Here is a 72,089-nt window from a genome sequence, read left to right on the forward strand (position 1 = left end):
CTGTGTGTAGGTGCCACCTGAGAGTAATTTCTGTAGCCCTTGTTAAAAAAGTGCCAAGTGCTGGCTTTCACAGGGCTTGGAGCTGTCTGTGTGCAGGATAGGCTGCATCCACTCCACATTGGCACTGCAGAATGGTGCCATGACACATTTACATCTGTTCCCAAGGGGTGCCCTGCAGTCATAAAACATCATTATTGTTATTTCCTCTTGATGGTTTATTTTTAAAGTTTCTGAAATTATGTGAAGGGTGTGCTGAGGTCCACCAAAGAAGTATTTCTATAGTAAATGAAAATACATGCTGACCATCTAGCTAGTCCTAAGAGGCTGAGTGAGGCGTGTAAGGGTAGAAATTTCACTGGAACACTGTGACTAGAAGATTGCATAAGGCAAAAAAACCCCAATTTTGGAACAGTTTCATCCTTACCTTTTTCATGTGCTATCCCTGAAACTGCAGCTGTGTTTAATTCTGCAGAGGACTTGATTCACTCCCAAAAGTAAAAAAGCTTTTTTGAACACTGAGGACACCATTTGCAATGGTGGAAATGTACCCAATGGATCCTGACTCTCAAGTCCCACCAGTGCCCAATTCTGTTGAAGGTCCAGGAATGAGATTTGGTTTCTGGGAGAACAAGTGTTGACAGAGGAAGAACAAGCTGAAGAGAAAAAAATAAACAAACTAAAATGCTCCCAAATCCCTTGCTTCAGGTCTGTTCTTTGGTTATCTATTGTCAGGTGAAACTGGGTCATGTATTTTAATCAGTGTGTAAGGCATGGGGAAGGGGTGTCCGTACCACATCTGCCCTGCTTTTCTCTAGTAAGATGAAGATAACACAATTTCAGAGTGTGTTAATGCATCAGTACAGGGTTCTGCTACAACAACCTGGTAAAGGGCTTTGGATAGTAATTTCCCTTTAAGAAAGGGTAATTAAAACTCCATACTCTTATCTCCTCACAACTTATATTGTTTCAGAATGACAGGACAAAATATATTACTGAATGCAATTTCTGAGAGATTGGGATAAATCAATATAATGTATCTTTTGTGTTAAATGCCTTAGAATCTATTTTTGTGCAATATAAATACATTTATAATATCCCTAATGCTGATAAAATATCATCTTGATAATCTATTCGAACACCTAAGAGACTTCAGTTTCTGTTCTGACATGCTCTGAATTTCAGCTTAAAAATGCATTCTGGTTTAACTGTCATCAATAGCCTAATGCAATCTCAAAGAAACAGGCATAGGCTATTCAAATATGTTTCCAATATAAGTCGGAGATTGTCAGACAAAGAAAAAATAGCTTCACAGTTAAAGACATAAATGTCAAGAAATACGAAGAGGAAGAAAAAGTGTGAGAAATTCTGATTATTTTATTGCATTTTTCTGGTTTGGGTCAATTAATCTTAAATCATAATAATTTTAATAAAAATATTCTACAAAGCACAGTTAAAAAGCATGACTTAGTTCATCAAGATCTAAGAGAGCTTTTCTTTGCCGTTGAAATTTTAATTATTCACTTTCAATATTCATTGAATTCACCTCGTCCTTTAAATCTTGAGGTGAGCCACACAATCACAAGATTTAAAAGTAAGAAAGAGAGAAAATTTAGGGTACTTTCCCGTATTCAAGCTTTTTCTTTTATTTTATTGCATTTGAGTGTTTGCAATAAAAAATCATCTTTCTGCAGTCCTAAGTTCTAAAGCCATAATATCATAAAAACTGAAATTCTGGTGGAACTATATGACTTCAATAAGTGAAAACTTATGAACCATGTCAGGTATTCCAAATCCAAAAAGGGAATTATGAGCAATACCAAGGTTGTTACACTCTCTGCCTGTTATTAGAAAGTGAAGTTTTAAATTCACTAATGGATCAATGTTAGTAATAGTAATGATACCACTCTTAACAGTCCACTTACCACTGAAATCTGAATTAGTGATTAAAACACTACAGAACAAATTACAAACATTAACAAAACTGTTTCGATTTTTGTTTTACAAGCTCAGATCACAAGTTTCAAGTTATCATACCTAGCAAACTAATTTTGCAAAACCAAATTTGTTACTTTGTTCTGCTATTGCTTCTACGTGACAGCATTTTATTTGCAGTCAGAGTACTGAGGCTCGACATGAAGTTAAATCGGTAAATAGCCTGACAATTCTCAAATTGTAACTGTAAACCACTTCTTTGTAGCAAATATTTTTTGAGACTCTCCTCCTCATTTTGTAGAAGAGCAAAAGTTACAATATCAGACTAAAGACCTGTTCGTGCTGACAGTGATAGCCTTGTGTAAATGGAGAAATCTTGACTTTGAAGGACAAGACTGAAAGGGCTAACACATATATACTTTTCTATTGCAAAAAATATTTGAAAGCCTTTTTTTTCTTCCTTCTTTTTTTTTTTCCCCCTTCTGTTAGCCCCACAAAGGTCATGATCAGCAGCCTGAGACACAGACAGAAATGCTGTGGCAATTTGTCTCGAACAAAAGATGCGGTTCTGATAGCGGGATCATGTGTCTCGGTAGTTTCGTCACCATTTGGCCGCTTGTAGGAGTTCTTGTTCACCAAAATGAAGCTTTAAATTTTTTGGCTATTCTGCGCATTTCCTTTCCTGCTAAACATATTATAATGGGTGGTTGGGTTGTTTGGGTTTTTTTTGCTTAGGCCCACTTTTTATTTTTTTATTTGTTTAACTTGTGACTAGACTTTTCCATGAGAAACAGAAAGTTTCTAGGTTAAGACTGAGATGTTAATTTTTATCTTGGTAGCTTCCTTATGTTGTGCTTTTCTTACCCCAAATATTGCCTTTTCTTGGTGACCCAACTATACTCTAACTGAAGCTCTGTTAGCATGAGTAAGTTGGTAACTTTACTATGTACACTTTGATTTACTTTTCACCTTCTCTGAAATATTTACAGTGAGATAACCTTCAAGTCACACACAGAGCATCTCTTTCTCCAAGACTCTGTGAGGGAATTAGGGTATTGAAAAATGTCAAACTTTCTTAAATGTATTGTGAAATTGTGAAGGCCCCTTGACATCTGTTGAGATCACAGAGATGTCAGAGAAAATTTCTTGTCCGGAGCCTTCATCCTAGCATGTGTCTCCATTTGGAAATTTTCAGAATTTTGAAAATCAGAGGATCAGGAAAACCAGAGGGTATCTGTTTACCTGCAAAACAGAAGCCATACACCGCCCCCCCCCCCCCGGCAGAGTTTGAATGAGACACAGCAACACTCCCCATTTTGACCTAAGGAGTTCAAAAAAAGTCTAGGCATAAAATTTGTATGCTTATCTACCTTGAACCCTAGAATGTGTGACGATTCTTGAAGGGTGATACCTAACTTTTGTTTTTCAGTATTCAATCTCATGATCTTTTTCTTTGCTATATTGAGTAGACCTCTTGTGCATTACTCCTCCATATTGCTAATGGAGGAAACAAGCTGATGTTCTTAGACATGTTCAGGTTTGTAGCAGAGATGCTCTGCGTCGTCTTTAATGTTTCTCTCCACCAAATCACATGCAGATTTACAGAAAGCACCTGGCATACAAATTGTCTGCCTTACATGGAAGCCCACAAAAGTTAATGTAATTCAAATAATAAATATTAACAGCTAAATGTTTGCTCTAGTCACCTTTGTATGAGGGGACCTTTCCTCCTACAGATTTCTTTACCTACTTCAGCACTGATAAGTCCCTGCAGAGCGCAGTCAAATATGATATTTTTAAATGAGTAGCAATAAAAATTTCCCATAGTAAGTTTAAATCTTGATAATGGTGCACTTTTATTGCATTGTACTGAACTTTTACCAATCAGTCCAATTACGGGCTAATTCATTCTCATCACTTTGGAAAGCTTTTTTTTTTTCAAAGCTCTATCTGATTTTTTTGCGTGTGAAATGCTTACAAAGGGAAGTTAATAAAAGAGTGGTTCATCTGCATATATAAAGAAAGATCATATAAAAAATTGCCACATTAGAGAAGTCTAGACCTTGACTATCTGTCATATATTTTTATGGTGCCTTATCACTGTGCTATCTGATTAAGTAGTGAAATGGTTAAGATAAATGAGACTTAATTAGCGGAACTGATACCTGTCTATTGAGAGTCTTAAATTTGCATCTGGGAGCTCTGATTTTTCAGAAGTGGAAGCGCACGCCTGCAGTCCTTCTTCCCTTTGAAATCAATGGGAGTTTTCCCTGCAGTGAAAACAAATGTTCAAGGTTTCACCCAAAGCAAACTGAAACTTTTTGCTGTCTACTCATCCTTTTGACTCATGAGCTAAAACATGGGGAAACAAGCAAATACCAGAGCTCTGAGATGGAGGGAGAAGAGGAAGAGCCTGGACTTGACTTTTAATATGTCAGGTTGCAGAGCTCAGCAGCATGCAGAGATAAGTAAATTGTGTCAGGGAAAGGGTTGGTACAGATTATTTTCCCTCTGGAGCAAAAGTGACCAAAACGTGGCTTGGGTTTTTTCAGCTTTGCTTGTGGAGCAAAGTATTTACATTTGAGCTCAGGGATTAGATGGCCAGTTGCCATTGATCTCAACTATTTCAGTAGGAATGGGTTGTAGCATAACTTTGCCGCCAAACACTGTGCAGAACAAACGATTTACCACAGAGCTCAGAGATGGGGTATTTACATTCATTTAAGTTTGGTATAAACATTTACAGAACATTAGGACAAATACCAGCATTCTCAGCTAAATGTCTGACCACAATTATTTCTGATGAGTAAATGGCTTGTAGAATGACTCTGAGATGAGGGGTTTTTTTTCTTTCTTTTTTCCTCTCAAACCAAAGGACTTTGAAAAAACAGTGCGTTATGCAGCTAAACACACTGTGCAAAGGTTCATGTAGAGTTAAAGAAAACCATAGATGCTTGCAAGATTAGGGAGTGAATATCTAGATTAAACCAGTTTATGTTGTCCTTCATGCGCTGTTCTGTTTTTTTCCTTCAAAATCTCACCTTCAAATCTGACCCCAACAGACATGCCTAATTCAGTGAAGATGCTTTATGCTGACCAAGTACTTTTTAAACCAAATATTATGAGCTGGCTACTGCAAAGGTACTTTTCCCACTGGAAATGGTGGCATGAGGGTTGTTGACTACAGCATAAGAGACTATTTAGTAAATATTTCTCAGAGACGCCTGGCTGTGAGAATAACGAAGCCACTCGAAGATGCCTAGAACTACCTGGTCTGTGTTGTACATTTTCTCTTTGATTTTTGTACAACAGGCAAATGTATTCTTCCATAAGTTTTTTTCTCTTTCTTTTTTATAACTCAATTTTTGTACCACAGACAAAAATTGCAGATGTAAAGATTTCTGTTCAGTGCTGTTTGTGCAGCTCTTCTTATGACCACTTCAACCTTCAAGTTAACCTCTCTGGACAGCATCTTCTGAAGATCTCAGGAGTGACACTCCTTATCTGTGCTACAGGAAGGGGAAAGGCAATTTTGAGGCAACTCTGAGAAATGCGGCTCCAAGAATTCAGAGTGAGACCTGCACAGGCACTTGCTAAAACATTTTTAAGAGAAACAATCATATTACAATAAATGTGATTCCATAAAAGAAAGTCAATGTTCACAACATTGTTTTCAGGGTATTTCCAGAGCAACCCAGCAATTGTAGGACTCATTTAACACATCAGAAACAGTTCTGACAGAGAATGCTTCCAAGCCTGATTTTCAGGCATCTTGGCTGAACATGTAATTATGAGTCTATTGGCTATTGTAGGATGTGTTTGAGTGGCAATTGTGTCTGATTAGGGTTTTTTTCATGACACTAATTGAAAGTGTCTAATGAAAACAACTTATTAATAGCTTAACGTTTCTGACTGAAACTGTATTCTCTTTTACTTCAGCCCCCATCTATTCCTTTGGGAGTTTGCCATCCAAATACACTTTTTCCTGTGAAAATACCGGGTACGAGGCAGATGATAACTAAAATCTCTCAACAGTCCTGACCATTAAAAAGCAATTAATTACTTCTTTCCCAGAACACCCTAGTCCAAAAGTGCTAACTGATGACCTGGTTCAGATCCCAGATCCCATGAAAGGCAGATCCTTTCCTTTTCCTATGAGACTCCTATTGATGCTTGGTAACATCACCTTGGGAGGCAGGGATTAGGGCCTGGGAGCATCAGGACCTTCATGGCCAGAAGAAGACATCTCCAGGTAGAAGGAAGCTACAACCTAAAAAGTTAAAATCCATAAATGGAGGCCAAGATGTAAAAGAAATTTTTGCTCTGGGTTTGGTTTTGAAAAAGCACAATGGTTGATTAACCTGATCTTTGAATTCCGAATTTCTACTCTTATCACTGACATAATTTTGGAAAGGAACAGATTATTTCCCTAAAAGAGAACAAAAATGTCACTTAGCACCCTGTGTCACCTGATGAGCTATTGAAGTCAAGCTACTTTACAGGATTTAAAAGGGTAAAGAAACAAAAGGAAAATGAGCTCCAAGCATTTAGGTGAGGCTAAGATTAAAATCGTGGCTGCTTTGCTTCTGCTTCCTTCACAGCACAATGAACATAAACTGAGTTTAAAAACATGTATGCTTCACAGAGGTAACATTTTACACTCCTTATCCGAAGGTGCAAAGGACTGCATGACAGGCAGAACAGTGATGAATCCTGTCTGAAAAGTTGCATGCACATTCAGTGAGGGGGTATGGGAAGGAATGTTAATGAATTCAGGATTTGTCTGCAGTAGCTTTAATCATCAGGTCCCCCAAAAAATGAAGAATATTCATGCTTACAATAATTAATACTGAACAGGAGATGTATATCAATCTGACAGATAGGAGATGAAATTAACTGTGCTTTCATGTACAATTTTAAGTAGGTCAGATAAGAACATCTATTGTAACCAACTTTTATTTTATAGATAGTTATACTCAGACACGTACAGACCCACACGTACACATAATGTATGTCTATAAAAATCTCACACGCACAGCAGAATCTCCTTAATCTCACATTTGCAAGCTACCCATTTCTTTCTCTGGAGCTCACCAGTCTTCCCCTCATTGATTCATGGGCTCTAAGGTCAGAGGGGATGGTTGTGATATAGCCAGAAGTTCTGCAAACACAGGACTTACTTAGAATATCACATGGTAATTCCTACATTGCATCCTGTCACTTGGAGTTGGACTGGAGTATATTGACAATATTAAAATGGCCTATGAAGCTGCATAGATTTGTCTTTAAATTTTATTCTTTTCCCTCCCTACTTTTACAGAGTTAGGCTGGATCAGCATCAGTGATCTAAAAACGCTTCCTCTTGTAATAACATTTCCCATTAGGTAGCGAGAGCAATAGTAAGAATACAACTGACACAAGAAAAAAAAGTATAGTATGAGAATGTGGCAATGATGTGATAGGGTTTCAGTTAACTTAGTTCTCTGAGGGTGTCTGTTAGTTGATCATAGCACTTGGTGCTTCAGAATTGAATTTCTCCAACAGATAATGGGACTGCAAAGAAAAGATGTCTCTATCCTGCAGAGTAATCTATGCACACATTTTCAACAGCCACCTAATTTATAAAGGAACAAGCAGCATTTTGCTTCAAAGTATGCAGTCTCCTTTTCTGTGACACTGGTTTGCTTATTTACTAAAATGAAAAATTAAAGCTGTTTTTAATATCTATTTAAGACCTTAGTTGTTGGGTGTGTTAGCATGTGACTGTTTGGATAAAATAATTAATTTGTGTGTGAATCATCTAGGGAAAACGTTAAAACCTGAAAGCAAACTCCAAAACATTATTTGTTAATAGTTTAGGTTTAAAGTCTTGCTCTACTTTTCATCATCTGTTTTTTCCATTGTTGAAAAAAAATGAAAGAAGGGGAACAAGAGAAGGTAAAACCAAAAAAAAAAAAAATCAATAGACACAATTTGGGATGAATAATTACAAAAATTAATTTAGGTGATTAAAAAAGCTGTCAGTATTTTTAATGGAAAAATATATAAAACTTGTTTTAAAATACTAATGCAGTCTATTGGGTACATAAGATACACAAATGCTGCAGCAGTATGACATAGTTACACAGGCACTTATCAACTCCGTGTACTTAAAGAATCATAATTGTGTCCTTAATTACTTGCTGATTTGGGGACTAGTCCAAAGGCTCTTTAAGTCCATCACAAATCTCTGTGTGGGATTTAAGTTAGTTATTTAAGAGATTTTCTAGCTTCACTCACAAGTCAATAGAAAAATATAACAGAATCAGAGGCAATCCATCCCATCAGCACCCCAAGCGTCCTCCTGACCCCACAACTCCTATGGTTCAGCTTCAAAAAGAGGGGTCTGCATTGCTTTTACATTGGATATTCCTCACCCAAAGGCTGGGACCACTTTTAGAGGTGACTCTGCTCTCTTTGACGAGTGTGCAGATGGTGCTGGCAGCTTTGCAGTTGCCACCAGCATTCAGTAGATACAGAAATTAGGTAAAACAGACTTATATTCGATATATAGTTGTATTGGTTGCTCGCAAAGAAGGTTCCCCAGTCAAGCGTCTGAAGGTAGGTGGAATGATGACCTACACTATTAAACTTGGGAGAGGTTCAGAAGTATCCAAACCTTCAGCCAAAGCAGTGAAACAAGTGGCCTGGGAGCCAAGCACTCAAAGGGGTCTGTGTGTATAATAATTACGTGCTGTAATTCCCCTTGCATGTAGACACAAATTGTACCACAAAAGTAAGGGGAGACAGAATCCAGACAAGTGGGTTGCTTTTAATTTTTTTGGTTTTTTCCTTGTTAAGAAACTTTATTTTTTAAAAAGTCCCTTTTGGTAGCTGCAGCCGTAACTTGTTACATGAGAATCAACAAATGAAACCCAATGAGAAAAAAAGTGAAATTGTCTAGACTGAATGAATTTCTGGTAGCATGCTGAAAAGTAAATTGGTGAGTTCAGCATTCTTTCATTTTTAATAACCTGAGGTGTTATCAATAATGTCTGAAATTAATTTTTTAAGATATTCATTTTAGATCAATAGTAACCCTGCGAAACAGACAAGATTATTGATCATATTTTAAATATTCCAAACTCTATGGTGAAATCATGGAAATTGACATTAGTGAGGACGCAGATCTACTACTATCTTCTGTTTGGGTTTTTTTTGTATATGTGTGGCATCATCAGTTACATACATATATATATGCATAAAAATATTTTCATTATATATCTCATTTTTTTCTCAACTTTTATATATATATATATATGTATATATAAATGTTGAATTGGTGCATTTCTCTGCATGCCTTCTCTGGAGTTATGCATTTGAAGTGTGGAAAATGAGTGTCTGGGAAGCTAAGAACAAGTATTCCTGAAACTGTTCTGATTCTCAGGGAAGTTATTTTCTGTAGAGGTGCTAAAAATATTAGCCCTCAGAATAGCATGACCTGACTGCTGCAAACACTGTAATTTAAGGACTTATGTGCTCTTGGGTCGCATTTAATAGTTTCATGTGGGCATTTTAGCTTTTTCCCATGAAATACTTTTTCTTGAGATGCAGGCTTTGATTCAGTTGACAGAAAAATAATAAATTCAATAGTATGTATAAACGGGCTTTCTGTTATAAACATGAGGGCAAATTCTCAGCAGAGATGCACTGGTCTCCCCTCCCAAAATAAAACAGCTCTGCCCACGGCAGAGTTAATGTCTGGTGGATCAGACCCTTAACTGGCTTTGCAGCTAAATGAAGCTACATCTCTTAGTGGAGGAACTGATCCTGTCAGCCCCTGCAGGTAAATGACTGCTTTTGAAACCGATGTCAAATCAATGACAGTCCTGGGCATCAAACCGTAACATTTGCAGCCTGCTCTGTATACGGCCCAGGCAGTTGGTGTTTAGACCTGTAGACTTCACATCTCACCTTGGAGACTGCAGGGCAAATAGGAGAACTACCATTTTGCTATATAGCCACTGGAAATTAAGTGCTGCAAGATCACTGCTGGAGCAAAGTACAGTCCACACCGTTCTGCCTTATTTTTTTTTTCTTTTTTAAACTCCCTATTCTTTTCTTCCTGCTTCTTTCTCGAAGAAACATTCAGTGGATAAGAGTCATCTAAACATCACAAAGGCTTGAAATGTCTCTGTAAGCACCCTTAGCACTGCAACAAGGCAAAAATACCCAAGATGACCTAAGACCTATTTCTTTACAGTTTTCTCTAGAAGGCTCAGTTTTACAAGGGATCCACCCTTCATATTTCCTTTGTTGTTGTTTATTATGATCATATAAGAAAGCAAGCACTGCTGTATACAACACAGAAGAATACATTAAGGGAAACTTCGAAGAAGCTAAACCATAGCTCCCTGTTTAAAGGGAGGGGAAGAAGTAAAGAAAAAAAATCATGTTTAATTTTGTTTCCTTGCTGCTTATGTGGGAGAGAAAACCGCCCTGCTCTTCTAAGATGGTTCTACCTGTTGTTTTGAACGCGATATGCCTGAGAGACAGTATGGAGCTAATGATTTGCTTGTACATTAAGAATGATTTTTCTATACAGGAAACCTGAAGACTTTATTCAATTTTTTTTTTTAGTGACTTTAATGTTTTTGATATCTAAAGTTCATGAAAAAGCCATGTAATTGGTACAGAACTTTTTTTTACTTGCATTGAACCCCCTAATCTTTGAACGGTAGAGTAATTTTGCATCTAGCCTGGGGTAAATTAGTTTCTTCAGGGGTTTTTTTTCAGCTTTCCAGCATTATTTATTTTCAATTTGAAATTCTTTTAATATCAAAGTGGGTGTAATTAATTCTCTGTTTCTGATGATCTGAAAATTAAAATGAAAAATTACAAATAATATATCAAAGAACTTTCATAAAATATACCTGACCAAAATAGTTCAGGTTTACTGAACATACATATCAATTTTTGTGGGTTTTTTTTTCCCTTGAATATAAAAGCCATGCTTTAGTGCCATCTAGTGCACTGAAAAAATCACAAAAGAAACTTCCCTGGATGTTTACACTCCTGCCTTGCAATAAACACTTTAAAACTCTAGATTACAGCCATGGTTATCATATTAAGTAAACAGTGAAATGACTCTTAATTACCCATTTGGAGCCTGACTACGTATGACCGATGGTGAGTGTAAAGCAAGAGTTTCAGGTCTTCTCTCACCAACCATCACTGAAACCGAAAAAGACTCAGCAGTTCAGATTTAATCTCTTTTCCTCTGGAAAATTAGAGGCGTCTCAAAAGAATTCTAGCTCTCAGCTAAATATGATGCGTTTGATACCTAATTGTGGGATACACAAAATATGGTGTGCATAAACCCTGGATTTCTCCTTTTGTGAACATTAAATGTCCTGATGAAAAAAAAAAAAACCCAAACAACCAACCAAGAAAAAATACCAAAGACCCACTGATGCACAGTAAAGCTAATAAGAATAAAACTGCATATTCAGTAATTTTGGGGTTAATTCAGTAATTTGGGGGGATTTTTTGTGTAGGTGATGGGCCAGGATTTAGTCTTTTGCTAGATTTTGTCAATAAAACAAGAGAACTGAACTTGCAAGCCAGGGGAAAAAAAAATCTGAACCATGTATGAGTAGGTGAGACATGCTGCCCTGTATTGATCTCTCATGATGGCCACCCCAAGAGGAGAATTCAGGCCTCAGCATCAGTCCACATAGCTGTATTTACCAAATCTCTCTTTGGATTTTGGAGTATTACGTTTGCTATCAGCATCGGCACTCTGATGGTGTATGTGTCTGTGATTCATAAATAACTAGCAAGGTTTGAGAGGTTAGAGGATTTGATTAGATGATCTGAGGTTAGATATTTGTATTGGAGAGGTTAGATGATCTGCTGAAAGCGTTCAGATTGTTGGATATCGAGACACTGATTATCGGCACAGATTTTACAGCAGGTACATGCAGGTTGTCAGATTTGACAGTTTCAGTGCTTGCAAACAGGCAGAAGATTTCTTAGCCCAAATCAGAGGAAAATCGCTTCCCTTGAACTTTTACTGTTGAGGGGAGAGGTGATAGTTTTGATCAAAAGGTAAGACTTATTCTAACAATCTTGCAAAACTGATAGTCTGTGCTGACTCCCTGTATGTGTCCCTGATAAAAATTTCTCACTTTTTTTTTTATATATATATATATGTATCTGCTTTGAGTCTAGTACAGCAAAACATTTTTGTGTAAAAGCCGGATAAATGCAGTGTGGTATCCACTGAGTGGTGTGGTCGACACAATAGAAGGAAAGGAAGCCATCCAGAGGGATCTTGACAGGCTTAAAAGGTTGGCCCTGGGTGAACCTAATGAGGTTCAACACTGCAAAGTATAAGGTCTTGGGCTGGAGGAATCCCAGACATATTTACAGACAGGGAGAAGAGCTCCTTGAGAGTAGCCCTGCTGAGAAGGATCTGGGTGTTCTCATGAACTTGACATGAGCCAGCAGTGTGATCTTGCAGCTCAGAAGGCCAATGGTATCCTGGGCTCCATCAGAAGAGGGGTGGCCAGCAGGGACAGGGAGGGGATTGTCCCTCTCTACTCTGCCCTCGTGAGGGCATCTGGAGTAGTGTGTCCAGACCTGGGGGCCCCAATATAAGAAAGATGTAGAACTGTTGGAGATGGTCCAAAGGAGGGCCACAAGGATGATTAGAGGGCTGGAGCACCTCCCCTACAAAGAGAGGCTGAAGGAGCTGGGCTTGTTCAGCCTGGAGAAGAGAAGGCTGCAGGGGGACCTCATTGCAGCCTTCCAGTCCCTGAAGGGAGCAGAGAAACAGGAGGGAAATCAACTTTTTAAAAGGGTAGATAAAGTCAGGACAAGGGGGAATGGATTGAAGCTGAAGGAGGGAAGGTTTAGATTAGATATTAGAGGGAAGTTCTTTACAGAGAGTGTGGTGAGGTGCTGGAACGAGTTGCCCAAAGAGGTGGTAGATGCCCTGTCCCTGGAGGTGTTCAAGGCCAGGTTGGATGGGGCGCTGGGCAACCTTGTGTAGATCCAGACCTGGAGGTTGGTGGTCCCTGTGGCGGGGGGGGTGGAACTCTGTGATCCTTGGGATCCCTTCCAACCCAGATCATTCTATGATTTTATTATTGCCTTGGTGACACTGGAACAGCTGAATGTCAGGATAGAGGTATAGGAAAACTGCAAGACATCCCCAGAAGGAAAGCAACTGCAATGGGTGTCAACTTCAGCATTATGTTAGGCTATTATAACCACTTTTCTAAAGTAATATTAATAATAATATTAATAATCTTTCTTCTCCCCTAGGCCTTTTTGGTGACCAGCAACCAAAAGTTATAGGGATGGAGTTCAGCTCGAGCACAGTCTCCCTCTCTGAGATGGGACAAACTGCATTGCTGTGGGACCCCAACCTCCTCTTGGACTTCCAGGTGCAAAGTCATGATAGCAATCCTCTTCTGAGAAAGAGTGTGCTCGGTAGCAGTGGCAGGGGGGAGGATGGGAAAGAGGAGAGGAAGGAAGAGGGCAGATGGTGCCTCCACTTTGCTGATGTACAAGGGACCATGAGTAAATTCTTCATGCTGATGGTTACATGACTTTCAATACCCGTGAGGTGGATGTAGCTGTCCTGAAATGATAAGATCCTTCCCCTCAAAACACAAGTTTCAGGAGTGCCAGGAGCTCTGCTTACTAGTCCCTGTCATGCTCTTGCCTAGTAAAACGAATAAAATAATGGTGAATTTGCTAATAGAAATACATTTGTCAGCACTCTGAATTTTAGTGTGAACTGGCAGCGGATCTCATTGATAAAGAAAAAGTCTAATGCGGATGGTAATTTTGCAGAGACCTTGCTAACGTGTTATCCACTGGCTTTCTTTTGTTCACTGCTGTGAATTATCAACTGACTCAAGGCAATAGAGGGGAAAAAAGTTATAATTCTCACAGTGTCACTTTCCTAATGTCATCTAAAGCTCTCTGCAATAATTTAATTTTGTAAAGAAAGTACAGAGTTTATTACATTCCTCTCCCTGCTCCCCTCCTCCCCCAGCATTTTGTAGACAGGTATTGAATAGTGATTGACTTGAATTCATGGTTAGCTGCAGAGTTCCACCAAATTCCTAGCAAATTTATATCTCTTGGAACAAGAGGAAACCATCACACTTCCCAGTCCTCCAGAAAGGAAGCTTGATCCTACAGATGATCAGAAACAGTAAATACCAAGGGACATAAAAGAAGCTCTGCAGAAATTTTGCGATTAAACAACTCAAGGGAAACTTTCCTCTTAACCTTTAGTGGTTATAGGTTGAGATAGCAATATTTTTCTATGCAAAGCATCTCGGTTAAAAATAGGGGGTTTATACAGCATGAATAATTGTAACATCCTGTGATTGTTACTTCCAAGCCTCTTATCGGCACTAGGGAACCTTTGGTGATGATTTGGCATGCTATTTTACTGGAAACTAATTGCAGAATTGCAGCAAATGCACTGAAGCAGTGTGTTTATACTGTTCAAATTATGAAATTTCAGATTAAGTTGTTAGATCCAAGCCAACAGCTACAGAACAAAGAGGTAGTTCCTTGCCTGGTTCATTTTAAATGTCCAATAGTTTATGTTAAAATAATTTCTCTCAGTAATCCTGAGCCATTCTACTGTATCTTACTTCAGTTTCACTGTGCAGTAAGGAATTTCCCATAAATGCCATAATTGCATTGTCTTCTACAACTACAGTCCTTTCTATACCAAAGCTCTTGATGGTAGCCACAATTTACACCAGTTAACAGAATTTAGCCCATTGACTCAACCTCTCTGTACACTAGAAATCTCCACTGTTCAGCACCTTTAATTTAAGTGCTACTTCTGGAAAATGTGCAAAAACCCCTTTAAAGTCATCATTAAGAGTATTGCTGGGAGTGTCATATAAATATCTTATTTACTAAAGCACTGAATACCATATGTTCAGAAGAAGGTGTGCCAAAAAGCACTAATTACATTGTTACTGAATGCCAATCAGGTAATTAAACTCAGCCCACTTAAATACTCACTGCAATCTGGGTTGCCTCAGCAGCTGAGGAAGGATTAGTGACGCCCTATAATACATGTCAGGGCTCTTTCCAGAGGGTGCTAGGGATTGAACCAAACTTCTGAGTATGGACCCAAAGCTCACAGCCCATTAGGTCCTTTACTCCTCCTCATCCATTTTCTACATGTTTTCTCTCTGCTCCACTCAGGAGATTTTTTTTCCCCAACCCAGAAACACCTGCAACAAAATTTTTGCTCCATTACAATACTTCACCTCTTTTAAATACTTTCCTAGCCTTCTAGGACTCGTCTGTCCTACAGGTTATATCTTCATTCCTGGGACAGGACTTGCTGAACTTGGCCCATCTTCCCAACAAAGGGCTGATCAATCAATGAGCTGAATATTTCTCCATTTTGAACTATTTGCTTAGTGCTGATATGCTGTGTTGAGCAATAGGATTTCTGCTCAGCCCCTTTTCTATTTCTCAGGTAAATTTCTGGCCAGGAAGCCAACCCAGAGGCAAAGTAGAAACACAAATATGCATATATGTATATAAAACCCCACATAAATATAAATAAATACGTATACATTTAGAGAGTTTATATAGGAATATTCTCTAGATTTCAATATATATTTAATATAAATGTATAGATATATGAATCATTCCTGGAAATTTGACGTTTTGTGCTGATGTATAGCTGTGGGGAAGCCCCACAGATTAGAGCTAGGCTGCTCTAATCTAATCTGATCTAATCCCAGTCATTACACAGGCAGCCAAGCCACTAGGTACAGCGATCCTGAGCATTGCACAGAACTTGTATGCAAAAAGTATGAGAAGTACTAAGTAATCAGTGGCAAAATTTGTCATCACTTTAATGCGGCCAGGAGGCAATCGGAGACAGTTTAACAGATGTTTCCATATTTAAGCCAGAACAAACAGAACAGATTAATTTCCTCACTTTCTCCTCAGAAGCAAATGCCAGAAAGTTCTGGGTCTGAAATTTCACTGTGTAACACAAGGAAAAAACAATGTTTTGAAAACGTCAGCAGCAAAGGCAATGCCTGCAACCGTGGTGATCCCAAGAATCAGAAGCCAGTCTTGTAAATTCAGGCTGCTGGTTGGGGATACCAAGGTCACACAGAGATATATTAATGTTCAATCACACAACTTTTGAGTACAAGTAATGTAGAAATATTACACACTACCGCTATGAAATTGGAATATCAAAGGAGATTATCTGTTGCCAGAGCAAGAATATCTCAGCCTGGCATTGAATTCACTTTTTTTTTTAAACTATGGGGCAGGTTGAACATGGTGTCTTTTTCTCCTAAGTAGCGTGGTTTTTTGCCAGAAAGGGATGAAACGTGCACTGACTCGCTGCCCATGCCATCCCACTGATTGCAGAGGGGTGTCCCAGGGCACACATCAACATGAATACATCCCAGAGGTCATGAGCTACCTCTCAAATTGCAGGACTCCCACACTTAATTCACTGCTCTAATTATACCATCAGCTGTCATTACTCCTGTTATTTAGATCTGTCATCCTGACCTAGCAGGGAAGGCTGGGGGTGAGCTAGTGCCCTGGGTCTTGTGGAGGCCTAAAGGAGAGGAGGAAGGGCTGCACCATCCAGGGATCTTGCACCTGAGGTTATAAAATGGAGCTGTTTTGAAGCAGCTGGAGGGGAAACTGCTCTGGCAGTGGCTCTCATCCTGCTTCAGATGGGAGGTGGTTTTACAGATCTGCTTCCTCCCTCTGTGCAAATGCACAAGGGGTTGTTTTTCTGATTTTTCTCACTCCATGGGGCTTGAAGTGGTTCTCCAAAGCAGAGAGGGCCAATCTCACATATTATCTTTTTATCCATTGTCTCCCTTATGTGTTGCTTTCCTATAGGTCTAAGGAGGGCAAATTGGGAGAGCAAAGGGTTAAAGCTCCTACCTTCCCCAGCAGCCGGTGAGTTTGTGTGGGTTTGCTTTTTCCTGAGCACTCATCGATCTCCACCCCAAACGTGAAAGTTGTGTAATAACCCCTTCCTCAACCTTGACTCAAACATCGCCAGCTCAGTGATTCACCCTGGCTCCACCACCTGCTTTCGCTGGAACTGCGAGCTGAAACCCCAGACGAAAGCAGCCCGCGTGGGGGGCAAGGAGAGCTGTTGTCCCCACCAGCACACTCCTTCCGAGGCTCCCAGCCCCCAGTGACAGCTGTAGGGTTATATTTATCACAGGTGTGCAGTTGGCATCTGACATAAAGGCGGGGGGAAGAAGTCGCCCTTCCTTCACGGCAAGACATCCCCTCCGCTTGCCGTTTTGAAGGTTTTACAGTCATTAGACAGTCATCTTCACAATTGCCTCACCCAAACTTTGCTGGAGCTTAAACACATCTTCCATGTGACAACGATTTCAGCCCTGGCAGGATCTAAAAAAGGGTTTTAATCCTAGTTATTTTCTGTTCCGCTTAATTGCCTTACCCAACACTTACACTTCATATAAAGACAATCCATCTTTCCCTCACTTACTTCTGAAATAATCATTATCCCTCCTCTGCAGAAAGAAAAAAAAAATAAAAAAGGAAAAAAAGTGATAGGGGTTAGGAGGAAACTTGACATTGAAAACAGACACCCAAATTATAGATGTCTTTGAATAATCCAAAATATTTTTCATGCACTTCACAGAGTTCCTTTCTGGAGCTAATGGAGCTTTAATAAAGGATGGTTCCCCCTTCCCTTCTCCATGCAGCTTCCCCTCCCCTTTCCTCTTCCACTGTGAAGTTTCCATGAGTAATCCCAAAAACAATATTTAGATGACTGAAACATTAGAGTATAATGTTCCTGCATAGCATAGCATGTTCAGAACTTCCCTCTGGGATGAATATCTTTTATTTTCAGTGTATTAAAGGAGATGTAAACATTGTAGTGGAGAAAAAACCAGATGCATTTTTACCATTTCCTTATATTTCTATCAACTTCATTGGAGCAGTAGCATCTATCCTAGGGAATGGCTTGATGGCAATAGAGCCCCTTTCTTTTAATGGTGGATGCAGGCCAGTTCACTTGGATCTGTCACGTCCTCCCTCCTCTTTGCTACTGTTTCATTTGCCATCAAATCAGGTTCTATTTATGCAGTGTACCAAAAATGCTAATATATTTTCCCTAGTTTTCAAGACAACCAAAAACTACTTTTGTTGCCTTTATTTGGCAGTTGTGCAGTCTGTCAAATAGCAAAGCCAGACTCTTCCCTTGGTGAACCAAACCTTAACCCACATTGCATTTTATCAGATTAGTCTTTTTCTTTTCAAATTCACCCTTTTAAAGACTCCCAATCAGAAATTTAATAGCTAAAATATTCCCAGAGTTGCTGTCCATCCAGGGATAACTATGTTACGACAGGAAAGCACTTTTTCGAGGAAAATTCAGATGATCCGGGGGCAGCCTCTTGCTTTTCCCCAGACTTTCTGTTTGACTGTGGGCAAGCCCCACCATTTCACCAGGCAGCAGTTTATCATCTCCTAGACAGGGCTGACAGAAGATATTAATTCTCTCTCTTACAGGGAGATGATGTGAATAAATGTTCTGGGCACGTCTGCTCCAAAGAGGCTGCGGTTTCATTGGAGATTCCCAAGACATCTCTAAACTGGCTCCAGTACCAACAACAGCCACTCACACGGTACAGACCACACTACAGACCTACTGTAAAGCTAGCTCAGGTATATCAAAATTATCGAGAAGACACAACAGTGAATCATGTAATAAGGAGACGGTTAAAGACAGATACACTGGTCATCTTTTAGACACTGCATCTATGGCATTAATGTGGTAAGAGCAATAGAAAACCTGTAATTAGCCAGTTTTGTTTTCAGAATCAACCTGCTTCTCACACCGATTAAAAAGCTTGTGGTGCGGTAAATTGCTTCTGACAGGGGTGGGGTTTTTTTTTGCTGGGCTTTGGTTTGAAGATGGCTACCTGCAATTTGCATTTCCCACTGCATCAATGTCTCAAGCAAAGGAGAAACATTTTTTCCCCACATGCGAAAATAATAAAACTCAGTGGAAATTCGCAGGTTCTGTGGCCACTTTGCTGACCTAGTCAGCTGGCCACCTTTTCACATGCTAAATGTTTCACGTGAACAGCTCTTATTTTATGCCTTGTAACATTTTCATGTGAGTCATGACAAATGATTCATATTTCTTTGGTATTCGCCAGAGATCATACTTAGAAATCGGATTCTTAGAAATTTTTGATTCCTTTGTGTAGGAGGGTCTGTGGGTGCTCTACTCAGGTTCATTATGATAATGCAATCTCAGATCGTGTGTCGCATAAGCCAGTTTACAGTAATAAATAATAATAATCGTGAATTCATTAAAGTATTGAGCTTGTGATTTGAAAAAATGCACACTAGAGCCAGGAAAAAAAACTATTTCAGAGTGTTTCTGCGCTTTCAAAAGTATTTGCTCTTACATATAAAATGCGTAAAAAACCCCCAAACCTACAAAAAACCCCAAACCTAAAAATTGGAGACATAGGCTGGGATATGAGGTCCAGGCTTGAGTCTTCATCTTACTAGTGGACTTCCAGTGTGATTCCAGGCAAATAACTGAATGACTGTAATTCTGTTTTCTCCTTTTAAATGTGCTATTTGTGAATGTTTACTTGTCTATTTTGATCATAAGTTCTTCAAGTGAAAGAAGGAAGATCAACTGTTGAGCTGACACAGTGCTTTGCAGAAGCAGTAAAGTGATGAGAAAGGGCTAGAGGATGCTCATGATTTCAGCTCAAATACTTCTCTTGTGAAGCTGAGATTGAAATAATGATGAAAAAATTACAAATTTCTGCAGAAAAAAACCCAACAAATTTCAGTAATGGAATTTTTTAGGTAATTATTTATACTTTGACATTGAAATGTGGTGTGATATAATTTTAGGACCTTGGGTAATCTGCCCGGTCAAATGTTCTACAAAAATTTCCTAATTCAACCATCTTCAGACTATTTCACTCTTCAAGAGTGAAACTCATTAAAAGTGATGAAGATGGGAAAATGGGGGGCGGGGAGGAAAGAAGTTTGGGGAGGAAGTGTGTACATCGAAATAATAATTAAAAAGAAAAGAAAGAAAAAAAGAATGGAAATAGAAAAGGCTGCATTTTCCAACTCTTTCTGGAAATTCAGATTTCAGATGAAAGTTGGCTGGTATTTTCTATCTGGTCAGAATTGGCTGACCCATGCAATTTCCACTTCTCTTGATACAGTCACCTTGTGTTAAACCACCAAAAGGTGTTAATATGTAGAGCAGGGATGATGGGATATTCAACTAGAAGTGAGTTTTAGGCTTTCATCTCTGCTTCCAAATTTTTACATTTAATTTTTAAAAATATCACTTGGCAAAGCAAGTTAAAAAAATTTAAAAAAACCAAACCCAAACCTTGCATTTTAAAGCACCTCAGTTCTCTACTAGATATGATCTATGGACATGAGAAACCCCTGCAGCCAATCATCCCCGGATTCATGACAGCTTTGCTAACATGAATGTGAGATCACTGCTTGGACTTCTCTTCCAAACAGAAGAAATCACATAGGGTTAAAGATTAATGTTCATGCCATTGCTATCTATGTGTAGGTAGCACAATTTAGTAAAACTGCAACCAGAATGATGATTGTAAAGTTTAGGAACTTTGCCAGAACAACTGTATAAATCAATTTTGCAAGGGATATATCTGTTAATCTAAGGTCCTCCCTCACTGTGGCCAGCAGCCCCCTCCAAATCTTTCACCAAAATCTGACATGGAGAAATTTCCTTAAGTCCCTATTAAGTGCCTTTCCTCTTTGTCCAAGCCTTAACTTTTGTATTTCAGTGCAAATTTGTACCAGAAAAAGTAATCTGGTGAGAATATGCTTCAACAGGAGGGAAATATTTTTTTTCTGAGCTTTTCACCAAGTTTTACACTCAAGTCAATGCATTTGGCTTATTTGCAGCTCTTGAGCTTCTCAAAGCAGAGGAAACATCACAGACATCCTCAAAGAGAGGAAACATCACAGACATTTTTTAAAAGGGTAAGAAGGAAGACCCTGGGAACTATCAACCTGTCAGACTCACCTCTGTGCCTGGGAAGCTCATGGAACCGATCCTCCTAGAAGCTATGCTGAGGCATGTGGAGGACAGGAAGGTGATTCAAGACAGCCAGCATGGCTTTACTAGGGGCAAGTCCTGCCTGACCAATCTACTAGCTTTTTACAGTGGAGTGACTGCACCAGTGGACAAGGGAAGAGCTATGGATGTCATCTATCTGGATTTCTGCAAGGCTCGGTCCCCCACAACAGCCTTCTCTCTAAGTTGGAGAGATATGGGTTTGATGGGTGGACTGTTCAGTAGATAAGGAATTGTCAGGATGGTCGCATCCAGAGGGTGGTGGACAATGGCTCCAAGTCCAGATGGAAGATGGTGACAAGCAGAGTTCCTCAAGGGTCTGTGCTCAGACTCGTGCTGTTTAATACCTTTATTAATGATGTTGACAGTGGGGATTGAGTGCACCCTCAGCACATTTGGTGATGACACCAAGCTGAGTGGTGAGGTTAATGTGACAGGGGGGTGGGATGCCATCCAGAGGGACCTGGACAGGCTGGAGAAGTGAGCTCAGGTGAACCACATGAGGTTCAACAAAGACAAGTGTAGGGTCCTGCACCTGAGTCAGGACAATTCCTGTTATCCATACAGGTTAGGAGATGATGTGTTTAAAAGCAGCCCTGAGGAAGAAGGCTGAGAAGCTTGACATGAACCACCAATGTGCGTCTGTAGCCCAGAAGGCCAACCACATCCTGGGATGCATCAAGAGAAGTATGGCTAGCAGATCAAGAGAGATTATCCTGCCCCTCTACTCTGCTCTGGTGAAACCTCACCCAGAGTACTGTGTCCAGCTTTGGACACTGAACACAGAAGGACATGGACCTGTTGGAGAGTGTCCAGAGGAGTCCAGAAAAATGATCAAGGGCTGGAGCACCTCTTCTTTGAAGACAGGCTGACAGAGTTGGGCTTGTTCAGCCTGGAGAAGGGAAGGATCCATGGGGACCTTATAGTGGCCTTCCAGTACCTGAAAGGTGCCTATCAGAAAAGTGGGGAAAACTGTTCATGAGGGCATGTGACAATAGGACGAGGAGTGATGATTTTAAACTGGAAAAGGGGAGATTTATGTTTGATATTACCAAAAAAATTGTCAATATGAGGGTGATGGAACAGGTTGCCCAGAGAAGTGGTGGAGGCCCTATCCCTGGAGATATATGGGGTCAGGCTTGATGGGGCTCTGAGTAACCATGTATAGTGAAGATGTCCCTGGTTACTGCTGAGGGGTTTGGGCTAGATGACCTTTAAAGATCCCTTCCAACCTAATGCATTCTACGATTCTATGATCTAGGACCTGCTGTTGCCTAGCGTTTGGTGGATACACATTACTTGTGTGCTCTACAATACAGTAGTGGATACACAAGAGTCCTGTTTTTTTTTATGGAGTGCAATTAACAGAAGGGCATCATTCCTTGCCTTTACTGAGCTTTAGAGAAAGCATTAGGGGAAAAAAAAAAAACCCAACACTCACCACCACCCACCACGCAAGCCTGACTACCTACTATTTTCACTTTCCCATTTTCATATACATTTTTGATGTTTTAGTTAGAAAGTATTTAATATGACGATATTAACCTTTATGTTCACATGTCATTCTTAAGAATTTTTTCACATTTACCGATTAACTCAGAAACATTTATTTAGTCAGTAGAAAGTACATCCTCCAAAATAGTTGTCAAATGACAAATGCATTAAAGGTTAAGATAATGTCCATGGCTCGCTTAGGTAAATACTATCAGTCTGAAATCTCCTTTTAAGGAGGAGATAACCAAACCCACTCAAGAAATAACAGCAAACAAAGCAAGACAAAGTAAACCCACATTAAAAGAAATTAGTACCTGACAAAACAGGGTAACAGCTTAGCAAGCTACTGGTGCAGCACAAATCTCCTCTAAGTACCAGGAAATAAGCCATTGAAACTTCATCACTAAAGTGAAGTCCCCACTTGTAAAAGTTCAGATAGCTACAAACTCCTTTGATTCGATGCAAATCAGAGGTGATTTTTTTTTCGTTTTTTTTTTCCTTTTTTTTAAAAGGTGCTATTTGCTTCTAATGTATCTGAGCAGCAGGTGAGCTGAGAAAGACAAGGGATGAGCAAACAAGGGATAGCAAAACCTCCTCTTGCTTATATATTCATTGAGGATGGGCAAATTTTAAAACAACAATAGCAGCCCTTGAGTGTTTGCATTTCTGTTGATTTTTCTCTTTTCATCTTCTGGCAAAGGGTGATGTTTAGTGTGATATCTTGTTAACCACTCTAAAGCCTTTCTGCTTTGTAATCTTCACTTCAGAGGTACCTGGTATTTCCAACTTTAAATAAGGTATTTTACCCACACATGGAGAGGTAATAATAAAATTTCTGTTATGACTCAGGATAAGGACGGATTCCTTTTCAAATTACATCTTCCCTGGCATGTGCAACCCACTGCTCACCGTCTGGTCTGCTTTCCCCTCTATACATGATCTATGGACAATAAAAAACTGTTTCAAGTCTCGGTAAGAGGCTTAAGTCTGTAGCTCAGACTATAGGCTCTCAGAGTCTTTAAGCTTTGAATGAACTATTGGATCACTTAGCCTGACCCTCTATACAAAGCAGGCCCTTACATTTCATTCAGCTACCTCTGCAAGAAATGTCAAAGCTTGTTTGACTAAATCAGAACTTCCACCTTGTGAAACTTCTCTCAGAATATGCATTCAAAAAATAATAAAAGAAAAAAAATCTCCCACTTTCCATGATAGCATATGTCAATGTTCAGTCCTTCCTAAAATTAACCTCCTGATTCGTAATGTAAATTTGTCTATTGTCAGTTTGCTGCTCCAAAAGTTCTAGACTGATGTGGAGACGTTTAAAAGACTGACTGCACACCACCCTAGGCCATGATCTGCCTTGATAAGGCTTTTTCTGTACTGACTTAATATTTTCTCTGCTTTGTGTCCATAATAATGAGTCCTTTAAACTGTAGGGTTTCAGGATGTTTATTCTTGAGCTGTATCTTGCTACTCATGGCCTTTTTGGCCCTGATGAGTTTCTATTAACTGGAAATCTCTACATAGATTTCTGCTGGAGCAGCACTGAAGGTGACATAAAACCAACAAGAATCTGTAGAACCACTACATTATAAAATAAATAATTTGAGTGGCTAAGTTCCTTAAATTGTAGAGAAGGGTCACTTCGTGTCTTCTCTCTGCATGTAAGACATGCTGGTGCCCTTGATGCCAAGTTCAAAAGTAAATACATTCAAGTACTAATGACACCATGGTTACAAAGATGCAGTCCAACAAAAAGCAAACCTGTCACAGTTTCAGTATGCAAGCACAGAAAAGACATCAAGAGTCCACACTTCTGCACATCCCAATCTCCATTGCTTTACTAGTGATCTCTTAGATGGTTTTGGGTCACTGTGAGCCATAAGAACAAACCTATGTCAAAATATTTGGCCAGATCTCTTCGTGGCATAAGATTTCCATTCCTGGTGTCTACAGAAAAACAGAGAATTATGCCTGCTAAATGAAGACTCCTATGTGGTGGATTTATTTTTCATTAAAAGTAGAGTGATAATACTAGATATGAAGTTACTATGCTGCAGAATGTTAAAAAAACCAACGTTGTACAAAAAACAGGCTGGGTGAAATTTCCTTCAACTGTTTCTTTTCAGTCTTCCCTCAGCATTAAAACCTTTCTAGAAGGGGAGACAGTCAGATTTCCACAGAAGTTCATGTTCAGACATGGAGTTGACCATCATCTCTACAAACCCACTGCTTGGCTTATAGAGGGGTTGGCATTCTTCTGCAGGGAGGCCAGCAAATGGGAGCTAGCTTGAGCCTGAGTCCCTGAGGATCTCGACTCTGTAATTATGTCACCACTTAGTGCAATAATGAACACTGATGGGTTGAAATGAATCCTGGTCCCAACAGATTGAAGTTTTTAGCCTGTCCTGTATCAGCCATCTCTCCGTTTTTAGGTATAGGGTTTCAGTAAAGTAGAGGGCAAGGCCAAGTTCAGAATAGCACCCTGAGCAGCTATTGGCATTAAAAATATCGGTTTTACTTGTTTGTCCGAGGAGAGGTTTTTTGCTGCTGTTTATCCAGCTGGACTTAAAATCTTTTGGCCAGTCTGGAAACATTTTTTTTTAAAATATTAATCAGAATAAATCCGGATTAACTGGTTTCATATGGTCTACATGCAATACAAGTTATTATTTTCCAAGATTATTGTGAAACTTCTCTATATTATGTCACATCATCTATCTCTAATAATGGAATTAATGATATTTATCTTTCAGCTTTGCCCAGCGTTAATTTCTGATAGAGGTCTGATAAGGTAAATTGCTGCATGGCAGAGGACTGGCATTTTTAGTTTACTCTGACTCATGGTTTTGACAACTCATCTCTACCCTCCCTTTTTCATGTTACTGGAGCAAACATTGTCCACTGAAAGTCACTGCTGGGTGGCTAAGTGTGTGGCTGTATTGCCCTCTAGTGCTGACCCTCACCTCCTCCATCCAACTCAATGTCCTCAACAATGGACTACTGGCTAATTTAAGAGTAAAGCTGGCAGTGTGGAGGATATCTCTGCTTTTGAGCAAAAATTCTACTTTTCCTTTCTTTCTCTTTCTCTTCTGTCCTTCATAAGAACCTGTAATTTTCCCCCTGAAAATTTAAATTATAATCAGGAGGAGAATATAAGGAGAACCATGTGTTTTATGTAAGTATAGTCTCACAAGCAATGAACTTAAGACACTAACTGTGGTCTCTTAGAAGTCATAGAATGCTTTGGGTTGGAAGGGACCTCAAAAATCATCTAGATCCAACCCCCTGCCATGGGCAGGGACACGCTCACTCAACCAGGTTGCGCAAAGCCCCATCTAACCTGGCCTTAAACGCCTCCAGGGATGACGCTTCCACAGCCTCTCTGGGAAAACTGTTTTATTGTTTTATTGTTTTATTGTTTAAAATCTGACACTGCTCAACACTACATAATAAAAATAGTTGTTTCTAGAGTTCAACACAAAACATATGTTGTAGGGCTCAGCATGTCAAGAGATGCCTTGGCCCATTAGAAGAGAGATGGCAGAAGAAAGGGTGGCTTTGTTGGTCTTATTCTGCTGGTATAACCACAGCAGATAGGTCCTAGACCAACAGTTCATCCTCTTGTTCTAGCTGCACATCTGTTTTCATGGCCTGAGAGCCACAGCTCCATGTGTCAGAATTGCTAAAAACCTGATGGGTCAGTCATTAAAGCACAAGGGACACACTGCCTTTTCTCTCACCATCACCAACCAGAGCCAGCCAGATTTAAGATTAACATGCATTTAAGATTAACATATTTTCAACCAAAGGGGAAAAGTTCCCTATGCTAAGGAGCATGTATCTTCATGCACCACTTCTTTAAAATGCATCTTTTGAGCACTAGCATAGCATGTTCCTGACAGCTGAACAACCATGTCCTACAAAACATTTTAAGGTGTAGAGTTTTCCATAAGCCTCTCTCCACCCCCATCAAATAATATGAGTAAAAACTTTTGTGTATATAATTAGAATATTGTCAGGTCAGACACAACAAAATCTGATGAAGAGGCTTCACAGCTGAGTGGTCATGACTGTATCACACACTATGAGAGTATACACAATTCAGATCAACCCTTGTTCCCCATCTTGGTGTTTGCCTGATTAGACAGAGTCCATCTGGTTTTTTTTCCCAAAACATAAATAGTAATTCCATGTGCCTAGATATTTAGGAGTTTAGTGAGAGCTATCTCAAAGGCTGAAATCATGTTCCTGAAAACTAAATCCCAAAAACTGATTTAACATAATTATTCTCTAACATTGTTGTCTTTTTCTTCCCTCTGAACAAAATACACTTGAGGGAAAGATAATCTATCAAAAATGAAAGAAGAATAATACTTTGGAAAAAAATGCCAAGTCAAAACAAAAATATCCTATAAGAAAAGCAAAGAGAAGCCAATCTGGAAAAAACTGTCTTGAAAAAAACTGAAGGTTTTTTTCCCAAATCCCCATTTTTTTATCCAGAAATAGTAGGAATCATCAATCATTATTAGCCCCACCAATGATATTATTTTAAAAATTGACTGACATTCACTTGATGTGTTTATCACTTTTCTTTGAAGACACTTTGCTCTGGAGTCACAGTGTAAACACCATGAAGGCTACATTGCAGCACAATGGAAGCCTCTTCAGAGGCTTGGCTGTGTGACATAAGGCGGAAGTGTAGGAAAAAAGCTATTTTCTAATGTTATCTGAAAGGCTATCAGGGGAAAGGTTCTTAAAGAAAAGAAGTTACCAGCGAACATGTCTGCACAGGACATACTAACTTACTGAACAAGTTAATAAAGTGTGGAATAGTATTTTAGCAGTTTGCTTATTATTAGCAAGGGACCATACCCCACATGAAACATGACTCAGGCAGCTGCAAATAAAACCCTCTTCGTCCTCTGAGGTTTCTCTCTTTGATGCTCAACTTATTCAAGATACTTCCCACCGCCTGCCTCCAATTTTGCTTTTGTGGTAAATTGTTTAGACATGATTTAAAAACACATTATGGGCTATGGAGTGAGATAAGATGTAAATCAAGCTCATCCAGTCATTCAATCCAAAAATAATATGCTGGCATGGCGGGGTATTAGAACCTCTGTAGGATCCCAAGTGAGAAGTCTTGAAACAAAATCAAAGTTATTGTTGTTGTTATTATTACACTACACTGAAGAGTGGAGGATCCTTCCCTATCTGCAATAGGCATCTTGTGTCAGGTTTCCCACACTTTGGAAACCAAAGCAAACCCTTTGATTAGAAAGAATAATACACTGTGGCACATGTGGTGTGGTCTACTGCAGCTCTGTTGTACTGAATCCATGTTAACATGAATGATGGGCAGGTTGATGTGGGTTAGGTAAAATGTGAAGAAAACTAAAACTACAATTAAGCTCCTTTGGAACTTCCTTGGCTTAAATGCCAAAAAAAAAAAAAAAAAAAAGTGATATCCTGCAATTATTAAGTTCCTTATATAGGCTGTAAGTTTGGAGTTTATAATAACAACCTGGTAGAAATAAAGGCTAAACCCCCACCAGTGGGTAACATCAAAGCTAAACTCCTTATCATGAGTTACAGATAAATATGATTTAAGTGATCCATGATAATAGATATATTCAATGTTACATTTGATATATACCATATGAACTATGATATAAATTACCCATGGCCTAGAAAATGTTAAGGACTGGATATTCTTTCCTTCTAACTATCAGCACATTATTTCTCTGTTGATAGAGTCATAACATGTTGGTAAACTTTCCTGTGAAAATAAATAAATTATTAAATGTCTATTCTGTTTAATATAGTAGACAGGTGACAAATTCATAATATGGGGAAAGGATAATAAGAGGAAAGGTGATATGAGAAACTCGACATTTTCCTCTCTTTCTTCTGCTTCTGAATGGAACATTTCCATAAGGAAATCAGAGCATGTATGTAAATTCTGCATTCAACTTACCTTTTGGTGTATGAGTTAAATCAATGCAAAGCCTGAATGCGACCTAAAGTAAATTCTGTTCTTAGGAGATGTTCTTGAAGAGATGTGACCACTTTGATCTTTAAAGAAGCCCATGACAGCCAAACATGTGGTTGGTGGTCATTCCTCAGCACAACCTAGCTTGAAGTGTTCACATGAGCTTTATTACACAGTTTTGGTGTCCTTTACATATGCTGTTCCTTGAGCACCTCAAGAAGGAAGAAACTCTGGATATGTTTTGCCTATATATGACAATCTTTTGTAAAGCACGGAAGGAAGAACATATTTGTGGCTGGAGGGATCTCATCTGGTACCTTATGGTGTTTGCAGTGGGTAGAGGATTGGCAAGGTAGATGGTGTGGAGCACAAGTATGGTGCATGCTGAAATCATCCTAGGAAGTGATAAACACAACTGATGTCAAATAATTGTTCACCTAGATGGAACAGGATTCCTTCACCTACTAAAAACAAAGGTAAAAAGGGAACTGTGGACCCTGACACTAGAAAGTACATAACTGGGGAGGAATCCAGCTATGCTCCTAACCTTCATGTTGAAGATGTAGCTGTCTGTTCTTATCTGAATGAAACTTTACTGTGGTAAAATACTTGATTGACCTAGAAATCACTTAACTTCTGTTCTGCTCTGTCCAGATGAGACTAACTTCTGTTGCCTGTGCTCATGCTAAAAAGAAGGTCACCTGCTCTGTCTGAAAGCAGAAACTAAACAGTCCTAACCCATGTGTTTTGTTATTTGATGACTCAGGCCCTAAATGGTGAATAACAGAAGTTGAATGTGATTCAACCCAAACAAAAGTTGAACTCTTTCCCAATGCTGCATTATTGTCAGACATTCCTGAATAAATGGTACAACCTTATGCAAAATCCAAACAAACCTAGCATGTGAAAATGGCATTTAAGCCTGAATAAAGTGTTAAAATAAACGTATTAGGCAGCAAGGATATGTTTTGTAAACACATCAGGATTTGTGAACAGATTGTCATATTACGTTAAAACCATTTAAAACCCCATTTGTGACTACAGCCATTTCATAACAGCTTTTTCTAAGTGGCTAAAGAGACATATGTGTTTAGTCTATTAAAGGAGAGAGCAGGAGCACATTGTGGAGTGCTAGTCCACGTTATCAGGTCTCTGTTACGCCCTGAGCTTGCTGTTGTAACCTGTGCCACACCATCAGTGCTTCTGGCATGCAGACATCACCCGCGAGCTGACACTGGCTGCAGTCGCTTTGCTGAGCTTGAGACCTCTTCTGTTTATATTTTTAAGAGTTCAAAACTCGTGTTGGTAGTAAAATAGCACCCTGACTACCAAAAACCAGTGACTAGAGGTCTGGCTCAGATTATTATTATTATATTAAGTCTCCAAACCTTTGGTCCAATTCTGCTCATTAAAGCATGAACACACATTCAGCACTTCACAGGGCCCTGAACAACCTGATCTAGTTGAAGATGTCCCTGCCCATGGCAGGGAGGTTGGACTAGATGAGCTTTAAAGGTCCCTTTAAACCAAACTATTCTATGATTCTACCCCATGTAGCGAATTTAGATCACTTTGTTGAATTAGGATCAAAGACCAGAGACCCTTCCAAATTTGCATCTTTCTTTCTTGTATATACTTCTCTGAATATTTTTTCAAGTCTTCCCATTAATCCAAAATCCTTCATTTTTATGAGAAAGGGGCACCTTCAGGGACATAGAGGTCTTTGAAGGGATGGTGCTCTCTACATTGACTACCCAGGGAATCAAAACACACAGCTAAGGTTTGCCTTTCTGATGAGTGAGATCTGAGGAAATGAATTACACTTGCACATTTAATTGTTAATGAAAAAAACAACCAAAACCCACAACATTAAGAAAGACTGTAAAATGGCATATACCAGGTAATATGACTGACCTCTGTGATGCTTCTTTTTGCTGGTGACTCCTCTGTTGGTAGTAGCTGAAGATTTGGCCCAGGATTTTCTTATTGAAAATTAACAAATCTATTAGTATTCAAAGCTTCAGTCATGAATGCTTTTTCCAAATTAGCTTCTGTCTCCTGACAGTGTTGTGAATTTCACACACTCAAAATCAGGAGGTTGGCTTAAAAAAACAAACAAACAGAAGTTGTAAAATAAATGAATGACAGGATCATGCTTGTGACTGAAACATTTTGTATACATTTAGAATCCCCTCATCCCCCTGAAATACAGGAAAAAAAGAATAGAAAAGACAAGAAACAGCTGCAATGACCTTATATTTAATACAGGAGCCAGGGATTTCTATAAAACAAGGATCATCCCAGTTCTCCATCTAAATCTGCAAAGGGAGATGTGTATTACCACTCAGAGCTTAGCCACACTGGTAACTCAGAAATAGGCCCAGAAGCTGTTCTAGCATATAGCAATGTGCCATTAAATGTGAACTATCAGAAGCTTTCATTGAGTTATATAACCACAGAATCATAGAATCACACACTGGTTTGGGTGGGAAGGAATCTGAAGCCCATGTAGCTTCAACCTTCTGCCATGGACAGTGACACCCAGGATGCCCAAAGCCCCATCCAGCCTGGCCTTGAACCCTGACAGGGATCCAGGGGCAGCCACAGCTTCTCTGGGAACGTGTGCCAGGGCCTCACCACCCACACAGGGAAGAATTTCTTCCTTATATCTAATAGAAATCTCCCCTTCTTCAGCCTAAGGCAATCCCCCTTTGCCCTATCAGTCAATGTACTTCTAAATAGGCCCTCTCCAGCTTTCCTGTAGGCCTCGCTTTGTTATCAGCATCACTGTGAGATCCACGCTAATCATTTTACTCCCTCCCTTTCTGAGTTTGCCCACTACCCTCAGTTACTGACTTTTCACAATAGAATTTCAGTCTAGCTGAAGTTAATTCATTTAAATTTGGCTCTGATTCCCGTTCATCTCTAAGTCATCCCATTCCTCTGCCTCAGCAAAACCTTATTACCTCATTTGCTGGACTAACCCTTGCAGGACAGTGCCCAGCCTGGACACAGGTGTTAACTATTCCCCAAGCCCTCGGTTACCTCTAGGATCATTTGCAAAGAGGGGAAACGTGAAAATTAGGTTTTGATGGATTTTACTCCAATATAACAATGCTGAAAAAATACACAAAAAGCTTGTTTATTTGATCAGAGTGCCTGCAGGGAATTTTAAGGGAGTCGCGATGATTTACTATTGCAGGGAAGTTGCTCCCAAAAGGCTTATCTTGTGTTTAGAGTTTTATTCTTTTATTCTAATGTAACATTGCAGAGGGACCACAAAGTAGCAATACAACCTTATATCCACTGAGGTCTCTTCCAGGGTGAGTGTGCTGCTGAATTCAAGAGTCAGGCCCCAATTGTCTGCTAACCCACAGGCAGAAAATAAAAGCTGTTCAGCCAGTAACTCCCCCTCCAACTCTTTCTACATCTCCTATTTCTAAACTGCCATTGCTTTAAATTCCTGAAGTGTGCTTTAAGAGATGTCTCTGAAACTCAGAAGCCCCTGTTTGGAATATTAACCGTAAATAACCTTCCAAGATAAGCTTTGTACTGAGAAGTGGAATCATTTCTTTTGGCTTTTCCTTGATGATGTAGCACAATGTACTCTTACTGTAAAGTTCTTCCATTCATGTATACTGCAGATATGTCTAATGAAATGTCTTTCAACTCCATAGACACTTGCTATATGCATACACATTAAACAACCCTGCCTAGCCACAGCAGACACATCCGCTGGCACAATAGGACAATCCCAATGAGGTGATGTTGTGTTTCTCAGCTGCCACCATCCGGGGGGATATACAATGAGATACCGGCAAGAACTCAATTAAAATTGCCATTTTAATTCAGATGATTTAAGAATTTCCTTCTACTCCTAAAGATGGATAAAGAGGTTTCCTATCTTTACATTTCAACCCACTGGCTGATAAATTCAAGGCACTTCTTGTCTGCAGATACAGCTAGCTGCAGAAGCTGCCATGCCATCAGAAATGACTTGAGAGAGACAGCCAGGGATTCAAGCTGCTTCTTAGCACCACTAAATAGGTTGATGCCTATAATTCCTAAAACCATAACAGCTCACTAGTAATTTCTGTCATTTCAACAATATAGTTTTAGAAGAGATTTAAAAATGTATCACCACTATTTCATCAAATGCCACATTTCACCTTCTGTAGCCACTATTTTGTATCCTTCTTTGCTATTAAATTGACTTCAGTTCTTCAAATGACACATCTGTTTAAGCCTTATCTGTTCAAAGAAAGCTAATAAGCATAGCTAGGTTTAAAAGGATTAACTTGGATGGGAATTCTAAAAGTTTTCAAACATTCTTGATAGTATTTGCTATTAAAAAGAGGAAAAATGGGAAAAAATGCATTTACCTTCTTAAAAACTCTCTCAAACTCTCAACGATGTGAAATTAATTCCTTAGCAGGTCAAATGGATGAGGATGACATTTCTATACTTAAGGTAGCTCCTGATAGTTATCTAATGCTTCCCTGGGTACTTTTAACATCAGTACTGGAAAAGAGGAAAAGTTGTAATTTTATTTTGAGTAGTAAAATTTAGAAAAATATCTATATATATGTGAACACTCTCCTCAGTTGTTTATAGACACATCTTAGTTGATGCTAAAACACAAAAACTATGAAGTAAAATGTATTTGTTCAACTCCATTAAAAAACCTCAACAAAACAACAACAAAGAAGATTGTTTTCCTGTTTTCATCTAACAAACCCATGTTCTTCATCATGCTGTATCTCCAGCATATCCTCAGTGAGCATATATGTGAAGTTTAAACACTAGAAACTAAATTGAAATTCATTCAGAATGATTTTAGATGCAGAAGAAAAATAAATTCTCATCAATGGCAGTTAAGCAGTATGAACTACATGTTGGTCCCTGGATGGGGCTCTCAATTCTGTTTAAACCACCCCGACCTTTCCAGTGAATTCAGTGTTAGTGATGTGAGGCTGGGGAGTTGATTTGCACTGGAAGAGATGCCCATCCATATACGCATGGACAAAGAGTGGATGAAAGTCTAGAACTGTGTATTAAACACATGCTCACTTGAGAGGGCAAGGCTGCAGAATATGGAGTCAGACTGGGATTCTTTAGAAGATCAGCAAAGAGACAGTGATGAGTTGTCCCAGATCCTGCAATAGTGAATTTCAACATACTGAGCTGAATAAGAAGTAGCTGACACTTAAGAAATAGTAAATATTTCTAAATTTGCTTTCTGTCTGCCACCAGCAGCAGATCAGCACAAGAATAAAAACCTAATTTATTTTTTAAATGAAAATTGAAAGCAAAAAGCTATTGCCACCATTTCTCTAGCAGAGACCGACTCTGACGAGTGACTCTGACTCTCTCCCTATATGGATTTTAGACGCAATTACAACTGAAAGAGAGAGAAGCCAAGCAAGGCAGACATAGACACTAATACTGTATCTGTCAGTCACAAAGATGAGCTGCTCACCTCTAGCTTTAACCAAATTAACACATCAGTGACTTATGCATAACTTTGGGACTTTAATTCATAGCTTGACAAACCATAAACAAGAAACCAAGGTACAGATTTCTTTCCCCACACCCCCACTCCCCACCCCCACCCCCAATAAATGCTTTAAAGGCAGATGGAGGCAGTGAATGGCCCAAGTGGTGCAATAGATGTGTTTGCAGTAGCAGAATATCCCAAATCCTGAGATACTCCGTGTTTTCCTACCATACACATAATGTTTGGGCAAGGATGTGACGTATAGAAATGCATGAAAACAAAGCAGAGCTTTTAATTTGGGTTTAGGTTCATCCCAGAGACAACCTAGAAATCTCTTGATTTGTTTTGTTGTGGTAAAACTGTATAGAAACTGAATCCAGAAAAGAAACTTTTATCAAATTTGGATCTGAACCAAAGCTAGACCTCATAGGTTGGCTCAGCCCCAAAGATTCACATCAGTATCTACTTTCATCAGAAAGTTAGAGTGGGAGGCTGAGATCCTGCTCTGGGTCCTTATTCATGTGTAGGCACTAGGGAGAGATATAAACCAACTGAACATCTAATCGAGAATCTTTGGAAGTCTTGGTTTTTTCCTTTCTCTATTTCTTCCTTTTTTAACCCTCTGAAATATCTGGACCTTGGCACTGTAACCCGACTATCGACTTGGGTGCATCTATCATGATTTGTGCTATGTTAAAAGAGCTGGAGTTTCACCTAACTCAAGCTACACACTGTTTTCAAATAAAGATCATTTAAAGAGACATTGGGTTTGGATTAGAAGCCTTTTGAAGTAAGCTGTGAAGCTCCATGTGAAGAGGATGAAAATGAGCCTTCCCATAAAAGTCTGGATCCAGTTGATGTTGAAATTCTAACCCATTTACCTTCAAAATTCATCACTGTTCAGTTCCGAAGATATTGCATCACTTTAATTACTAGTGGAAAATGATCATTTCACCCAGTTAATCTAGTTTGTCTTTGAAAGTATAATAAAGTACTATCTAATAATAAACTATGTGCTTATCATCTGACCAAGCTTCTAGCTAAAGTACTGTTTACTGATCTAATGATCTGGCTTTGCTTTAAACATTAACATCTAAATATAAACACTGATTCTTCCACTTGATCTCCTACACATTTGATTTTATGTAGGTCATTAATGATGTCAGTAAGGATGGGTTTTAATTTATTTAAATAAAATAAAGTTGGAGAAGCATGTGGGAGAATAAGAATTTAGCCCAGCAGCCAAAGCATGTTGGGTAGTAATTTCAATCAGTGCAAAGTACCTACCAGCCCATGTGGCGGGTGCCTTATTTGGATAGGTTCACTTCTAACATACGTTGTAGAGTTGGGGTGAAAACTACAGACAAGAAGACCCATCAGCACCAAGCTGTCCATTCCTAATGCAGTGAATAGGTTTACTCACTGAAGAAAGTATCTACAGGAAAGCCTTATATGAACAGGTGTATAGAAATGATGTAAAACAAAGTCCAAAATGTCTCTCTCATTATGATGAGCCCAAGAGATTGAATCCTGGCTACATTGAAGTTTCTGGTAAAGCTCCAATATCTTTGCTAAAGAAAGGCACCCATTAAACTTGTGCTGGTGGTTCAGTGTGTCAGTAATCAGCAGATTGCAATTACTTCTCTTCTGTGCACCTCCTTCTGTGTAGTAGAAAGTGAACTATTATGAGGAAAATAATGAGCAAAACACCAACACATCAGACAAATTCTATGAAAGTCCCAGAAATCCTAGGGGTGGTGCCACCTGGCCAGAAGGAGGTATGGTAATATTAGGACAGATTCCCTGAGTCCCCATGGTTAGAAAAAATATCATGCCTCTTTCTTTAAAAGAGGGCTGCTTTCAAAAATGTGCAATCACATACGATGCTTATGTAGAGACCCATGTGAAGGAGGTAGCAGGTACAAAAGCTAAGTCCAAATACTTGAGGAAAAGAGGTTTGGTTCCATAGGTTAAATCTCTGGATGAAAACCAGGATTGCTGCCAACAATAATAAAGACATTATGAAATTTGACCATTTGAAGGAATTTGCTGCTGTCTTGATAGCACACAAGCAAAGTGCAAGACTTGGACAACACCCTCAGAACTACTCATAGTGGGGCAGAATTTGTCCTTGTGTGCAGAATAGATGTATCCTATATTCCCAGCAAATCTGTGTCTCTATAAGACTGACAATGAAAACACCACTGAAAGAATATTTTAGGTGTCTTTGGAACAACATATTTAAAAAAAAAAAGAGCAAAAAACTAACCCCACAGTTCTCTGTGGCTTGAGGGTCACCCAGAATCTGTTCCCACAGTTCTATTTAGCTAATGAAGTCATACAAACCCTGCGCAAAGTGGCACTGGTGACCCCGGTGTCTCTGGATGCCAAACTTTAAAGGTAACATGATAATGGTTTTGGATGTAGAAACAAAGAAAGTCTATGTGCAACCATATAGGCAGGGGAATGACAAACAAAGATGCTATAGAATGGAAATAGATAATTTCAGGCAAAGAGAATGTAAAATAATCGCTCCTGCCAGTTCCACTGCTCATTACCATGCAGGTTTAGCTTTCTGTTCTCCTTCTCTGCTTTTCCACCTTTTATACCCAATAAAGAGATTTGTTTTGTAACATGGAGCAAAACCACATAAACAAAGTTACTAATTCCCCCCAATTTTCACATACAATCAAACATACAAGTATCCTACTTGCAGCTATGAGACATACTGTCCTCCAGCATTTGAAGCCTTGACATAAGATACTCCAAGAATGTCTCATTAAACATTTATTTTCTCTCCCTATTTGTGTGACAAATGCATTCCTTCCTTTTTCTTTCCTTTTCCATTTCCTTTTCTTTTTTTCTTCTTTCCTTCTATTATTTTTTTACTTTCTTTCTTGCTCATCCTTTTTTTTTTTGGTGTGAACTGTGAAAATAAGAATGGGAAAAATATTAATAATTCTTATATATTAATATGTGCTTTGATTTCAGCTTGAAAAGGTGTAAAATCTACTGCAAAAATTACTGTGAAATAAATTTTGAATGTAAAGGAGAAGAACGTTTCTCTTGAATTCAGAATAATTACAGGAACCTTTAGTTTATCAAGTATGTCAGAGACTAGTAAGATATGAATTTCAACCCTAGTTTTGTGTTTGAAGGAATACTAGTGAATTAACAAGTGAAAATACAGCAAAACCATAAATGTGATAATTCTATTGGTTTTACTTTTTGGTTAAACATAAAAAAATTTGCAAATCAAGGTAAGGTAAAGGAAATTAAAATATTTATCTGCATTTTTTGTTTGTTTGTTTTAATTGCAGTAGCTTATGCTTTCAAGTCACATGCATACTTTAAAACATACTTTTTCCCCTAAAAGCCGTGTCTTGTATTTTTTAACACAATCATTTTTAGAGGTCTCATCCTTAGTAAGGAATTGGTGTGATCCCCATGTTACAGCTGGAAGCCTGAGACATGGAAACAACTATACAGCAGCTCTCTAACCACACAGCCAAGCCTTGTGCTCTGGCCCTGAGGCCAAGTGGTGCAGCCTGACTCATGTCCACATGCCTAACTCTCCCTCCCAGAAAAAAAACCATAACAGGGTGTCTGCGTCCAAATAGCCTGTTGAGAACAATCCTTGGCCTGTGCTATCACACAAGTTATGCCTAAGCATTATCTAGGAGAGTTTTAGAGGGTCCGGCGTGCTGATAACTGGACCGAATAGACCAAGGGCAGCTGCACTCCACCCCATCCAGCTTCAGGTGGTTCAATGGCACAGGCACAGTGCTCCCAGGGAGCGTGGGATTTGAGGTGTTAAGACCCAAACTGTTATTCCAAACTCTGAACAAGCCTTCAGACCCTTTTCCTACACAATTTTCATGCATACAGGAACCAGCTTTCGCAGAGCCACTGCACTCTCATGCTAAGTGTCTGTAAAAGGCAAAGCATCACTTGGCTGCACATGAGCCAACTCTAATTCGGAATTAAGCATGGATGCATCATCACAGTGTTGCATATGATACTGAGAGGCCAGTGTTGAGAGAGAACAGTGCGAGCTCATACAGCTGTATAGCATTTCCAGGCCAGAGCTGGCTTCCACTTGGCCAGCTCTCAGCAAAAGGAAGAAAGATCACATCTGTCTATATTCATCTTTGAAGGATGAACTCTCTGATGCAATTTTGAAGTCTGTTCCTAGCTCGGCTATCTATTTTTCCCTACTTTGGACTTATGGTGGAAAACAGAGTTTTAGCAATTTTGGTCAACTGTCTAACTCTTGCATATATCTATTAATACATAAATCTTAAAATACATCTGCATTGTTATAAATAAATAATGATTTTCATGTGACACATAAGCAATGTTTCATTCAAAATCTACAATCTGAAAGGACACATTTTGTCTTAAAAAGATATGTGTTGTGTTTCCTGTATGTGACATTGAAAATAGTGAATGTTTCCCAATGGACCATTTAACTACAATAAATCCAGACTTGTTCCTTATAAAGAAATGTTGTCAGCAACAAATTGTTTAACAGTTGTTTTAAGGTCATGCTTTCTAAACCCACTTACTTCCCACAGTATTTACGGCACCACTATTTAATATAGTTAAAATGTGATTGATTGTATGTGTGTGCGTGGGCGTGTATGTGATTATTTTCATTAAACAAAATAGTTCTATTGCCATCTTATCAGAAATTGCAGAAAGAACTGAATGAAAATGAACTGAATTAATAATAAATTGAAGGAGGATTGTGCAACACCAGCACTGCTACTGAAGGTGAGATGAACTCACACTGGAATGGTTCTCAAAACCACCTGGTTTTGGGATGCATTTTGGCTCAGTTCCCTCTATTTTTTCAGTGGGATAGTAGATTAAAAAATTACTGGTGCCTACAACTCTAGGGACATTGAGGTAAATGGAGACAATCACCCTCTGTGGAAATAAAAAAGGTAATTTGGACTGAAACTTAGGAAGTGCTTGTGACTGAGTACTATGACAGCACCGTTGTCCCAAGTTTTGGTTGAAATAGAAACCAGCAGTTCTTGTCACTACAGCAAAACAAACCTATGTGCCAAACACTTCTGGCCTTGAGTACACATCTCTCTAACTCTTCGTTGTTCTATTTCCCACCTTTACTCGCACATAAGGTCAAAATTCACAGAATCACCCAGTCCTTATCCTGCCAAGCATCTTATCAACCCAAAAGAGCTATATTTGCTTTCCTGAGTTTAAATAAATCTTTTTCAAAGGATTTTATGACTGTGCACTGGACACAAATGCCAAATATTTACATACATAATAACATGAATAATTTTACCATATCTATGCAACTACCTGACTTCAGAGTACCAATACCTTTACCCCTTCTGTAAGGTCTTAAGTAGTGAACAACTTAAATACCCATTTCACAGGGTAACAGAATTAGTGTCTATTTGTTTAAATCTAAGGCTAAAATAATACTAATTGGATCACATAAGTGTTTAAGATAGTCATGGGTTATTTGAGGTAGTTTCTCTAAAACTTTGGACAGCAGATACTTCAGAAAAATGCTTTATTGTGTGTACCCAAGTTTGAAATTATTGTCCTGTGGATCTTGAGTGTATGTGGAGCATCTCTGCATGTCTCTGCATGGGACTGGAGAACCTGCAGCTCTACCCACCTTGAGCCTGCATGTACTTACTCTGCGATAGAGCTCACGAGCTGTTCCCAGGCACACAGGGAGTACTCAGGTGAGAGAAGCAACAAGCCCAGACCTTTTTTATCCCACGAAATTAACTTGGTTTTATTGTTGCCTCATTCCCCACACTGTCAGGCCAGCCCCCACTTGTTCATTTAATAGCCACTGTTGTATCCTGTCTGGCATACAGATGGTAAGCTTGCCAACTGGGGGACTGTCTCTTCTCACTTGTTTTTGGTATACCCTGCCTAGTGGGGCTCTGATTCTCCACTGGATTTCCTAGCCCCTTCTCTATTGAAATGAGAAATAATGAAGCACATCATGATTTTATAGGATTGAACTACAAGTCCTTAACGGGGGAAAAAAAACACCCAACCCTTCACAACCTGGTTTTATTATTGTTTCTAGTATTGTTGCAACTGCAGGCCACCAACCAGAACTGCATCTACTGCCATCTACCACAGCACAAATTAAATTTAGCCAACATGTTTCAAGCCAAATAATGAGTTAAAATAACTCTGTGTTTGCTTGTGTAACTGCCTCATGCACGCAATGGTCTTACTGTATAACTGCATCTTTCGCCTGGTCATGAACAACACTTTAAATAATGGGCACGCTATTGGTTTTTAAGGGAGAAATCTGGGGAAGCATAAACAGCTATTATGAAAGCAAATATGATAATCATATATATCACATGTTAACAGCAAACAAATACGTGACTGGCTGGCACCTCCCTTGATTAAACTCCCAGAGTAAGAAGCAGACTGGGTTTTTTATTGCTAGCTGTCAGGGAAAAGAGCTCCCATTGTGATAGACACTATGTATATGCAAAATGAGATGCTATTCCCTCCTCACCCAAGAGCTGGCAATCTTCGGGCAGAGACACATTGCCTGGTCACACAGTCAATGTGTGCCAAAGCTTTCAACTCGTTAGACCACACACACCTTCTCTCATATAAAATCTGTAATAATGTCTATATTATTAAAAATGGACTTTTGCCATAAAACAACCCCACAGCATGAAGCAAGTCTATGTGAGGAGAGAGGCTTGCTGCATGACCTCAAAAGCTTGCAATGCCAGCTGCAACTATAAGCTATCTCTTTCTGCTCAACAGCTCACTAATAATTCAGACAACCCTTGTTCTCGCTAAATTATTTTTGTGAGCTGAACTGGGAGAGCACTTGCAAGAGGAGAGCATTTTGTTAGTTTTCAATGCTGCTCTGAATGTGACTGGCAGCATGTTCTGGCAGTCCTCCATTTGGACGGCACAATGGTGTCACTTCTAATAATAAAGAACGTACAGACATTTTCATGAGCTTTAAAGCATCGCTTTGCTGCAGACTTCAGGGCCCTCTTATTTCCTGGAAGTGTTAATAAGTACGATGGAAAAAAAATGGGCTTTATTTAAGGGAATTTCTAATGCTGGATAATCTGGCACAACGAAGGGTTTCTTCAGAGAATGGTCACGCAGTTTGCCTAGAAATACCTTGATTTTTTTTATTAGACTTTGGACTGCTTTCTAATCCCATTTGAACTGTTTGGTGACCATAGGTCACATCACTTCTTGGGGGAGTTGCACTCCTCCTCTCTTCTTTTTTGACTGATTGTTTAATTATTTGACTAATTTGTTTAATCTTCATCATGGAGATACTCAAAAGCCGCCTGGACTTGGTTCTGGGCAGTATCTTCTGGGTGGCCCAACTTGAGCAGGACGGTTGTACAATATGATCTGGAGAGGCCTGGGCCACCCCGAGCCAATCTGTGTTTCTGTGGATTAGCTTTTAGGCTTTTCAACTGAAAGGTTGGTTCTGCAGTAGACACATAGACAGATTCACAGAATGATAGGGCTTGGAAAGCACCTCCGGACATCATCTAGTCCAGAAATAAGTCAAGCCAGTGGCCAAATACTTTTAAATTGTGGGAGAAATGGACCCAGTGGACCAGATAATGAAAAGTCATTGAAAAAAAAGTAAAAATATGCATTTCTCCAATTTTTATATCACCAAGACACATTATTGTTGCTATTTTGTGATACATCAAACTAATGTCAAGTAATTAGGCCCTTCTTTGGGAGGAGGATTGGTCCAAATCTCTAGCAATGCTTTTCAATCTAAATAATTGAATGATGTAATTGCAACTTTATCCCTAAATTAGATTCTCTGGGTGTTCATCTGGAGTCTTCCTTTATCCCATCTTCTCATTGCTATGAAATACCTATACATGTGCCTATAATGTGTCTGTATTCACATTTGTCTGAAGAGAGAGCTAGTCATTATATTCATGTAGTCTGACAGAACTGTTGGATTAACTCATCTGAGTGAGGGAGAATGAGTAATGGAGGAGATCATAGTTCTGAGAAACTTGAATATTCTGAGAAGGGCTGAGGACTAAGTCTTTAAGTATATTTAGAGACCAGTTACCACTAAAATATAAACTGAGATTCCTCCCATCAGTCATCCATTTCCCTTTAAAATACAGCTTCAGATTTCAGAGTGTTTGCTTACTTGTGGATTTAGCTTTTTCCAAAGCAAATATAAAGCTATACATTTTGCTGCTGAGTTTATACAAAGTCAAGCTCTGAACTTTATATGTGCTATGCTTATCCCAAAATATTTGCTCTTCTGGCTTGGCCCAAAAAATTCTTCATCAATGTTGAACAGAAGTAGCTATATTTTAATGATCTTTCAGGTAATATCCATGAACAGTGTTGTAACAGTGTGTGTTTACCCATATCCTTCAGTCTTACTGAAGTCAGTGATGAAGAAAACCATGTCTAACAGCTATGCTCTAAGACAGACACAGCTTGTTGATTAGGAGCTTTTAGTCTGATGATAACATTACTTCTTCATTGCTAATATGTTTTCTAATAAAGGCACAATGCATGAAAAATAAACATGCCTTGTCAGTATGTAAGGTGATCTAAAAGTAATGCATTTTCAAGCAAGATTTTGATGATACCCTCAGTCAGATAAAACCTTCTGCTTTCGCGTGTATTGAGACCCAAGCTCCTATTGTTAATTCAAGCTACTATATTCTCTCCTTTTAACTAGCACTTATATCTGACAGCTCTAAAGGCTTTCAGCCATAATAAATCTCTCCCTGACTTTCCAAAGCAAACAGTGTTGAAGTGAGTGATCCCTCCAATAACATTTTGTCAGCTCAAATCACCACTGTGTTGTGAGTTACTCAGACAGTCTATGCTGACTGTTTGCTTCCCAGATTTCTTATGGTACTTACTTCCTACATCTGCTCTGATCCTGGTATGTCATTAATCCTAAAAGGTGTTTTACTGAAGCTATACCTGTTGATTGGATGAATTACTCTTTTACTTTTAACTCTGGCAGGTTTTAAGTTTGAGCAGTTCATCAGATCCAGCCAGGTGTTTGTAGTGTCCCCAAAGGCATTAGATGGGTTACTCTATCTCATTGCAGAGAATTTAGTCACCTAGTGGATCCTGGAAAAAGCTTCTAATTATTTCAGTAAAGACCATTCAATTGTTCACAACTGATCTTCCATGCCTTTTACCAAAATTCAGATAAAAATTCAGGTGTTCCTGCATTGTGCTTAACTATCCAGCACAACTCAAATTCTTCAGGGTAAAGAGTAAAAGAAGTGGAAACCAGTCAAAACTTAAACCTGAACACCCCAAACTGGTCACTGGCTTGACAAAGGTAATTCCTGCTGATTTACTCCATCATAGTACCACTCACAGCCCTGGTTATTACAAATACTTTTTCATATACTTCATGCACCCTTTTTGTGTTATACACTATTTAGGCATCTCCTTGATCTCTGTGGGTTTCACACTAGGAAAGAGGAAAGAGTGTACTCTAGGAAAGAGCTGGATGTGGCATTTCATAGCACTGCTGAGCAGTGGCATTAGAAGCATCACAGATCAGTCCCACATGTACTGGGTACCATGTCCTACCAGTGGGGAACTCTCTGCCATGGCAGGAATCTTCCATTATGGCTAGTGGGTGACAGAGAGGGTCAGGTATGCAGATAACACATCAACTGAGGATGTTTCTTCAGAGGCATCAGGTAACTTCTACATGCACTCAATTGCTTTCTTTTTAGCCCAACCACATATCTAAATCTTGCAGTGTGGGAACTAACCTGGATCATCCATAAGTACAAGCAGAAGCTTTTTGAATTGCTTAGTATAACTGGAATCAACTGCATCAGAGAGGAAAATTCTGGGAAAAAGTCACATGCCTTCACCTGTTATTTATACCACCTTGTGAAACCTATGGCCAAGAGGACAAAGAGAAGAGCTGGCTATTCAATATTCATATTAATAGCAAATAGCCCCTAGGAAAGAAGTTCCTGAATTAACAGTTCTTCAAAATGTCCTTACTGCTGGTATCAGCTCAATACTGATGTCCCAGCTTTCACCAGGCATGGTAGAGTATCTGTATCGGTCCAAAACCCAATAGTTCCCCACAGACTAATCAAACCATTGCTCTCCATATGCATCCCAAAGTGGTTTCAAACACCTATCAAAGGGACTCAGCTGAGGAAGTCCACCAGCCTTAAAACTGATCTCACTATACTCTTTCTAAGGGGATGAAGGTCCATGTGTATGTATCTAACTGTTTTGGAGGCTTTCATCTTACAGCCTGCATGCAGGTCCACTGACTGTCATACAGAGGCTTATGGGCTGCACATACAATGAAAGGAGAAATATTAAATTTCTGATTTAGAAAATGAATTACCTTCTGAACCCTACCTGTCTGCCTGGAGAACATAGAGGATGTAGGATCAGTAGCTTACCTACTCACAGTTTACGTTGCAACTCCTCAGTCCAGTCAAGGGGTGATTTAACGTTGAGACATTATAAGGAAAAGCACTGAAGCTTTTCTGAAAATGAATTTGAGGTGTAAAGTCAAATCCCTTATTCAAATAATTATTTCTTGGTATTGTCCTGATTGATGTGTCCTAGAGTTTATAAAATAATGTGCGGCTCCCAGGAGTTACCTGAGGTGAATCACCTTAACCAAAGCTATGGTTTGACATTATGGATTAAGAATTTTCAACTGTCTTGGTGCATATTGTAAACAGAATTTAACAATCCATTTGCTAAAATCAAGAATGAAAATCAAAGTGATGTTTGATGTTAATGCTCTCTGGTTTTTTGCAGTTATTTATAGGTACCTCATGGTCTCTTCTAGTCTGTGCCTCGATTTCTAAATCGAACAACCTCACCAACAAATACATGGATGGGCGGGTTTTGGCATCCTCATTCATAACTGCTTGTTTTGATGAAAAGTACTATCAAAAAATTGCATACTAAAATGGGTTGGTAAGGCTTTGGCCCTCTTTTCTTATTGTGCTTTCCCTCAATTCTCTTTTGGTCACACATGCACTCAAACATACATTCACATCCATCTTTCTTTCAATCTCCTATTTTATTTGCAATATGTCTCATGGTGATCATCTAGTGAACAGAACAGGTGGAGTTTTCCAGATGTCAAGTGGGTCTGTGCTGCTCAGAAAAACATTTCAAGGAAAAAAGAGCTCTTGTTGATTGCTTTGAACACTGGTGACTCCTTTTCGTAGGAAAGAAAATTCAGAAATGGTTGCCTTTGGCAGGTAAACAGACTGTTTTGCTTCAGGCAAAAACAGAGGGAAAAAACCTGCACTCGTTAATTTTTTATAAGACAAAACATTCAAAGAGGGGAAAGTGGTTTTGATCAGTGACAGGAGGCTGCCTATAAAAACAGTCAGGTTCAGTCCAAAATTTTAATTAAATATATTTGGTTTATGGTAAAGAAGTTATGGAAATACATATGAACCGGGATTTTCCTTGGGTGCAGTATCTCTCAGATCTATTTCTCTTTCTCAGGTAAATGAAGAATTGTCATGCATTTGCCCCAGGCTTGAATTAATAATTTTCATAGGCAAGTTGTAATTTTTCCCCCCAGTGTGATCCTAGTAATGAACTTTTCCCCTCAAAACCAAACCAGAAATGCATTCATTTTATTTGCTTATTTATTTGCTCCAAAGCCATTGAGTTGGGGGTGAATGATGCCTTGTTTATCATAAACCTGCAGAAACATGTTTTTTTATTTATTTTTTTTACCAGTTATGTATTCATTATGAAATGTTTTCAGCCTCAGAAAAAACACTGGACAGGTTTAACCACACGTGAGTCTCCCACATCATTTGATGAAAAGAAGAAAAAGAAAACAGAAAAAAAAAAAGGGAAGGGAAGGAAGGCAAGGGAAAGAAGGCAAGGGAAGGGAAGGCAAGGGAAGGGGAGGCAAAGCAAGGTAAGGCAAGGCAAGGGAAGGAAAAGCTGATGTAGCTGAAGCACCATCCATAGAAATACATTATTTTTGGCTGATTCTTCTAAAAGAATTCTTTTCCTGTCCCTCCACTTGCTCCCATGGGAAACTAACTTGTGCCACTTTTAGTTGGTCAAACATTGCTTCATCACCCCTTGCATAATTTCACAGAGTGAGGGGAAAATGTGCCAAATTCCATCCCTGTCCACTTCTCTTTAATCCAGGAGGGAACTCAGCGTAACAGAGAGCAAGAAGGGGCAAGTCCAATTCTTGTGGAAGACCTGCCAGTCCAAAATCATTAGGTTTGGATGAGATTGCACAGGCTAATCTAAGAAACATGAGGCCCAGGAAAGGGTAATTTAAGACATCATCATTATTATTATTATCATCATTTTTATCTGCTCAGTGTTCTCTTTCTGTGGAAAGTATCAGGATCATCCATGATTCCACTGTCATTGAACTGAAAGATGAAGATTGCTGAAAGTACATGAGTGGGTAACACGGGAGACTGTAGCATGGTAAAATTCTGATATCAATTGAACAAAAGTTCCTTTTCTTGGGTCAAATGCTAGCTTGAAGGAAAACATAGTGAAAATACACCATAATGGAATAGAATCTGCTGCTACTCCTTGAGTATATTATTTGGAATCCCTGTTTGATCTTGATCAAATAGTTTCATGACACGTCTCAGGTCTATTCATTCTAAAGGCCCATAACAGGACTCCAAGCAATTTGAGAGATGTGATTTGGAATAATGGAGTGCAGAAAGCTGCTGGGGTCTTGTGATCATCCTAAAGAGTGTCTTGACTTAACATTGTTGGGAAAGGGTTCTTGAGCTGTATGGTCCACTGGTTTGCTCTGAGGGGACATTTGTTCATCAGTAGTCTGATATCTGTCTATTGCAGTAATATTTTATGGCCCAGAGTGAATACGGGCTTGTGATTCTTGTCATTTCAGGTGTATGTAGAATGAGAATGAGAGATAATTTTTCTTCTTACTGAAAAAGGATTTGGTCTAATTTTGGTGAAAAACAATAGAGCAGCATTATACTGGACACATGATGGGCAAGAACTCCATGTTTTTTCTATTCTATTTTTCTTTAGCTGTGGTGAATATTAGGAATCTGGAGACTGAAAAAAAGTAAATTGGAGATGACTAATGCAACAACATGTAACTATTCAGACAGAAAAAAAAAAAAATTCTTTCTTCTTCTTTCTTTTTTCCCCAACAGTGTAAAAATCCATATGAGTGATGACATTTTAACCTTCAGAAACTCCAGCAGGTGGTGACAGCTTTCAGCAGTTCATGCAGCTCCAAGATTAATGTTCCATTACATGAGGAAAAAAAAAATTAAAATAAAATTGAACTGCCTGAGTGTGCAGACTGAAACAATATCACTTCCTGGCAGAAGATGATAACCCACTTAGGTCTCAATGTGCAACCTCTGAGGTCAGTAAAAAGCATGCTGATGAATTCAGTGGGCGTAGGATCATATCACTAGCAAGCATGGCATATGAAGCAAGTTGTAGAAACTGCTTCTGTGCTGAGTTTCACATTTGTGCTTCTCAGCCAAGTGAAGGGGAGGAACATTGGTGTACAAATCTTACTTATATCCAAACAGTGAAACGTTGGCTCCAGTAACCTGCTGACAAATGGTTTTGGGAGCATGGCCATTGAACTTGGCCAGTAGATAAATCAACCAACAAGGATTACCAGCTGCAAGGAGTGGCAGGTGTTATCTGACTTTGTGTTTAGAAGCAGATGCAGGTAGCAGAGGAGGAACCATCCACCACCTGAAGAAAACACAGACCAAAGGAAAGTTGTCCTTCCAGCTGGGAGAACTGCCATCAGTGACAGTTTGTTCAGCGTAGTTTTAACACCCATCTGGGGAACTGACTGTGATTTACACTAATATTGATAAATAGATAGTCAAGGACAACAGAGTTCTCACCTTTTAGTAAAAGTTGTGCCCAGAGCTTCAAAAACAAACAGATCCAAGGGTTCAAATAAATATCTGGCAACTGGCATTGCTTTAAAAATAAAGGTTTAGAAAGTGTATTTCAGGATTTAGCCTCCTCTTCAACTTTTGGGGTGAAGGATGTAGTAGGCTGTTGGTGGTAGGAATCTACCTGCTTTCAGGTTTTCCCACTTTCCTCTAAACAACTTGGCAGCACTGACTCTGTCAGAGGCACAGTGCTGGAGGTAAGGGGCTCTCCCTGCCCATTTCATGTTACTAATGGCAACAAAGCTTTGTCAAATGAAAATATTATCTTTAGCCAGAGCTTTCAATCTTCTCGTGTTACAATTCTCTTTGCTGACTTGCACCAAACAGCCATTACCCCCTGGGCCTGAAACGTGCTCGGTAATGGTCTCTAGTGATATGTTGCCATATGCAAAAACAAGAACAGCAGTGCTAACAAGGGGGAGATCTTTCACCTAACTTCTGAATGAAAATGATCCATCTATAGGTACTAGAAGAAATAGTTGACTTTATATTCATCTAGTCTAAATCTGCGCCATGGGTACAACCATCTTCCACTATATCAGGTTTCTCAAACACACATCCAACCTGACCTTGGATTCTGTCAATAATTTGACATTCATAACTTCTCTGGGCAACCTGTTACAGTGTGTGACCACCAATATCCTAAGAACTGTCTTCCTTATGGCCAATATAAACCTATCCTCTTCCAGTTTAAAAATGCTGCCCCTGTCCTGGCACTACAGGTCTTGGTAAAAAGTCTAGGTCCATCTTTCTTATAAGCCCTCTTTAAGTATTGAAAAGCTGCAATAAGGTCTTTCTGGAGCCTTTTCTTCTCCAGGATGTAATAGTCCATCTCCTATCATCTGTGTGTGCCTCCTCTGGACTCACTTCAGCAGGTCGATCTCTTTCTTATACTGGAAACCCCAGAGCTGGACACAGTACTCCAGGGGCTCAGAAGAGCACTGACCTGATGGCCATGCTGCTTTTCTATGCAGCCCAGAATACTTTTGGGGAAAAAAGGCCTAATCTTCCATATTGTCTGTGGTTATGGACTACAATCTCAGGAGGTACCATTAATATTTGTTTAGAAAAATACCAATCCCACACTCTCCTTCTCTTGTGCATCCCATCATTTACCAGTGTCTCTATTACTTCGGTACTTATGGGACCCAACCAAAATGGAAGTCTTATTTCACATCCTCTCCTGTCTTTCTGTGCATGTACACATACTGATATGCATATGTCAAAAACAGTGTGTGATACAAAGGTTTTACCTTCTGAATAGAGGTAGATGAAAGGCACAGAGCACTATGATCCCCATTTCACAGAGGTGGAAATGAGACACAGGCAGATTTAGGGACTTGCCCAAGGCAAGACAGGAAACACGTAGCATGACCAGGAATCAAACCCACATCTCTTCTGTGCTTTAGCTAGACGACTAGTGTTCCTCTCACTGCAGAGCACAAATAAGATGGGAAGTGGCACTTTGAAGCACTTTTCTCAAGATAACGTCACTGTTATTGTTATAATTTAGCAATAGATGTTATCAATATAAAAGTAAAGCCGGTTGCAATTTGACTTTATCCTTTGTAATGACTCACTTCTTCCATACTGCCCACAAGAAGTGAACTAATAACCAGTTATTCCCCCTGGATTTCTCAGTATGAATCGTGTCTGTGTTACTTGCTTTTAAGCCACAAGCTAGCTTTCCAAGCCATACCAGCAGAGTCATATGGTCACAACGAACCCCCATTAGACCTCTTGGTGACCTCCTGATGGAAAGAAGGCTGCAGACACACATCCAACTGCAGCCTGGTGTTCCTTGATAGAACATTACTCTGACATGAGACTGCATTTAACACTGATATACTTCTGATGTACACAAAATACATTGGGTTCTTTAAGCTTTACATCTTTTAGTGGGCTTGAGCTTGAATGTCTGGGTTGACTTGCAAGTGTTGTCTTCTACTGGAGTAAGAACTAAAAGGCAGACAATGTGGGTCCATGGGAGTTTAGATCATGTCCTGTGCTGACAGGGCAGTTTAGACAGAGCTAGCCCCACCAAAGCAATCCATGCTCTGGACTGACTCCATGGTCAACCAAAGTCCTGTAGGCTGCCTGGCTAGGAAATGTTTCTTAGCTCCCATCCTCTAAGTGCATGGTGAGCTGCAGCACGGCATTGAAAAGGCAATGAACTGTGAGCAGTGAGAAAGTATAGATGCTCACCAATAACACCTTTAGGGGCCAATAAAACCTATTAGGTGGCTTCAAAATTATAAAACTGGAAATGTACTTTGCAAGACCCTCTGCCATGCACCTGTATTTAAGCATATGAATAGCTTTAGAGGTGAAATATTTGATTAGGGTACGTTTATTTTTCCTTACTTCAGAAAATAGGCTACAATGTGCTCTGATTCTCTGGACCAATACTTTTTCTTAGTGATCAGTAGATATCATTTCATTAATGTTTCATTCATGGGTTTTCCTAAATGAAAGTGTCTAGCAGTATATTCTAGTCACATTTTATTATGTTTGGATCAGATGGAATAGTGGCAGGAAAACTGTCAGAAAAGTTACTATAGGTCACACAAAACACATTACTGCACTGAAGTCTTCTGTGTGTGTATCCATGAAGATCCAGATAACTCTGTAGTTATTAGTGAGTCTACCTGGTTTTGCCTACTTTTATTTTTTTTCTTTTTCTGACAGAATAATGAATAGAAGCACTTCTTTTGGGGTGCTAGATGCACAAGACTCTAAATATTAGGAAGGTGTCAAAGACATGTCATCTGAACATTTCTCATCAAGATTGGGGAGCCAATCTATGTCTGGTTGGGATCAAGTCACTCATTGCAACTAATAGTAATTTGTTTTCTAACGATGTTCCAATTCATGCTACTGTGTAAGGTAGGTTTTTTTTCTCATATACTCAGTTCTTTTACACCAAGTAAGTATTTAAGCATTGTTCTGAAGTGAGTAGCTGCTGTTTTGAATGAGGATCTCAGTGCTTTGCTGAAATGCTTACAATGATATCAGGTAACTAAACAGTGTGCGTTGTCCTTTTCCCATTGAGTAATCTGGCACTTAGAATACATTTCATTCAGCATGCATGTCACATATAACCACTTTCGAAGAAATGGTTGCTCTTGATTAACTAAACAGCTTTGCAAAATGTCACAAGCAAGGTTTGATTCAGGGATTTTGCGTGGTTTTCCCCTATAGTCTGTCTGTATTTACATATACTTCCTTTTTTTGCAGAATTTTTAAAGCTTGTTTCTGAAAGTGCAACATTTTGCAGATTATTTCAGTCACTGAAGATTTGTTGTGTTTTTTTCCCAGAGACTGGTAAAATAACACTGGCTCCAGAGGTTCAACTTTCTGCCCCTGCTAAGGGAGGTCATCAGTAGCGTGGAGTCAGCTTTAGATATCTCCCAATCAGAAACAAATAAAAGTTAGCCCACTGGGACTTTAGCTAGGCTGTATTTGCCCTTCCAATGAACAGTTAAGCTTTGTAGTGTGCCTGCTTGAGAAACAGCTGTTTGTCTAACCTCTGAACTGCTCAATACATTAATCTGAAGCATAATTTAGCTCTGTCTGAGCTTCCGAACATGGCACCAATAACAGGCCAGCATAGATTTACCAGCCTTAAAAATAATCATTTTTTAGGTTTGTTTAAAAACCAGTTCTCCTTCTGTCTTAGATTAATTAGAAGTGATAATCTTTGGCAAGAACATACCCAACAGAGAGCACAGTTCATAAGGTTCTGAGCAAGATGCTCCCCCTCGAAACCTTCATGTTACAGTTTGTTCCTGGTGCTTGTGAGTCAGTCTTAGAGGCAGACCCTGTTTTTTGTTGGCCTCATGTTTGAGGAGTGTGGTTCAGCTGTGCATCACCACATTGTCCTGCTGCCAGCTAAGAACAAAGATCCAGTCAGAAGGATGGGAAAATACAGAACTATATTGAATGAGGAGGAGCCAAGACTTGATCAGATTTGGATATCCTCAAGCTTCAAAGTTAGGACTTCGTTGGCTTCAGCGTGGGCTCATCTGTTTCTGAACCCCAATTTAAAGTCAGTGAGAGTCAATGGGACCACTGATCCCAGTAAGAGAGCAGGTCTTTAATGAGGAAAGAAATGGAGAAAACTGAGGAGAATTAATGTTTGAGGAAAACAGTAAGTGACATACTTTTGGCTGCTGAAATGCTGAGTGATGCAAGATCAAATATTCTCCTCTCACTCACAGACACTCAGATCTTGCTTCACTTTATGAGCACATACACACTCCATTCCTCAGTTTGCCCCAGAGAAAAATGGCAGAAAAATGGATCACTCTTCTAGGAATTTGGCTTCTGAGAGCTGTTGTTATGTATCTCTGTATCTAGGTCATTAAATATCTGTCCTGATTCACCACTGAAATGTTCCAGTAAAATATACTCATTGGGATTTTACAACTGCACCATCAAGAGAGATGGGGAGCTTCGGGTTGAGGTAACCAAGAACATTTGTCATCCCATTCTATGTAACATGCGTGGATCTATTTTGCAAGATGAATAATTTCTTATGGGTACATACAAAGTAATCACGTGATGCCATGCTACTGCACAGCATGTTGCATCTCCTGCAGTAAAAGACAGTGTGGGAAATATGAATCTAAACTGTAAGCATATTGCTAGGTTCTGCTCTTGGCCCTGCTGAATTTGAACAGACTATCATCTCCATGGACTGTAACAGAAGCTTAGACAGCTTGTCCTCCTACAGACACAAGCATGTAGACAAGCTTTGTTTCACTCTAATTCCTCCCCTGTGTGTTTTCTTTTTTTTTCCTGGAGCTCTGACTCTAACAATCAAGGCATTATGAGAGATCATTCAATTTTCCTTAAAAATGAATGCAAACAGAGCTGTCACAGTTTCACAGTCATAGAGGAATCTTGAAAATTTTTCTTAGATCCAAGCATATGCTTGGGCAAGGCAAAAGTCTGAAAAGATAACTGATGCTGCTGTATTATCATTGCATAAAGTATGACATTTGCAGCTCAGGGAGCATAAGAGTTAATAGGCAATGACAGAGCTCTGGGAACTGTGCAAGTTGTGGACTGCATTATGAACACAATCCCTGTTGCAAGGAGTTTTGGGTATAAAAAAGGTAGAATAAGATGGACACAGAAAAGCCAACAAGGAATATGATGATATTAGCCCTTTTTTTACCAGATTACTGATTTACTGACAGGAAAGACCTGAATCTTAATGAGGGATTTAATCAGAGAAGGATGCAATTTTTCAGCTGGAACCCCTTCTGTGAAAATGTAGGTTTCACAACATCTATTTTCCCATGAATTCCTGTCAGATGAGCAAAATTATTCATTAAGCAGAATTGAAAATATCTTGAAAATATAAAATAGTTTATTTTAACTTTTTAGAATTAACCATAATGGTTTTTTATGCAAGATTGTTTAAAAATGCATTTAAACAGAAATAATTGTAAAGCTTAGTGAAACTTTTGATCTTAATGGTATTCCAAGATATTTATAATTTCAGAGCATTCTTTGCCAAAATGTCCCAACACTTATGTTCTTGATCAGCTTGATGATGATGGTGATGATATTAAAGATCATTTAAAATTAACAACAAAGCATAAAATTTCTCATTTTCCCAACAGGCTTCCACTTCAATGAGAGGAAGATGTTTGAGAAGAGAGATGGGGCAGGTGAACTGTCCTGGTAAAAAGAGGTTAAGACTTTAAGGCAGAGAGGGCATTATGTGCATTTGTAGTGATAGGACAAGGGGTAGTTATAGACTAGTTATAAGGAAGAAAGTTTTTTCAGTGAGGGTGGTGAGGCACTGGGATAGATTGTCTAGAGTGGTGGTAGGTGCCCCATCCCTGGAAACATTCAAGGTCAGGTTGGATGGTGCTCTGAGCAACCTGGTCTAGTTGAAGATGTCCCTGCTTCTTGTGGGGGGTGGATGGGGGGTGGACTAGATGAGCTTTAAAGGTCCCTTTAACCCAGCTATCACAGAATCACAATCACAGAATGACTAGGTTGGAAAAGGCCATAGCTTTAGTATGTCCTCTACTAAACCATATATCTAAGTACCTCATCTTCTATGATCCCCCCCTTTTACACAATCCAGTTTTTGCTCTGCACTAAGCAGCTGGACATCACAAGGAAGGTGGGCAGTGACAGAGAACTGAGGGAGCCTCATTTTTACCCCTGAAATCACTGTGGCTGTCTCTCACTACCTGTCATGTTATTCTTTGTTTTCTGGACAATGCTAAGGCAGGAGATAAGCACACCCGTGTGCTCCTAAAAGGCATGCAGTGAAATGCAGGGCTAGTACCTTTACTGGAAACCTTCCAGAACCAGAAGTGGGGCTCCCCTGAGCATCCTTTTGGGATGGGGAAAAACTGCAATCTCCCAACTCACAAATCCAGCAAACCCCCATGGATTCTCAGCTATGACGGTGATTGAGTCGTGAGGGAAAGGAATAAATACCCGGAAAGAGAGGACACATTGCTAAGAAATTTCCCAGGACCCATTGTCACACTGCACAGTGCCTGAAACACCCAGCTCTGCATGGGGGAAGCAGCATCACACTGTCATCGGCACATTTACGGCACCCACACCTATTGAGCCTGACAGAGCTGTTTAGGCAAAGTGCATCACATTCCCTGCTGCCCTCATTTTGCTTAATCTGCATTCTTGCAGCTCAGTAATCCTCATGGGAGACTTCCTATAAATAGTGCTTTGGCAATTAAACCCGCTTTCCTTGCAAACTAAGCTTTAATTGCTATTGGCAGGTAGCTTGCAAAAGTATCTCCTATGGAGGAACTAGAGGATGAAACACATTTTAAATAACGAGGGTTTATCTTTGTGAAGAAAGGAAAGTTTATCTTAAATGTTAATGCTATTATCTAATCGAGCATCTAATGTTTTTCTATGCAGTTTGCCCCTCTGAGAGCACCACGTAGCAGAAATATGAGCTGTAAAATTCCTGCTGTGTTCACAGAAACATCTCTTGCACATTTTCAGGGAAACCAGGTCGAAGATGACACCTCCGCAGTATTTTTTTTGGTGATACATGTTCATTATTTTTTATGCATTTCGCTCAGATCTCAATCAGAACAATATTTAAAGAAAAACAACACAACACAATAAAACATCAACCCTCTGCCCTCAGGAAACAGGTGAGTATACAACCAGGTCAAATCCACTTTGTTGTGCAGAGAAACTGGGGTCATTTGTCTCAGGAGCTGTTTTAGCTGTTCTGCCTCGTGTTTCAGGAGCACTTCATATACTTAAACAACACCTGGAAAGCTGAACAGGCACGGTGGAGCCTATCATAAAGGGAAAGAGGGATTTGGACTATTTGGAAGTAAATCCTGAGATTATTTTTACATGAACCTGTAAGAATGATATCCGTATGTATAAACCAGACGCTGCGCCTGCCTCCTTGCATGCTGAGTGTGCTTTCCTTCAAATCAGTGATCTTAGGGGCTTCTAGGGGAGCAGGAGCAATCCAGCTATGCATGGAAAATCAAAGCTTTTCAAACCTCAATATGGCGTCTGATTATGTGAGGTATAAATTAAAACACAGATGATACAGTCCTATTTTTTGCATTAAAAGACATTGTTCCCAAAATGGGCCAAATCCTTTAAAGTGGCCAAGCTTTTATGTATGACTAGTTCTACAGGGGTCTAAAGTCACAGCAGACCGGTGGAAATCAATGTGCAATACATTTCTGAAAGGAATTGGTCCATGGTAGGGGAAATGCTGAAAAAAACTTCTTTTTGTATACTGTTAGTCAAAATAATCTGTAAAATTCATTTCGATCATGCACGCACATCCAATTTGTGCTCATTTTTAATTAAATATTCCAAATTGAGCTTTTCCTGCTGGGAATGTTTCCAGCAAGTGGCTGGTGGTCAGGTCTGGGACTGAGGTTGAGTTTTGAATTTGTATTTGTACTAAGTGAATATAAGCCCTGAGCTCAGTCCTGGTGGAGAACCCATGTAACAACAGGACATGTCACAGTGGCACTGAACTATGTCAACCTTCAACATGAGATCACCTCAGCAAACTGCTGAAGTACCTAAGGATCCGATGGTAATATTGTAAGGAATGCTTTTGAATAAGTTGTTTCAAAGAATACACAGCACAATTTTGGACATTTTTTCAAGGAGTGTGATAGCCAAAATTATTCTGGAACTTACTGTCTTGTCTGGGACATCTGTGATGCCACACTTTGCCCATCTGAACTTAAAATAAAGCCTGATACCATGTACCTTTGTAAAGCGTTGTCTCAGCCTAAACCTGCTGTATTACCTTACTATTTGAACCCTGTCTTGAAATAGAACTTATTGGTATTTGAACCTTGTCCTGAAATGGAACTTACCTATTGGTCTGTCACCTTCTGTGACATGGTTCTTGTTCTCCCATAAATCTGGTACCTTGGTGTGTTGACCCACTGATCTCTCTGTCCCTAAATCTATAACTCCATGGATGTGAGTTTAGCCCCATTTTTTATGGTTAACTTAGTTGCTGTGTACAAGCACACACATAGCAGAGACAAAGCTGTATGCTATTCTGGTGTTGAGTGAAGAGCAGAAAGGGTGAGAACTAGCGTGGTTGGACCAGCTTTTTGTGAGGGTGATGCAGCAGGGAAAGAAGGTGATTCCTTGTAGTCTGCCACCATTGCCTGGACACTTCCTCCCTCCCATTCCCACCAGCTACCACAGCAAGGCATCCTGCCACAGCAAGTCTCACCAAGCTGAGCTAACCCCCAGAAAGCTCCCTTAAGACTCTGCAACTCATTCAATGCCAGTTGGGTTGAGCGTCCAATTCACATCCAATTCTGTTCACATATACAACTTCTGGAAGCCTAAAGTTATCTGCACCATAAGCACCAGTAATTTAAAAAGGGCATGTACTAAATTCTCTGAAGTTCTGACTTTTTTCTGACATGTTCTTCACACTAAGAACACTCTGTGCACTTCTGCATTTAAGACACAGACACCAAGGATATAATCACTAGGTTAAAACCTCACATGGGACTCACAGAATCACTAGGTTGGAAAAGACCTTAAAGATCACAGAGTCCAACAGTTCCTGTCCTATGTTAAAGTATATCTCTAATATGGTTATGACTCCAGACTTTCCCCCATTGCTCATCCCTCAAAAATTATGGGCCTGTGGTACTAGGCATTGTAAATGTTATTGCTCAGGTTGCTCACCATCACAGCAGCATCCACAGACCTGAATTCTGAATCATGCAGCAAACCCATTCCATATGGGGTAAATATAATACTTAAAACCCCATTTGCCTGGGTTTGATACGTTGACTCAGAGCTACTGGGATCCTATTTTGGAAATGTTCTCTTTAATAGACATGCTTATGCCTTTTCTTTAAATAAAAATTTAAAGTGTGATTTGAGGAAGAGTGACATTAAACCTTTTCATACACCAGACCTCTTTGGGTACATGAAAATAGAAAACCCTACTTTGAGCCCTGCATCTTCCAGAGAGAAATCAAAGAGACATCCTCCAATTCCTCAGAGACCTCCTACATCTTCTTGCCATGGCACCAGTTTGGAGGTTTTTTAGGAAGACTGAGAGGGAAAGCTTTCATCATTAACATTAAGCATCCCAGGAAATCTGCTAACGTTAGCTCTCCTTCTGGCTCAATAAATCTGCCACTTACAAGATGCAAGACCTTAGTGAGGGACTGGGCTTTGGAGATCAAGGGACTGGGGGGTGACTAAGAATTTATCCCTCCTCATTAGCCCCTGAATACATTAGGAACTGCTGACATGAGACTGTCCTTGAACTCTCCCAAAGTGCAAAAGAACTTAGCTTGTGCACATTCATGGCAGATATTTCAACACTGAAACACTTCTAGTTTTGCTCCAAAAGGGAACAATGCACTGCATGGATTCTGAAAATAAAGATGCCTGTGGCTACAAAAAAATTGAGGTGTTTGGAAATAATTCTTGGCACCTTTGAGTAAAATACACACCGCAGAGGAGAAGGGCTTGATATCTAAGAAGCCCGTGGTGTGTCCTTAACAGCCACATCTGGATAGCTTCCAGGTGTCATACTGGCTTTTGTGAGTTTTGCTCTCTGGTCCATAACATCCCACTGAAAGTTTACATTCACCCCCAGGCCAAGCCCTGTGACAGAAAAAACCCTTATTTTTGGTCCAGGTACAGAGAGTTTTGAATATCCTGCTGGGCATCTTGCTGTATTTAAGAACATTTAAAATGAACTAATCTGTGTGTGCATCCTGGAAAGTCAGTTGGTTTAATCCTGTCTCAATTTTTTGAGCAGAGTAATACATGAAACATTTATCTGTTTTTAAAATTAATTTATTTATTTACTAAGCACTGAATGCTTGCATATCTCTCTTCTGTCTTACTTGATGCACAAACACCAGCAATAACTTTCAGTGCTAATGTGACTGTAGAAACTTTGTTTGCTTGCTTTTCGAACAACAGTTTTTTCTTCTGTTCCCATTTGTAATCTTAACAAGAGAGAAACTGCTTATAGGGAAAGGTATAGAAAGTCACAGAAGTGTAGTCAGGAAGAATAATGGGTATTAAATCAATATTTATAAACATAACAACTAATAGAAAAACAGACTCATACCCATTTGTTTTAAAAATAGGTTGCTGCAAAAACATGTAAATGAATATTTAATTTAATGGGTTTTTTAATATCATGTATAGTTCCTTTTATAAAAGCCCATGAACAATGACAATAATGCACAATAAATATTAATAATTACCCATAATGGGTAATTAAAGTTTAATAATTAGTATGAAAGTCAAAATAACAAGAAAGAATCACTTGATCACATTCAAAACATTCAGTATTTGAAGGATGTTGTATAATCATTACAGCATAGGTTAATGATTGTCCATTTGAAGTCTGCACTCATTTACGTTCATGGTTATTGGAATGTAACAGTTGATAGAGCATTTCATGATAGAAATAATTGAATATGTAAATATTATTCCAAATGTGAGTCCACCGTGATGGGGTTATCTCTGCAAATGTAGTTCAAATTGGTGGTATTCTATAAAGAAGTTGCTTTTTGAAGTGCCTTTGCAGAAATAGGTTTAATTTAGGGGAGTTCAGGTCAATATGCTGCACAGAAATAGAGAGATTTTGTATTTGCAAACACAGCTTGACTGAACCAAATAGGTTTAGCATAAAATACCCTTCTACCCTACAGCTGAGGATCTGGACCATATTTTTCAATACTTCTCAGAGTTATACTTGAATAATCTTTTGCAACACATTTTGGGGTTCTTAGCACTTTGCTGTATGAGATCCGAGTCCTTGATACACTCCCAATACAAAGAAAGTATATCATTTATAAAAAATGTACCTTATCTCATGAGATTCACTTGTAAAGATGGAGAGCAACCCAAGACAAGCCAAAATACATCTCTCATGGGGTAGCACGGTGCCATTTCAAAATATACAAAGTAATTTTTTGAGGTCTCTAGGGTTTTTGATTAAAATAAGGTTGTTTTTTTTTAAAAAAAATCAGCAAAAAGAGTTAACATCTTAATAAAAGTTTCATTTTGCTGAGCATCTTAAGTTGTTACTAACAGATTTAAAGGATATATTTTACTGTATACTTCCAGGAATTTAGGTGTTGGTTTTGCTAGCAATTAGCATCTCCTCAAAGTCCTCCACATCTAGGTTTTGAGCACTGTAGCCGCCAATCCACCTCCATCTGCTTATGTTCTGGGTGAGATTTGTGGTGAGCTTGACAAACTACCTAAAAACTGCTGTGGGGTGGTCTTTTTTTTCTTTATTTGTTTGGATTGAGTTTTTGGAAGTTCAGTTTCCTGATCTTGTTGTCCATGCATCTGTGTGGAAAATTACTAAACAAGGAAATACATTTCTGAAGCAATGTAATTACTTTAAGTAATGACCAATCTCTGCCTTGCCATTGCTTCATGCCCTTTGGTCCTATTGGTGGTCAAGCTATTTTGCTGTGGGCTTTTCTTTCCTGTTTCATAAATGAGGAAAATGAGGCACAGCAGAGCAACTTGCTGGAGGAGGTAATAAATACTCCCTGACAGAGCCCAGGGAACTACCACGATGTGAAATACCCATGCAAAACAAAATCCTAGTTGAGGTGAGAGGGAGATGCTTTAAGATGGTTTTGCAACATGAGCCAGCAATGTGTGCTTGCAGCCCAGAAAGACAACTGTGTCCTGGGCTGCATCACAAGACACATGACCAAGGGAAAGGGAAGTCAAGGGAGGTGATTCTGCCCCTCTACGCTGTTCTGGTGACACCCCACCTACAGTACTGTGTCCACCTCTGGGGTCCCAAGTACAAGAAGGACTTGGAGCTGTTGGAGTGAGTCCAGAGGAGGCCAAAAAGATGTCAGAGGGCTGGAGCATCTCTGCTGTGGAGACAGGCTAGGAGTGTTGGGGCTGTTCAGCCTGGAGAAAAGAAGGCTCTGGGGAGACCTTTGAACAGCCTTCCAGTATGTAATGGGGCCTGCAAGAAATCTATAGGCAGACTGTTTACAAGGGCATGGAGTGATGAAACAAAAGGTAATGGCCATAAGGTAAAGGAGGGGAGACTTTGACTAGACATAAGAAAAGGATGGTAAAACACTGGCACAGGTTGCCCAGAGAGGTGGCAGATGCCCCATCCTTTGAAACATTTAAGGTCAGGTTGGACAGGGCTCTGAGGAACCTCGTCTAGTCCTTGCTCTTTGCAGGGGGTTGGATCTAGATGACATTTGAAGGTGTCTTCCAACCCAAACCAGTCTGATTCTATGATTCTATAATTCTATATCCAATACTGGAGAAACCACAGCATGACTGCATGACACATCTGCCTTTAGAAGCTGTTCTAAGGAAGCAGCAGTTCTGTCCCACCCAGTCCCAAACAACAACCCTCAACGCTGTACCATCCAGATCTACCTTTGAAGACATGGCGTGGCTGCAATGACTCTGGCACATGGGTCCTCCCTTACTTGGAGAGGAAGAATTTCTGATCCTTCTGGGAACCCATCATTTTCCCTGTTGTACAAAGATGTAGGAGAAAGAAAATAGATATGTGACTGTTTCTCAGGCAGCACAGGGAAGTAAAGCTTCTGTTAGTATGTAAGAGCATCAGCAATCCCCACATGCTTTAGTTTAAGAAAAACATGCAATAGAGGAAAAGCACTGAGGAAGTCTGTGCAAGTGAGTGAAATTAGCTTTTTCCTAAAATGGAGAATTAGAATGTTTCATGAAATTAATGGAAAGAGGATCTTAGAAAGAATAAAGAGGGGCCTGGATAAATTAAAGATTTTATCTGAAACCAAACTGGAGTAATTGACTAAATTAACTTGTCTTAAAGAGACATGTACTGAGACATTGCAAAATAAAGAAAAGATAAAAGGAAATTAGAGAGTGTAATATGGCATATAAACAGCACTAGGAAAGAAACTGAAGGGAAAAGTAAGAATGCTATTGTCAAAGGAGATGAAGAAAGGTTTTACATGCATCTAAGTGACTAAATGTACCGTTTTGTTTTTCAACTAGAAATATAAAAATCTTCCTGCTGTTTCCCAATAAAAAGAAATCAGTATTCAAATGGTATATCTCAGGGAGCAGTCTACAAACAACTACCCCCCACAGTCATTTCAGGCTCACTTTATTAATTAAAATTTCAAGAAATCATGGGAAGGCCCTCAGCAGAGATCGTTATTTGACTTTTTCTATTGATGTGTAGAATAAACCAAGACAAAATTATATTTGTTAATTTGGGCTGTATCTAGAATGAACCATAGGCAATATTTTTGGATCAATAAAATAATAATAAAAAAACCCAAATTCTAAGCTTTTTAAAGATACCTTTTATTTGCTAAGGTAGCTAGCACAAACCTGCTAAAGCAGTAGGAACACTTCTGTGTGGTATGTTAGCATAAAACATGTTCAGTGTCCTCAATTTAGAAAATATTATTATCAAGGAATAATGTTAATGATGCAAAACCCCTGCATAAAACAAGGAAAGCTCTTTGCACAACCCCCTCTTAATTCCTGATCAGAATATTAAATTAAGGCTGAATTAAGGGATGAAGAAAAAATTATTTAGTTAATCTTGCAGACCTCTCTTCAAAGCCTTTTTATTTTTTATTCTATATATCCTAGATTGCTTATTATTATTACTATTTAATATCATAGTTGCAATTAGTGGCCCAAATCAGAGATTGAAGGCACTGAATTAATTTATATATATACACACACACACATATATATTAATGCACATATACACACACATATGTACAAGCTCAGAGACTTTCTTGTGAGACAGTGTGTTAACAGCAATGGCAACAGCTCATCTTTGAGGACGGAGCAGCTGTGAGGGAAAAAACATTTCAGTGACAAAGAGGGATAGTTTTTCAGAGTCTAACTTTGGAATACAAAGAAGTTTATAAGTTTGGGGATTTTGTAATTTTAAATAAAATGTAGTTTATCTTAGGGGTAGGAAAGCATCTTTAATTTGTGATGAGATCTAAAATAAAAAGGAGAATTAAATGGTTTACTGCTGATGCTCATATCAGCTGGTGTCACTTCATAGAAATAACCTACTTCACAGAAAATAAACTGCCTATTTTGATTTTTTTTATGATTATATGGGAAACATTTGGCAATTAATTAATAGAGAGATAACAATGATCTGCTGTGATTTAACTAGCCATTTTTGTTCCAAAGAACTAAATCTATGCTTGTTGCTGGGGAAATGCACACCATCCATTTTATTGGGTTTCCTACCTGTCTTGCAACAAGAAAGCCAGCTCTGTGATAGATCTTCAGCAACAGAGCTTCAAAGCTCTTTAGAGAAAAAAAAAAAAAAAAAAAAAATCAAACTGAAGTCAGGAAAAGAAAAAGTAAGATTTTTGTCTTTGAGGACAGGGAATGAAATGCTACTCCACTGGGAGGAGGACTACAAGGAGATGTTCACCTGAAAGTTTATAAACTGTATTTTTACCCTAGTGCCAGAGTCATGAAGCAGAGGTGTCCTGCAGGGTTATTAGGTCTTCATGGTCAGGAGGGTGTGTACAGTGAGACCCTCCCCTCCAGAGTGGGTGGCTGGAGGACAGGGTCCCGAAAGTGCTCAGCTATGAGAGTTATCTCAGAGCAGTGCTCAACGTAGGCCACCTAATACAAATCAGTACCAACACAGTAAGTATTCACCTAAGGATGGGCTACGAGCTCCACAGCACCAGGGAAATGTACCCACAAAGATTTTTTTCCCAGTGTTTTCACTGCCTGTGGATCTTTCCACAGAAGATGTTGCTTCTGTTGTTGCAAATTTGGGCATAGTTTCCTTTTCTTGAAAGAACATGGGAATTTAAGCAGCGCATTGTAATGTGCCTGAGCTGAAGGTGAACCAGGGAGTTGAGGCCAAGAGGGGTCCTGCTAGAAGTGGCGCCTTGTTTGCAATGCTATGGAAGGACCATCACACCTTATTGCAGAGATGACCACTCTTACACCAATCCATGTCTTCCCAGTTCCTTGGAGGAGTTCTTGATTCCTTCCCTGGACAAACAACCACAGCTCTGCAGCGTATTTCAACAGGATGAGCTGTGGACTGGTGATATTTTGGAGCTGGGCAACACTATGGGTCTATCCAGATGCACCAGGAAGGAGCAAAGTGTTGAGATTTTTGTATCCTTCACTCTCCGAGAAGTCAGGGTCAAGGCAAGGGAAAAGGTTGTCAGGGCCCATCTCTGCATCAGTGATGGTGCAAGACAGAAGAAAAAAAACCTCTCATTGTACTCTCATCCTACAGCAAGGTATGAGTGGTGGCACTGGAATTACAAGATAATTCTGCATTTGACAGGGCATACACTGTACTTTATACCCTTAGACTTCCTGTTAATCTCAATCAAACCAAAATCAAAGCCCCATCAGAATCTGCATTTGATAGTTCCAGTGAGGTTTTAGCAAATTCTCACTCAGAATGAGTATAATTTGGGATACTTATTTCTCGCCTTGTTAACCTGTTTTTGTAGGGAAGCACTGGGGTGGGAAATCTCTAACCAGGTTCTGTGTGTATGTATCTGTTAGAGTGTGTCCCTCCAAAGAAAGAGGACAGAAAGGCAAATTTAAGGCTCGCAATGAGAATACTCATGTTCCGGCAAATTACCAGAAGTCACTAAGAGAACATAGTGGATATTGGTCCTCCTTTTCAAGGGAAAATATGATATTAATTAGAAACATCATAATTAACATGTGAAGAAGATCTTATGTATAGATGAAACAGGAAAAAAATATAAATGCTTATAGACACCAAAGCAGTCAAGATACCAGTGTGGTAGTAAAGACAGGGAACTGAGGCAGGACTCTCCAAAGTATTTAAATGCTTCTTTCAAAGAACTGAATGGCATTCAAGCCAATGAGTTGCCAGTATCCTATTCAAAGCTCTGTGACAAGGGAGGGACTCAAACCTACGTTTCCCAAGCCCCCAGCCACCGCTCTGGTAACTGGATGAGCTTTCTTTGCTGCCTCTTTTCACAACATCACCATGACAACAGTGGCTGCTCTCTTTTTGGCTAGTGCTCAGTGTGCATATTGATGGTGATCAACAATGAGGTACTACCGCGATGAGTAAATAGATTAGACCCATGTGTTACCCTATGGTCAACAGACACAATGAGCAGATCTGTAGCCTTCAGATCACTGTTGTTATTCCTTCTCCCGAGTCCCACAGTGTCCTTTCTACTGACACATAAGCTACTATTTGATGATAGTATTATTTACATTTTTAATTACATTGTGTGTACTGGGTATTTACTCTGAGAACAAGTGGCAAGCTGTTTGGGAGCTAGTGTTTCTGCAGTGCTGCTAATTAATTGATGATAAATAAGTAAATAAAGTCCCAGCAAAAGCAAAAGGAAAGACTATAGCCTGCTGCTTTCCTTTCCAGAAAACTCTATCCTCCCTATGTTTTTTTTCCTTTTCTTTTTCTCCCCTGTTATCATTCACCTTTTAATTGAAACAAGTTTGCCATTTGGCTGCCAAACTTTCCCCTGTAAGCAATGCCCTGCACTGACGACTGATCTACATGTTTTCTCTTTCCATTCTTCGTTTCATGGCTATGATGAGCCCTTAGGTTAGCCTGAAAATCCTTACTCATACATTCCCTGACATGTCAGGTCTGGGAAATCTTCTATATGCGCCATCATTTGAAATTTAACTCAAGAACAATGAAGAGGAACCTTGACAAATACTGGGAAGAACCTGGGATGAAAACAGACCCCTGCCCAATTTTTATTGAGACTGAAAGAATATTTCACCTTCTTCTCCATAAGTAACCCTCACATATGCTGCATAGATAGGAAACAGGGTTTAATAAAGCTCAACCACAAGAGCTAAGCTTTCAAATACTACACTTATGGCCGGGGCAGGTTTCCCAGGAATGTCTCATTGAGTAAATTCTGACCACTTCCATTATGTGACTAAGGCTTACTTCAGCTCATCAACATGTACCTAAACTCATGTTCTTAGCTCTTTTGCATTTAAAAATCTGGTCAAGACTAGACAAGATATGTATTGTAACATATGTTTAAATATGACTTGGACCAATGAGTGTTTGAAGAGGAGTGGATGGCTGGTTTATGCTCATTAACAGATGGGCTAACCAGTAGAGGAAAAGCCAAATTTAGGACGTGAATTATATAGCAAATCTGAGCTTTCTAGAACTGTTGATGATTTTGTAAGTGCTTTGCTTAGGTGGGAAGAATCATAGAAAAGGCAGGCCCAGGCAGTAGAGAACATCACAACAAGTGGTAATAAAGCCTGTAGCCACACTGAAGAAATAATGTAACCCCTAAAAGTCTTAGACATGTAAAAAGAAGAATTTTAGAAACATACATGAACACATTTAGTGTGACTGCATCACAATGTTGAGAACTGTGGTGACCAATTTTCATGTAGCTACCCATAAACTGTATTTCTAATTGCCCATCAATAGAAGCAACAGAAGACATCAAATTAATCAAAAATCTGCCTAATTCTGCCAGAAAGAAGTGTTTGAGATGAAAGTTTATTTCCTACATGTTCCTGGGGCTTGCAAGACTTTCTGCCCTGAAGCTGCATATCTTAGAAAATTTCTGACTTAGTCACTCAGACTTTCTGGTTTTTAGAGTTTAATGAAATAAATGCTTCAATTATTTATTTTCAAAAACCTTCAAAATATAGTGTATTTATTTTAAAAGCAGTAAACTTAACTGAGCATCTTCTGTCTTTGGAACCCTGTAGATGTGTGCTGGGTTGTGAGGTGCAGGGGTTCCCAGAACCTTTCTCACCAAGGCTATTTTTCTATGCATGAATTTTCATCTATTCAGTTAAAGGAAAAGCACAGTTAAACACAGATCTATAGTTTAGGGACAGGAGAGACTCAAGTTCCTACTGCATTTAATACTTAATAGCAAGTATTGAAATATTTAGTGGCCTCCAGGCTAGAACTCGAACTCCCTCTCCCCTCATGCCAGGTGAGTGCCTTAACTAGGTTAGGAAACAGCAAAGTGCCATATCAAGATGTCTTTAAAAGAGGGACCTACACAGCAACGTACACCTTGAAGAATCAAGGAGAGGGAGCAGTTCCCCCGCTGCACTTTGATGCATTTTTATTTTGGGCTTAAGGAATATTGAATTATTGTCTGAAAACAGGAATGTCAGCCAGGAGGTCTGAAATCATCAATGCCTCTAAAACACCTAGATTGATTTATCCTGCACTTTGCTTACAATCAATCATAGCCACTTAATCACACTCCAGCTCCCAGGACAGAAAAGGTGCGGAATGTGGTTCTCTGCATCTTGCAAGAGATGTGAATCCTCCTGAAAGGAGGAGTGCTGCTCCCAACAACCTCCCGGTTAGGATGTCTACCTATTAAGTGAAAGGTGTGGAGTAGGACAGAAATTAATACAGCTTCTTGGCAGTGGTCTACGCTCTAGCTGGGAAGTCCTTATAGGAAATGGGGCTGCAGTACCTATGACTAATTCTACAGCTAGTCTTTGTGCTCACATGCTTTGAAAATACATCCCAAATGGACCCCTGTGAGCAAAATAAGTAGGAAAAAACATCAAGTTGTATTTACTTTTCCCTTCTGAGTTAGGAATGACATGCAATCCAAGTCCCAACGTCTTGCTAAGAACAAGGTACTTGTGATCACTTGCAGCTCCAGAAGAACACTATTAGAAGGTAGCAGCTGCACCAAACTAACTTGCTGCTGAAGTCCCTTATAAGTCTCTTGAGAGAGCTGTGCCAAAATACCTGCCAAGGAGCAATGCTTCCAGAAATATTCAGTGTAGGAGCAGACTTTGCTGTCAGGAAGTAGCTGCCCTATCCATGCAGGAGCGATAATCAAGACTGAAAGGATGTTGATGGGCTGCTGAGATTTTAAGTTTAGCAAGGTACAAGAGATTAAATTGCTGGATTTCTATGTTCATTGCTGGAGCCCAGCTTTGAGATTTAGGTTATTAAATCAGATCCTAAGTTTTCATTTAAAGGAAAACAACAACAAGAACAACAACAAAAAAACCCAACACACCCACACATTATAAAAAAAAAAAAAAGAAAAAGAAAAACAATACAAAGAGATGGAGTGACACTCCAATCACTGGAATGTAACCAAATGAAACCGTGTGATCCTATGCAGGGAATATTTGCTGCTGTTTGCTCCTTAGTTAATTAATTATTGCTGGCAAGTTGTGCAGGGTGTGGGCCTGTTCTTGGCTGCTGCACTCTATGTTTGATGCTGAGGCCAGGGGAACTCCAGAGGGTATTGTAAAAATTCCTCGCCTTGGGAGTGAAATTGAGAAAAAAACTCTGCATGCTTGCTGTTGTGTTGTTGTTGTTTCAAATCCTGTCGCCCATGGTAATTTTATGATGGTCCTTGATACTATAAACCACCAAAGATGCAGGCTGGAAGTTTTGCCCATCTTAAAGATGTTAGGGAAAGTTGTGATGGTATAGCAGACATATCCCCATTGAGTTCAGGGGAAAAGGGAAAACCTAGAGCAAGAGGTAGGATGCCCATATGGGCAATGGGACATCTGGGCTTCATTCCCCGATTTGTTGTAAAATGTCTTTATGACCTCAGTCAAATCACTTAGGGATGGGTTATTAAAGGGATTTAGGTACCTAAATCCACCGTGACATTTTCAAAGCTAAAGCCCAGGCACTGCCTTGTCTTTCTCCTCCCTGCTGGTGCATAGAACTCCTGGGGATGGTTAAACATACCTTCCTGCTGGAGTCTGTGAGGCTTGAGAGAAGCTTTCCCTGCCACGTCTCTTCCTCTTGCTTTTTCTTGTCTTCATGCAATTCGTGTTGATACGGGATCATGAGTAAAACTCAATCTGGCAACTGAATTTTGCTGAAATTAAGCAGGCAAAATGCCACCACAAAAGATTAAAAAAAAAACCCCAACAACTCATGTCAGTCCAAACGAATGAGATGCTGGTTTTCACCCTGTAACATCACTATTACATGACAGAAAAGACTAAGGGACAAGAACTAAACATGTGGACAAGAAGAGTAGGACCAGCTTGTGTCAGCACAACCACTAACTGAAATAGCTTGGTTTACTTGTATTTTTATGAGTTAATTTTTGTGAAAAAGCTTAAGAGTTTTTAGAGTGCTACTGCTAGCAAGGGGATTGAAAATGCACCTCAACTCTTGTATGCTTTAAGAAGGTATATTTAAGGTCTGTCAATTAATTTGCCTTCTGCTCAATATATGGGGAAAAGGGATAAGTATTCTACAATCACAGAATAGTAATTCACAATGGTTGAGTAATAGTTGAATAATTTATAATAAAGACACAGCAAACCTAATAAAGGCTGAAAACAAGTTCCACCTTCTGGGATGAAAACTAGACCTGGACAAAACTCTGGGTTTGTTTTATTTCCTATTTTACCACCACCATGACCCCCCTTCAATCTACCTGATTTGGTTAAAATCACACTTTTTCTGACTTAAACTAACAGTGAAACAGAGTTAAGTGTTCTCAGGTTAACTGTTTCTAAACCACAATAACTGTCCATATGGGCACCGTTCCATTAATTAAACATATGAATTTAATGTATTTAATTTATGCAAGTTTGGGCTCAGACTCACAAATGGTTATCAAAGCATAATAAGTTACAATGCTTTACTTAACCTATGATTTAACTGTCCCCATATGTGATTTTAGGCCGTAGTGAGAGAATTAACAACAAAGTAAATTTTGGCTTAGCACAGCGAAGGAAGTTCTGCTAATTCAACTTTATATTTCAGTGCAAATAAATATTGTGCAAATACAAAATGAGCATTAAATACATTGTCTATTTAAAAAAAATAAATCATATGTTTTATGTTCCATGAAGACATGCAAGAGTTTTCTTGCCTTCTTGAGACAAATTATACCTGAACATAAGTTTGGGGCATTTGAAACTTCATTTAAATTGAACAAAACCCCAAAAGTCCTTATAGGGAAAATGAAAAAAACCTAGCAAAAAAAGTTTTCAAATCCATTTAGCAAAAACTTTCAGCAAATGTTTTCTCAATATGGCTATTGAAATTTTTCTTTTGCTGACTGAAACCAGATGCTTGCTAAGTCAATAACTGAAGACTTCATGTTTTGTTTAAAGAAAAAAACCCTGAGAAAGTGGGTCTGGGGGGAAAAAATGTCTGCAGGGAAATTTGGACAAAGCAAATAGCTGTTCAATTTCTTCTCTGAAAAGCAGAAACCTCAGCCCTTCAGAATTATTATTATTTCTTCAGCTCACCATTTTTTGCTCCCCTTGATGGATACGACTTAAAAACAATGGGTTCCTCATTGACTGTGGTGAGTAAAGTCATCTCATATATTCCTCCCCAGTAGAGGAAAAGAGATCATAAGCCTGAAGACTGCAACTAACATTTTTTTCTGAGTGCATAATGCTCAGAAGCAGATTGCCTTTTTGCTGCCTACCTGTTTGAAATGTTGAATATGCAATACTTGACCAGAAAGTAGAGAGTATGACCCAAAAAGAAAGATTTTAATTCTCAACTTCAGTCAGCTGACATTGGTCAGGTTTATGAAAGTTGCCTGAAAACAGGCAGCAGCTGCTGACTCAGAGGTTACACTCCATTTTGACAGCATGAAATTAGTTGCAGTTGAGCACAATACATGTTTCTGGTCCACTCTTGGACGTCTCCTGCAGTAACCCAAAGGCTTTGAAGCCTCATCTGGAGAGCAAAATCCTCAAGGGAAAGGTCACAATTTAAGAGAAGCAGCAGTGTTCTGATAAACAGGATAAGGGAATTTTAGAAACTTCAAGACTTTTTTTTTCTTCCTTCCTTTCCGGCCCACACAGGTATTGCTCGAGGCATCAGGCCTAGAAAAATTAGGCTACTGTAAGATTTATTGGCTGAGTGCAGAGTTTACATTACATTTTCTCTCATCACTTTCTCCTGGAGTAATTGCCTATGCATGCACAGTCCTGGCTGCAAACAGTGTGGTCTGATCCTTGGGTGGCTCATTTTGGGATTGATCCAACTAAAGGTTGATATCACCCATGAGCAGCTGAGTCCTTTTAACTCAGAAGCTTGGTACTTAGCAAGAAAGCAACATGGTCCTTTGGAAGAGCAGCCCCTCCTTACAGGGTTTTTGCAAACACCGTCTCCCAGTTATTTATTCCGTACAACTGCTGTTTTCCTTCAAGTGTGATTATTTTTACTGTAATTTTCTTTCATCATGAGCCACTGTAATTGATATAAAATACCTGTAGACATAGTCCTGGTTGTGAAATTTGTGGTTAAATCGTGTGAGCTTTTTTCTTTCTTTATTTTTTTTTTCTAAGTTTAGAGTGGATCTAGAAACTCTCGTACAGGGTTTGCAAAATTCTCTCTCTTCTTTGAGATAAGAAAGAAAACACTATTTGAGCTGGAAATGTGGGAGTCAGGTTTGCAGAACTGTTGCTGAGTATGAAAGACAATCACTCAGTTTTCCATGCAGCATCTCAAAGAGGCAAACCACACCAGCAGGTATGAACCCTGGTCCTCCCAGAATATCTGTGGGTCTTTCTACCCAAGATTATGACTAGGAAAGAATAAAGATTGGACACTGCACAAAAACAATATTCCCAAAGATCCTGTACATAGGATTTTACAGTGAAAATATTTTATCAGCTCTGAGAACTCAGGAGTCCAAGACTACTGCCAGTGGCTGTAAAATTCACTACATGACCTTTAAAATATGCTAAGCACCTATGCATTTTCACCTATCTTGTGCTATGAATTAATCCTCAAATTCACCCTCGCCTAGTAGCATACCAAAATACAAATGCCAGAGGGAAAAAACATGCTAATTGAGTCTTTGCTGGTGAAACCAGAGCCATACCTTGGAGTCTGAGCCATCATGAACAGTATTATCATTTTAGCTCGTTTTCAGTACTCAAATGTGATGCATAGAAAGGCAAAACCCAAATAATTTGCTTTTGTAAAAATTACAGTCATGTAAAGCTACAATAACCATTACTGAAACAACACAAGGAGAGGTGGGCCACGCTGCTTCAAAGACCAATTGTATTTTTCTTATTGGTTCCTTGAAAATATTTCATGACACATGAACCTCTCAAACAGTAGAAAGACATACAGCTTTGAAATAATAACTGGGGGAAGAGGGTAAACTGAGCCATATTTATTCAAGCATTCCAGGTGCCCTCTGCAATTGGTGACCTAGTCAAGTATGAGAAACAATACAATCCCAGGGGCTTGCCGCCAAAAAGATCCACAGCCACTAAATACATTAAGACATTAATGTCTACTTTGGGATCAGTTCTCAACTTAACAGGTTAACCTCTGGCCCACAAGGGAATAAGCAGCAAACAAGATTTAGCCAAAGCTTGTACTCAAAGGGTAATTGATAGCTGCAGCCCACCCATCTGATACATTTTTTTGATGGAGATAATTTTCCTCTCATAAGGGAACTATCCATAGAAATAATTTAACTTGACATCTCAACACTAAATCAAAATGCTGTGGTCTGACATAGGTACTGCTAGATGATCTGA

Source organism: Gallinula chloropus (assembly GCF_964237585.1).
Source record: "Gallinula chloropus genome assembly, chromosome: 1".
In the NCBI taxonomy this organism is placed as follows: domain Eukaryota; kingdom Metazoa; phylum Chordata; class Aves; order Gruiformes; family Rallidae; genus Gallinula; species Gallinula chloropus.